The sequence below is a fragment of the Solanum dulcamara genome, chromosome 1, assembly GCF_947179165.1.
Source record: "Solanum dulcamara chromosome 1, daSolDulc1.2, whole genome shotgun sequence".
Taxonomy (NCBI): domain Eukaryota; kingdom Viridiplantae; phylum Streptophyta; class Magnoliopsida; order Solanales; family Solanaceae; genus Solanum; species Solanum dulcamara.
In genome coordinates, this window is record NC_077237.1 from 51,162,423 (window position 1) to 51,234,511 (window position 72,089).

At 34.7% G+C, this 72,089-nt stretch overlaps 2 protein-coding genes, 1 long non-coding RNA gene and 1 pseudogene across 4 annotated transcripts; 2 read left to right on the forward strand and 2 right to left on the reverse strand.

The window, feature by feature from the left end:
• Window positions 1-18,364: 18,364 nt before the first annotated feature.
• On the reverse strand, window positions 18,365-20,678 carry LOC129893076 (uncharacterized). Its single transcript, XM_055968571.1, has 2 exons — window positions 19,371-20,678; window positions 18,365-19,262 (listed from the first exon to the last, which is right to left on the reverse strand). Exons 1-2 carry the CDS (start codon window positions 20,676-20,678, stop codon window positions 18,480-18,482), a joined length of 2,091 nt encoding a protein of 696 aa, XP_055824546.1. The 3' UTR covers window positions 18,365-18,479.
• Window positions 20,679-20,884: 206 nt separating this feature from the next.
• Window positions 20,885-26,241, reverse strand: LOC129887979 (uncharacterized). Its single transcript, XR_008766527.1, has 4 exons — window positions 26,043-26,241; window positions 25,091-25,141; window positions 23,527-24,015; window positions 20,885-21,392 (listed from the first exon to the last, which is right to left on the reverse strand). It is a non-coding gene; the product is annotated as an uncharacterized LOC129887979 (long non-coding RNA).
• Window positions 26,242-28,410: 2,169 nt separating this feature from the next.
• LOC129884278 (trihelix transcription factor ASR3-like) lies at window positions 28,411-38,595 on the forward strand. Of its 2 annotated transcripts, none has more exons than XM_055958661.1 (3): window positions 28,411-29,215; window positions 32,861-32,902; window positions 37,890-38,595. In XM_055958661.1, exons 1-3 carry the CDS (start codon window positions 28,588-28,590, stop codon window positions 38,171-38,173), a joined length of 954 nt encoding a protein of 317 aa, XP_055814636.1. In that variant the 5' UTR covers window positions 28,411-28,587; the 3' UTR covers window positions 38,174-38,595. The 2 variants fall into 2 exon arrangements, with proteins under 2 accessions (XP_055814636.1, XP_055814593.1); XM_055958618.1 differs by having other exon boundaries at window positions 28,416-29,215; window positions 37,887-38,595.
• A 20,660-nt stretch (window positions 38,596-59,255) lies between these two features.
• Window positions 59,256-59,375, forward strand: LOC129904636 (5S ribosomal RNA; annotated as a pseudogene).
• Window positions 59,376-72,089: the final 12,714 nt, after the last annotated feature.

The following is a 72,089-nucleotide window of genomic DNA, read 5'->3' on the forward strand; positions in this document are numbered from 1 at the left end:
TTCTTTTTGAACACATTTTTTTCCTAATAATAATTTTTTTATTGGAAAATGTTTATTCTACTTCAATTAGAAAAAAAAATTAAAAAAATAAAAATATTTCTTATTTTATTGTAATTATTTTTTATCGTTATTTGAATAAAAATTAATGTTGAATTTATTATGATCTTATATGTGTGACATATATTATCCGTTAAAACTTAGAGTACATGAAATTATTCTATTTTAATTGATAAAATGAGATTATGAAGAATAAAATAATTTTCTACATTTTTATTACTAAAATGGTTTTAAAATAAAGAAAACAAGAATAGAGTTCCTTAAAAGTAATATTTTTATAAGGAACGAGATTTGTTTTTTTTTTTAAAAAAAAAATATATATATATATATTCGAAAAAGGATATTTTTGACCTATTTTGTAACAATAGGGACATTTTTGACCCATTAAATAACAATAAGGGCATTTCTGGATCAAAGTATTGACGGTAAAAACATTTTTGGACCAAACTTTAAACAGAGGGCATTTTTGTTCATTTCAAATAGTTTAAGGACATTTTTTACCCTTTTCCCTTAAGTTAATTCATGTCAACTAATCCTATGTGATTTTCGTGTTATGTTGTCTTGGTCTTGCTCTGATCATTCATAGTCCTCTCAGATGTTTATATTTTATATCTAAAAAGAGAGTAAGTTTCGTATACTTTTGTGAGTAGTGTTGGGTTTGCTCTCTTGTGTGATATTTGTTGAATCTATTGGAAACAACCAGTTTAAAGGGTACTTGCTATTCTAAAAAATGATTTCTTCTCACTGCCTATTTTAATAACATGTTTCTGGACTTAGACTTCTCCTTACATGCTCTCTCCATGCTTTAAATTATTTCTTATCAGTTAAGCATATGATTACTTGATTTTCTTTGGGTGCTTAAGATAACTGAATAAGTTGAGTGCTGTTTATTTCCTTTTCTAAATCTTGTTTTTCAATGGTCTTGTTTTAAACATCAGCATATGGTGTCCTCCATTAACAATTAGAGTGCAAAAGAGTTAATATGAAGCTATTAACTTTTTTTGAGAAGAGCCCATGGTTTGTTAAGATGAAAATAGATGGACTTATAGCCATCCCAAAACTAAGTTTTAACACTTGTAAGGAAATTGATCTTTACATGATTTTAGTTGGCAAATTAGCATGTCTTTATATTTGTAAATGGTGGTTCCCAAATCTGTTTCGAGGTTGGATTAAAGTGGACATGAAAACTCCCTTTTTTTAAGAAATAGTTGTTGTTTAATTCAAGCATGTCTAAGTCACTGTAAAGTTTGGTTGGGAGAACATAATCTTTTGTTTTGAAGTCATAGTCTTTAACTACTATGATTTTGCTTAAAACTAATTGATATAGAGTTTGTCTAGTTAGGAGGTTTGTTTGGTTGCACACGGAGGTCATGACTTGAGGCTGAAAAAACTCTTTAGATTTTGCAAGTAAAAATCTTTCCAAAGTGGTTCATCAAAATATTTTACCTATTGTCCCATTTTTATTTAAAAAGATAGACCCTTGTTAAGTACTCTTTTCCTTATTTTGTTTAGAACTTAGCCAAGAATGTAAAATATGTATTTGTGAAACTCAGCTATTGAAATGTTGCATACCTCTTGTCCAGCCTATTATATATTTATGTGTCAATTAACTAGTACGTAAATATTTCTATGCTTGTTCTATCTAAATGTTGAGCTTGACAGGATGTTTACCGGTTGCATTGGATTTTTTCTTAAATTCATTTTGATTATTAAGTTATTTTCTTGGATGATGCTACTATGTGGAGACTTTGAATGTTCATTGATATTATTATATTTTTACTTGTCATGACTCATGAATAATCAATAAGCGAGTGAATGCTTAATCTATATTTCATATTAGCTTCAACTCTTCAGGTGGTGTGCTTTGTTAATGTTCCATGTATCTCTCTAAATTTCAAAAACAAATATGAACCTGTTGCTGCCCTGTTTTTATGGTTTGATCATTATGTCCAATTAACTTCATTATAGTCTTTACAGTTTTATGCCTCCCTACTCAAAGTATGAACGTTTTGTTAAGTTTTTGAATATGGTTGGATTAGACAAATAATTTTTTTTACAGTTAACTAGACACCCTGTTTAAATCCAATAGAAGTCTGTTGAAGTAATTTTGCCTTATCACAACTTGTAGTATATGTATTCACTGTTTATTTTTGCTACTTGTTTTCCTACATGACTTTAATCCATATATTTTTCTCTTATTATGTTTCATGTACAATCGGAGGGCTGGAGTTTTCACTTTTAAACTCATTTTGGGCAAACAGCTATTAGGATCATCACAATGCTCGGAGTCTCGTAAATTAGGAGTCCAACCTTTCTTAGCCTCTCTACCATTTTGCTTACTTTGCTTTGACATATTGAATAATTCTTACATGTGTTTGCATAACTCTAAGTTTTTGATATATTAATCCCTTGCTCTTTTATTTGAGTTCATTTGTGTGATACAATGTTATTTGTCACTAAACTTAACAGTGTGTTTAAAATTTTTGACAACCCTTTTTCATCAAAGACGAGAAAGTGTTATTTTCTTAGAATAGGTTAACGTTTAGTTTACTTGACAATATTCAGTTAGGCCTAAGAAAACTTAACGCTTAGATATTTCAAATGTATTTGAAACTAACTAAAAAGCTGAGAGAATTACTTTTAGAGAGTAAAAAAAATTTAATCAAGAATAGATATGGCCTCATACCATTTTTCTATAAAACTAACATACTTATAGAATGAATCTCAGTAAGTTAGGCCATCTTAGATTTTTTTAATTAATTCCCATATAAAAAAAATTGTTATTATTATTTTGGGGCATTTAGATATTTTTTATGTATGATTTATTATTAGTTCTTTTCAAACCAAATATATGGCCTAGTGTAACTACCCATTAGGTCGTTTTGAGTACTAGAGCTTTTTATTTCATAAAAGACTCATCCAGTAAATTTTTAATGGTTATTTTCGACTATTCGATAACTACGATTAATTAGTTGAGGGGTGATTTTAGATAATTAATTTAGTTGGTGGGCTAAATTGATAATTTATTTAATACCCTAAACCACTTTATTTATTAAAATAAGTACAATGGGGTTTGATATTTTGAGCCACTAGAAAATTGTTTGCGTCATCTTACGAATCAAGAAGACTTGAGCACATATCGTTGGGGAAAATTGCTTCAGGTAGAAATCTTAACCACTCTTAAATCTCTTTATTTGTGAATATAGATATGGCCAAATTATCATTATTACTTTGCTTGGATTGTGAAAGAAAAAGAATAATAGAGGTGAATTGGTTGCAGATTGGATGTTTGTGTCTTTAGACCAAGTAGTGATTATGTCATGATGAGAAAATAAGTGAGAAAGATAGATATGATTGAATTGTTGTAATTAGTAATCTTCTGCAAATTGTGGCCGCAGTGCGATAGTAGTTTCATAGCAGTTAGTTCCGATCTTAAATTGTTATTTAGTTATCACATTATAATTCAAGTTTTGATATATTGAGATAAGTAATTAAATAATAGGTGTGTTATATTATACGAATATCATTAAATTTATATTATTGGGGGAATTGAGGCTTAACCATATGCTTGAATTTCAGGGAATTGATTATAGAATTGGGTGAATTGTTGGGTCTAGATTTTATATAGAATTGGGTGAGTTTCTGCGAATTCGTTTACATACGAATATTGTATACTTATTAGATTGGGAACGTTCTGAGGCATCGAAGAAAGGGAAATCACTGGTGAATTAATAGTGATTGATAGTCATTGAGTAATGTGTGAAGTTTACTATGTATTTAACTGTTGTGGTTTGAATGGTTGATATGTTGTTGTGATTGGTCTGTAATTCCAAGACCGTGAAATCTATAATCTTGAACTTGCCCTATCAAAAGTGATGTTTGGAATAAAGAAGGCTTAATGAAATATTGTTAACGAAGTGGAAAGTGATAATAAATAATATAAATTAATTATATTATTGGATCAGGTGTCACGTTTCTACACGATATATTTGGATCGGGAGTCACGAGCTGATACGATATTATTAGATTGGATGTCACATTCCGATATGATATATTTGGATTGGGTGTCACATTTCGACATGATAATATTAATGGAAAATATATTAAATGACTTAATAATACTCAATCTCAAATAACCCATTTTCTAAAAGAGTGTGGTGTGGAGGCCTGAGTCTTCATGAGTACTCTTGATATTATTGATTGATTACGTACTTGTTTCATTGTGTTGTCACTTGATCTTGTTGTTTGTCATCTGTTAAGTGCTATAGTTGATTTCCTACTATTACTTTATGCATATTGGTTTCTATTTTGAGTCGGCCGATAATACCTACTTAGTACATGTTGCCAGTACTGATCCCTACTTGTATTTTTTTTTATTTTATGTTGTGGAGTGTAGCGAATGTACAATCGACTTCGACTAGACCTCATCTATAGAACGTGTCCAGCACATCAGGTTCCAAGGTGAGCTATTCCTTCTAGCTCGTGTTGGATTCTCTCAGTCATGACATGATTTCCTTAGTTTTTGGACACAAACTATGTCATTTATTTTATTCTAGCGTTCAATACTTTCAGACTTAGTATTTTGGGATTAGATGTCCTTGATGTGGTAACTTTCAGATTTTGGGGAACGCTATATAATAGACTTTAGTGGTATTGGTTATTTCTTAATTTCATAAGTTTGAGCTTTTGCATTTTTGTCATATTTATAAGTTGAATAGTTAATATAAGTTGGGGTTTGTATTTTTGGTTCTCCCACATACGAGTTAAGTGTGGATGCTACTCATGGCTCATTTTGGATCGTGACACCTATGTATTTTACTAGTTTTTCCTAATTTATTATTTCAAGATTTCATATTTATTAACAGGTTCAAAATGCAAGGTACATACATATATATGTCATACACACAAGGTATATATTTTATTTTTATACTTAATTCACTCTATATTTGATGTATTATTTTACACACCATATTATTTTTTCAAATCTACTATCCTTTTTATTTTTGAATAGTATTTCTTTTTTATATAAATTGTAAATTTCTACACTATAACATATATATTATTTTAGCACGTATATATCTATTGTCATTTTATCTCTACATGTAAATAAAATAATAAGCTCTCATAGGTTTTAAACAACATACATAAGTATGTTTTGCTTTACAAGATTGCAAACTTTATATAATATTTTAATATTTTAGAATCATTTTTCTTTTCCTTTTATTTAGTTATTTTCATGAAACTCCATTTTTTCATTGAATTTTTTGCTCAAATTATATTTACTATACATCACACATATTGCTATATTTTACACCCCATCTATTGTCTTTTATTTATTTATCTTTACATCTTAATTCTATAAAAGTAAAGTAAAAAATTCTCATATCCTTCAAACTCAACATTCATAGAGAAATTATAATTTTTTTCACATATGTCTAATATATATTTATTTGCTTTTTTTTATGAATATATTATTATTAATTTAATTTATTTATTTATCATAGACGTATTATAACATACCTTGTATTTTATGCCTTTCTCTCAAATTAATAAATTTTTTCTTATCAGTATTTCTTAAAGCAAGTATAATGAATAAAATATCCTTAATCATTTTTTCAAAAACTAAATTTAAGGACTATCTTCGGATAGGCTCTGAGGGATGCTTAACACCTTCCCCTCGAGCAATCAAAACTCTTACCTAGAATCTCACTGGTTTCGCAAATCAAAACAGAGTTTACATTTACACTTTTAAAAATGGTTTTTCAAATCTTTTCCTCAAAATTAGGTGGCGACTCTAAATAATCTTCAAAATCAGAGACACAACCACCTTATGTTGTGAACTATTTTGACCGGTTCGAAAATGGGGTGCGACAATTAACAACCTAAGATATTTAAAATATATATATTAAAAATTTAATCGACTTTCAAATTTTCACATGTGTCACATAATTTGGGACAGAAAAAAGAGTAACCTATATTATTTGAAAATTACGTTAAAAATTTGCTTGGCTCTCAAAATTTCAAATGTGCCATATAAATTGGGACAGAGGAAGTAACATATGTTATTTCAAAATTACGTTAAGTTTTATAAATCACAATAATTAACAATTTAAAATATTTAAAAAATATATTAAAATTTTGGTTGACTCTCAAAATTTTACATATGCAACATAATTTGGGACAGAGTGAGTAATATATATATATTAAAATTACGTTAATAGTCTTATAAATCAGAATAATTAATAACTTAAAATATTTAAAAATCATATAAAAATTTGATTGGCTCTCCCAAATTTACTTGTGTCACATAAATTAAAACAACTTGAATAACATATATTGGGCACGTGCTTTGTTATCTAGTCTAGTATATATAATAAAGGAGAAACTTAGACAAGGTGATGTGGCACATCTCTATGGTCTCCATTCATATTTACTTTTTTTCTCCTTTTTGTTGATCATTTTTTCCTTCATTTAATCAATTATTTTATTTTTAATATCTCAAAAAGTTTTTACATTCAATTACTCCACTTTACCTCCCATTATAATATATCTTAACTACTAATAACTCACACCTCTTCAATTTGTCCTCTTAATATTATTCATAACTCCTTTCTTTTAATCTTCATAACCCCCAAAATTTATTTTGAAAGTTTATGACACCTTATGGTATCCCTCCACTTTGCCAATATAAATTCACACTTTAACCAAGAAAATTCTCATTCAAGGTTATTTTTTCACTTCTCCATCACTATAGCATACATAAGGTGAGGCAGACAAATGGTAATCATCACATCACATAGTTGCTTTCACGGTTAAAAATCATGGTGCCAAAAAAATCTCACGTATGAAGCTCTTGGATTACGTACGAATCAATTAAACAAGCCAAACCAAGGCCTTCCTTCTAGAGAATCTATGGGTAAGAATGTTTTTTTAATTTTTTTTTTAAATTATATTTTTTTCATTTTAATTTATATGGAACTATTTTTTTAAGAGTCAATGTGACTAATCTTTGAAATTAGATTGAATATGTCAAGACCAACAAAATCATGGAGTAACAAACAATTTCGTATAAGTATATTCTTACTTTGTATTTATAGGGATGAAGAAGAACGCTGAGGAACATAGAAAAGTAGAGAAAATTGTGAATTTCAGAAGAAAATGATGTAGAGTCTTACAATAAAATTATTATTATTATAGTAATTCTATCTCTTTAGTTTTTTCTTGATCTTCTCTATTTTTCATTTATGTACTCTATTGAAGAACTTAAAATATATTTTTTAAAACTCTTTTAATTACACCTCATTACTTTCTCTTTTTTTCTTAAAGTTTTATTTTGGTATTTACTTTGATTATATGACTCTTTCCATCAAAGAGTGGCGATGCTATAAATGAAAGCAAGGATTAAGCGGTTATTGCTTTCGTACATGAACTTTGAAGGAGTTTGAGAGAAAGGTGCAGCAGAAGAAGAAGTTGGACATTTTGTTGCAATCTCTCTAGAATGTTCTTTGATTTTTAAAGAGGTTGATGGTGATTATATATCGAAAAACAAATTGGTTTGAGAGGGTAATAAGGTTTTCATGGAGTGTTTCAATTGTCCACAGATTGATTCAAAATGAAATAGCAGACTTGTGAATATTACTATTAGTTTGCAAATTCAATGTCAATCTTCTGTTCTCAACCTTTTATATCAAGCTCTTCATGAAATATATTATTCATTTATGGATTTTTTCTAATTTACAAATATCAACCTCTTTAATTGCATCTTACAATAATTAATTGAGAAACGTAAGTGTCACTAAATCATATTAACAAATAAAAAACTAATTAGAAAATTGTTCACATTTAACTTTTTTTTTGTACAAGTTCACTTTTAACATTTTTCCAATAAAAAAAGGATTACTAAAGATTTTTTTTAATATTAATATTTTAACTTTTTATTAACGCATGAAGCGCGAATGAGTACGCTAGTAAAGAAGTAGGCAAGAAATGGGAGAAGAAAAGTGAGGAGTAGTAGAAAATTGGAAATTATTGTAGTTTTTGGTGGGTTTAATAATTTTTAATTTTTTTTAAAATTTAACGCTAAACTTTCAAATATTCTAATCCACCCTGGAGAGTCGTTTTTTCATTTTTAAGTGAATCTTTACATAATTAAAATATTATAACAAAAGAAGTAAAAAAAGAAATGAACAGCCCTCATCCTTTCTTCCAACTCTTGAAAGTCTTTTTTAACTCATTTTTCCAACTTTTTCTTCCAAGACACATAAATCAAATCCATCTTTGACAAGGTTCCATTTTAGCTTAAGCCTATTATTATTTAACATAATTATGATTAAGACTGAGGGCAATTTCACAAAAAAAAAAAAAAGATAAAAAAAAGCCACCCCTACTATTGAGAAAGATTAGCCCTTTTGTGGAGGGAGGGACAACCCACTCATTCCTAACTCCTAAACCTTCACTTTAATAATTAAATGCTTATTCTAGTACATAATTATGGATTAGGGAATTGAGAGGTGGAGGGAGGAGAACAAAGGGAAAAGTGGAAAAACTTTGACTCATTTTTTGCTAAGATAAGGTGGATGCCCTTATCCATGTAATTTGACTCCCTTGTATTTTAAATTCATCCCTTAACCACTATCACACTTTCCACTTTCTTCCATCCAATATTCCTCATCCCAATATCAAAATACTACTCGAAACTCTGCATATTTTATGTAAGAAAGGAAAAGAGAGATTGAAGGAAGGACAACGATGGGGGCTGAAAACTCGATCGAATATTATACCAAATTATATTAGCTTATTATAATTAATTAATAATACAGTTAAATATTTATGCATTAGTTTGACTTAAGCACTTGAAACATGAATGTTCTTTTACCACCTTGAATGTGCTCCAAGAAGATACCCCAGGATTAGGCAGAAAAGTCAAAAAGGATTTATGGGATGATACTCTCTAAAATTAATGCCATAAAATCCGTTTGATTGCAGACTTTACTAATACTAATTTTCTTATTATATAGGAGGGAGTTAGAGAAGCACACACCACGTCGCCGACGTACCTGTTTTAACAAGTGTATTTTTGGAACAAGCAAAAGTAAAATAAAATTTGATTCTATTTTAATTTAATTAGTATATCATTTTTTTGAGATGGTGGAACCCACTTTAGTACTTGTAAACATTAAAATTATATTGAATTTAAATCCGTAAATTAATTTGGATCATATTAAATTCAAAAAAATAGTCCGAATGATGTGGCAATCTAAGTCAAATAAATGACCCACTAAAAGCACACCATGTGTCAAAGTTATGTGGCAATCCAAGTCAAATAAATGACCCACTAAAATCACACCACGTGTCAAAGTTATATGGCAATCCAAGTCAAATTAAATGAGCCATTAGAATCATGCCACGTGCCAAAATTATGTGGCAATCCAAATCAAATTAAATAAGTCACTAAAATCATGCCACGTGTTGAAGTTATGTGGCAATCCAAGTCAAATTAAATGAGCCACTAAAATCATGCAACGTGTCGAAGTTATGTGACAATCTAAGTCAAATTAAATGAGCCACTAGAATAATGTCACGTGTATATGTGACATGTTCTAACCAATCAAATTAAAACTCTTCGCCAAAGAAATCTGATTGGTCAGTTCAAACCAACCAATCAAATCACACCCTCATACCACTCCCTACAACTATAAATAGGGGTCCTCAATATTCTCAGAAAGGGTTTTTTTCAAGAACAAGAAGCAAGAAGAGAGCTCGTGGATCAAAGACCACAAATTTTCTACAAAGCTACAAAGTTTAAGTAATCAAATTCAAGCTCAAGTTCAAGATCAAGAACGAAGGAAAATATCAAGAAGTTCAAGATCAAGTTACTTGTTCATACTTATTATTCGTCATAACCATACAAGTGTTCGTGATGAATAATTCAAATCCAAATTTGAAGATGAAGATTCAAGATCAAGCTATTCAAGCCCTTGACTCTAAATCAAATTCAAGTTCAACATATTCTATATTATTTGAAGAATCAGAGGATTGTTATAGAGATTGTAACACGCACTACATTTTGAAATCAAATATTACACTTTGTTACTCCAATTTTTCGATCTTGATTATTTATTTTTTCTCGGCTCAAAAATTTGGTATTTACAAATTTTGGAACGCCCAGTGGGACAATCTCTACCTCTCATCTCTTTACATCGATCATCAAACTTTAAGAATACCCATCTAAGAAGTTTGACTCTAGGACTATTATTGCTAAGGCTACCAATTTCAAGTTTTCCTCTGAGGTGGAGAATATACTGGATACAACTATGGGAAGTTTGGGACCTATTACTAGAAACAGAGCAAACTTGCTAGGACAACAAGCACTCTAAGTGTCGTCCGCATCAGTTCCTATTTTTGATCTTCCATTTTCAAAGGGGGAAAGATTCTTTTCAAATGAATTGGAAGAAGGAGAGAATATAGCTGATATTGTTGAAAGACGTTGGCTCGACTTAGTCCTTTTAACATAAAAATTGCACTATTCAAGATGAAGATGATGTCTTGATCACTAGATCTACCCCAGTCACTCCACGTAACTTGTTTCAGACAAATTTTAGTTTAAGAGAAAATCCATGCTTTGATCCATTATCCATAACGGCCATCCAAGCGATGATGACTAACGCCTCAACTATTGAAGAACAACTGGCGAGTTTGACAAAGGCAATTTAAGGTCTCACAAAATATGTGCAAGATCAGGATAATCTAATTGTCAAGTTGATGGACAAAGTTGAAAATATTATGGAGGGGGGCTCAAGTCATGCACCTGAAAAACGTCTGATGATACAAGAAAAGGGTGATTCAATTACAAAGCAAATAAATGTGGGTGATGAGCTGCAAGTATCTGCTGAAGGAGGAATTCCCATTTATCAACTGAAGGACTTCATTATGGGAACTATCAAAGATAAGTATGATGTGTCTTCAAAGTCATCATTTGTGTATGCAAAGCCATAAACTTTAAGAATCGATGTTTTGAAGATGCTTGTAGGTTATCAACCTCCAAAATTTCAATAATTTGATGAAAAGGGAAATCCAAAGCAACATATTGCCCATTTTATTGAAACTTGCAATAATGCTGGAACATATGGAGATTATCTGGTCAAGCAATTTGTGCACTCCTTACAAAAAAATGCCTTTGACTGGTATATGAATCTCGAGGCTAGCTCTATTGATAGTTGGGAACAACTTGAGCATGAATTTTTCAATCATTTTTATAGCACAAGGCATACCGTGAGCATCGTTTAACTCACAAATACACGTCAATGGGAAGATGAACCTGTCATCGAGTTCATCAACCAATGGAGAAATGCAATCCTCAATTGTAAGGATAGGCTTAGTGGAACTTCCGAAATAAAAATATGTATTAAAGGAATGCGTTGGAGACTTTGTTATATCCTATAGGGTATTAAATCCAAATTATTTAAGGAACTAGACACACGTGCTCATGATATGAAGTTGAGCATGTCTACAAGAAGGATTGAAGGACCACTTATTTATGGGCCTCGCAAGGAAAAAAACAAAATGGAGGTAAAGAAAGGAGGAAAATCGACACCTAAGTTTGGAAATAAGGAGTCAATGAATGTTAATATCGTTCCTTAGAAAGTGGCGACAAATCTAAGCAAGAATCAAAGGGTGAAGACCACGACTTTTCAGAATAACGCTGGTAGAAAACTGATTTTGAAGGAAATGTAGACAAAAGAGTATCCTTTCTTGGACTCAGATGTCCCAGTAATTTTTGAAGAGCTTCTGGCATTAAAACTCTTGGAGCTACCTGAAATGAAGTGTACAGATGAAGCTGGGAGGACTAATGATCCAAATTATTGCAAATATCATCGTTTGATGGGCCATCCTATTGAAAATTATTTTATCTTTAAGGAAAAGATCATGGACTTGGCCCGTGAAGGAAAGATATTGCTTGAAGACGAGAAAGAGAGTTCAAATCAAGTCTCTATCACTTTTGGTTCACTCAATCCCATAGTTCTTTGCAACTTTGTCAAAATACATGATGGTGGCAATGTCCTAGCTACATCACCACCAAAAATAATTAAATTTGATAACTTCAAGCCGATAGATGTTAACACATCATCACTCGTTCCCTTGATGAATGAAGTAATATGGGAAGATAAACCTCTGGAGGAAAATTAATCTTGCAGTGCTTATACTGATGATGAGGGATGTATTGTAGTAACACGATAAAGACGTTGTAAAACGAGCTTGCAAAGAAATCCAAGTAAGCAAGTGACAAAATCAAAAATGAAGAAACTACCTAAAACTCAAAGGGTAAAGAAGTATATAAAGAAGTCAAAAGTTGGGGGGAATTACTATCAAATGCAACGTTCTCCGGTGACATTAGAAGAATTCTTGCCAAGTTGGTTCCGTGAAAATATTTCTCATTGTGACACTAAGGCCTCATGTTTTACATTGATAAAGAAGAGACAACAGGAGAAGTCTCATCGCCATCATTACTTCCATCACTTGAAGGCCCTATCAAGTCTCGCTCTGAAGAAGTGGACACTTGTGATGCGAATTTTACATTCACTAATGATGATCTTTTATTGGGTGAAGTGTTGTATAATCATCATTTATATATGGTAGGTTTTGTGAGTGGATATAAAGTAAATAGGATCATGGTGGATGACGGATTTGGGGTTAATATTCTCCTTATTCGCACTGTGAAGGAACTTGGAATCTCGATAAATGAACTATCTGAAAGTCGTCTAATGATTCAGGGATTTAACCAAGGGGGCAGAGAGCCATTGGCGCTGTCAAATTAGATATAACAATGGGAGATATGCGTTCAAGTGCATGGATGCATGTTATTGACTCAAAGACCTCGTATAATATCTTATTAGGAAGGCCATGGATACATGAGAACAAAGTGGTACCATCTACCTACCATCAATATTTCAAATACTTTGAAGATGGGGTTCAAAAAAATGTAGTTGCTGATGATGAACCTTTTACCGAGACAGAAGTGCACTTTGCCGATGCAAAATTCTACTTAAAGAATCATGTCTCAAAAGAAGTCAAAGTTGATAACGCGACACCAATCATAAAGGATGATATCTCAAAAAGGGTTGATGTAGCACGTGATAATGCGAGGGTCATGATTGAAAATAATAAAACACCTTCAAATATGAGTAAAATATCTAAGACAAGTCAGGCATCTTCAAGTAAGAGAGTGATTTCTATTTTTCACTATGTTCCAAAGACAAAAAAGGTCAAGATCCCACCCTTTGAGTTGCAGAGTAGCAAGTTGACATTTCCTATCAGACAAATTGATACAATCAAATCACCTTCAAAAATGATAGAAGTATTTGTCAGACCATCAAATCATGATTCATATGAATCACTTCCTAAAAAGCGTACAAATGAGGGTTTGACCTAAATGCATATAAGTTGTTAGTGAAAGTAGGGTACAATCCCAATGAAGCTTTTAAAGTAGGGAAACTTTCAAATAAAGTTATTGAAAAGGCAAATCATGGCCTAAATCCAACTCAAAGAGTGATGATAGAGAGAGGTTATGTTGTCAAGCAATCGCGTGACGGCTTGGGTTACAAATAACTATCGCCAGTTCGAATCTCTATAAAAAGGATGAGCATTAACTACATTACCCCTGTGGAAGAACCTATGATGTTCAACAAAAAGCCTTCTGTATTTCATCGACTTAATGGCGTGACGCCTAATGTTTCTGCATTTGATCGGCTTATCGAATCAACTCCAAAAACTTCAGTGTTTGATCGGTTGGGACCAATAAAGAAGAAATATAAGCACCGAGGAAATTATAGAATGATGGAAGAATGGGTACATGCTCAAGAGCATAATTCACCTAAGAATTGCCTAGTTTGATTCCTTCTAGAATGAGATGAGAAACAAAACTTGTAGTTTCATGTAGAAATGTCCTGAGAGCAAGAACTCACATCATAGTTCACACTAGGGAGAGAGATGAAGATGAAGAAAGTGTGGGATCGTCAAATCATATTACAATTTGTGATGAGGAAAGTACTTCAGTAAATGCAAAAATTGAGGATGGATTTGTTGATATTCATGCATGCCATCACGTATATTTTAATGATGGTGACCCTCAAGATGATGAGGATGCTAAAGATGCACCACCGGAACTCGAGTAAGGGGTAAAGAATACTGTTGATGCATTGAAGAAAGTAAATCTTAGGGTTGATGATGATATAAGGCCTACATATGTAAGTGCTTCACTAGATGACGATGAAGAGAAGAAATATATTGAGCTGCTTATAGAATTTAGGGACGTATTTGCTTGGAGTTACAAAGAGATGCTAGGATTAGACCCTAAAGTTGCATTTCATCGTCTTGTTGTAAAACGAGGGACTCGTCCTGTTAAACAAGCTCAATGTCGCTTTAGACCTGAACTGGTTCATTTGATTAAAACTGAAGTTAACAAGCTCATTGAAGCAGGTTTCATTCGTGAAGTCAAATATCCTACATAGATTTCGAGCATTGTACCGGTAAGAAAGAAGAATGGTCAAATCCGAGTTTGTGTTGACTTTAGAGATCTTAATAATGCATGCCCTAACGATGAATTTCCTCTTCCAATCCCTGAGCTTATGATTAATGCCACGACTGGATACGAGACAATGTCTTTCATGGATGGTTCATCTAGATACAATCAAATTCGCATGGCACCAAGGGATGAAGAACTTACTACATTTCGCACTTCTAAAGGTATACATTGCTACAAAGTAATGTCTTTTGGTTTAAAAAATGCTGGGGCCACTTATCAATGAGCCATGCAGAATAGTTTTGATGACATGTTTCATAAAAATATAGAGTGTCATATCGATGACTTAGTGGTAAAATAAAGGAAGAGTGATGACTACTTGCAAGATTTGAGAATGGTGTTCGAATGACTTCGAAGATACCAACTCAAAATGAACCCTTTAAAATGTGCCTTTAGAGTTACTTCGGGAAGGTTTCTCGATTTTATTGTTCGACATCGAGGAATCAAGATTGACCAAGATAAGATAAATGCTATTTTGAAGATGTCTGAGCCAAAAAATATTCATGAGTTAAAAAGCTTACAAGGAAAATTAGCATACCTTAGGAGGTTTATCTCAAATCTGGCTGGGATATGTCAACCATTCAGTCACCTTATGAAGAAAGATGTTCCTTTTGAATGGGACCAAGCTTGTACCAATGCTTTCGAGAATATAAAGTCTTATCTGATGAAGCCTCCAGTACTTGTAGCCCCTATACCTGGAAAACCATTGATTTTATACATTACAGCACAAGAAAGTTCAGTAGGAGCACTTCTCGCACAAGAAAATAATGAAGGGAAAGAAAATGCCCTATATTACTTGAGTAGGATGATGACACAAAATGAGATCAAGTATTCACTTATTGAGAAGTTATGTCTGCCACTCGTATTCTCGATTCAGAAGATGAAGCATTACTTTTAAGCTCATATTGTGCAACTTGTCTCTAAAGCAAATCCTATCAAGTTTGTCATGTACAAGCCTGCCTTAAGTGATCGACTAGCAAGGTGGTACCTACAATTTCAACAATTTGTCATGTACAAGCCTGCCTTAAGGACAAGTGCTAGCAGATTTCTTGGTCAATTATCCAATTCCGAATAATTGGGAGTTATATGATGAATTACCTGATGAAGACACAATGCTAGTGGAAATTCAGCCACCTTGGAAGATATATTTTAAAGGTGTTGCACATCGTGAAGGAGCCGGTGCTGGAGTGGTATTTATCACTTTTCATGGAGAAGTTTTGCTGTATTCCTTCACTCTAACACAATACTGCTCCAATAATGTTGCTGAATATCAAACACTCTTACTTGGGCTTGAAATGACCATTGATATGAAACAATTGCAACTACAAGTTTTGGGGGATTCTAAGTTGGTGATCAATCAAGTCTTGAGTAATTATAAAGTAAAGAAGCCTGAGTTAATCTCATACTGCAATTATGCTCAAAAGATGATAGGATGGCTTGAAAAGGTGACTATTCAACATGTCCCAAGAAAGGAAAATAAAAAGGTTGATGCGTTGGCAGCTTTAGCTTCTGCATTAGTATCGCCTGATGAAATACAAGTTGTGGTTTGCCAAAGATGGATAACTCCGCCTCCAGATGAGCATGAAGAAGAATTTCGACAAGTTATCACCACTTCGGAGGCTGAAATTGACGATTGGCGACAACCAATAATAGATTATTTGTGTTATGGAATATTGCTAGAAAACCTTCGAAAAAGGACAAAAATCCGATGACAAGCCCCTCATTTTCTTTATTACAAAATACACTTTACAGGCGGTCGTTCGATGGAGTTCTCTTACGATATTTAGGGGGCAGATGAATCTACTCAAGATATGCAAGAAGCACATTCTAGAGTATGTGGAGCGCATCAATATGGACCAAAACTTTATTTTCACATAAAAAGGATGGGATATTACTGGCAAATCATGGTGAAAGATTGTCTGGATTACATCCGAAGATGTAAAGCTTGCCAATTCTATGCGAATTTTATATATCAACCCCCAGAAGTATTACACCCAACGATTGCCTCATGGCCATTTAAAGCTTGAGGTTTAGATGTTGTTGGACCATTGCCTAAGTCATCGGGTGGACATTTGTACATCCTGGTTAGAACTGACTACTTCTCAAAATGGGCAAAAGCTGTTTCTCTTAGAGAAGTGAAGAAAGAGAATGTCGCTAACTTCATCCGAGTCAATATTATCTATCATTTTGGTATTCCTCGATATATATTAATAGATAATGGCAAGCCATTTGATAACAAATTAATGACGAAGATATGTGATCTTTTTGGCTTTAAGCAACGCAATTCCTCTATGTATTATGGGTCTGCTAATGGTCTCGCTGAAGCATTTAACAAGACACTCTGCAACTTGTTGAAGAAAGTTATTTCCAAATCTAAGAGAGATTGGCATGAAAGAATAGAAGAGTCTCTTTGGGCATATAGGACTATGTATCGCACGCCAACACAAGAGACTTCCTATTCTCTTGTTTATGGAGTTCAAGCAGTTCTTCCACTTGAGCGTCAAATCCCGTCATTGCTCCTTTCCATTCAAAAAGGGCTCACTGATGAAGAAAATGCTCGGTTACTCCTTGAATAATTAGAGGCTCTTGATTAAAAAAGACTAGAGGCCCAACAAAGTCTGGAATGTTATCAAGCTCGTCTAGCTCGATCTTTTAATAAGAAGGTTCGTCTTAGATGTTTTCAAGTGGATGATCAAGTTTTTGTTATAAGAAGGCCCATTATTACTTCTCGTCGGTCTGGAAGCAAGTTCTCCGCTAAATAGGATGGACCATATGTGGTACAAGAAGTATACTCAAGTGGCGCTTACAAACTGGTTGACTCAGAAGGATTGAGTATTGGCCCCATTAATGGAAAGTTCATAAAGAGATACTATCCTTGAAGAAAGGAAACACACTCCTTAAGGTATGAGTATAAACTACATGTTACTCCTAGCCCGCAAGAGTATAAACTGTGCACGACACCAAAAAAAACAACAATTTCTGCTAGGTTGAAAATCTCAAAAGAGGCGGCCTAGGAAAAAGTTAGGACATAAAAAAATCACTCTTTTAGAACTACGTTATGAGTTGATCCTCTTCACTGAGGTACATAGGCGCTTGGCATTACATTCTGAGTTCAGTCGCATGAGTATCCAAAGAACTCATAGTCTCTCTTGACCTTCTTCACCGTAGTCCGTGAGTTGCATCCTATATTTAATCTCATAAGTTCAAAAGAAATGGGGCACGCTATTATTTGAGAATCACAATGTTCTTGTAGATTGTCATATATAACGTGTGAATTAGGGAGGATCAATTAAGACAGAATTTGAATTGACTTCAAAAAAATATTTGTACAAATCCGTAAAGCTATTAGCCGTGATTATTGTACATGTTGTAATTCTATGAATCTTCTTTTCGGCTTCTCTAAATTGAGATATGAGTATTTTTTTTAAGATCATGCGAATATGAATCTATCAGCTTTTCTACATGTGAAATTTATTTTTGAAGTTTTTTTAGAACGATCCTGAGGGACTTGAACTATAAACTTTGGATAGGTTTTAGATTAAGAAGTTTGGTTTCTGATAAATTGAGTCTCTCCTGGCTTTGGTGCTCTGATATAATGATATATCTCTTGTACTATCGAAACAGACAAGATAATAAACAACGATATTTAGGAGAAAGCCCACGCTTAATGCGATTATATCAATGCATCAATACGAGTATATAACTCTTGAAGCTGAAACGTAAAAGAAATACATGAAGAAATGGGCAATATAATGCAATCAAAAGAATTTATAAAAGAGTAACAACTAATCAATCAGAATGCTAAAAAAATATTAAAAAATATATAAATATAGTTCATAATAAGCTAGTCTAAACGTAGCTTATAATTAGTTAAGTCTTGAAGAGAAATCTCTAAAACTCTCTTCTTATCTTCCACATCATTTGAGGCATTTGCAGTAGCTAGAGAAACATCAACACATCTGTTGTACTCTTGTTCAGCTGTTGAGACTTTAGATTCAACATCTTCGACTTCTTTCTTGGCAGCATCTCGAAGGGCATTTAACTCTTTCACCTTCTTCCTCGCCTCCTTAAGAGACTGACAAATGTCAGACAACTCTTTGAATTTCTCATTCTTTTTATTCAAGACAAGATCAAGGTATTTCTTGGCATTTAGATATGACACGGATTCTTCAATTTTCAGGGCTTTATCAGCAAGGGATGATTGTGCTTGGTCATAGGAGGTGGCAAGTACAAAGAGAGACTCTAATAAGTTCTTCAAAGGAGAAATATCCACCCCCATTTCATTTACATCCTTAAAAATTACTTGGACCTCATCCTCAAGAGAAGAAACACGTTCTGCAGTGAGATCAGCGAGCTTAGAATGAATCTTATTCCAAGTTCCTTCGACAAAATTCATTCGAAGTTCTGAGATGACTTGCTTTCCGTCAAAAATGGACACGGACATTGTCAGTTTCTTATGGGGAGGATATTCTACATTCGATGTAGTCCTTTCATGTGGGACAAAAGTAGCCTCCCGCTCTAATTTGGGTGACAAAATTGATTTTCTTGAAGTCGGCCCCTCTACAGATTCATTACTATCTTGTGGCTTACTTTGGTGAGAAGTATCCAACATGCTAACATCGTTTGCCTGCAAAACAAATAATAGTAAAAAATGTATATATATAAAAATAAATAAAAGAAGAAATACCATAGTTAGTAGAATCGTGTGGTATCATGGAATAAAAAAAATCATTACCTCTTTAATAGCTGTCAAAGTCTTTGAAGAACTAACATTGTTATGAAAAATCTCTACTGGATGTGAACTATCATCGTTTGGCGTGTCAGAAGGTAGTTTCAATTGCTTCCAACAATGATCACTACGGGTGCTACTACTTTCATCTTGAGATGGACGTTTGTGAGAGGTCCATTGAATTTGAGCTGAATACTTTTCTTTTTGAACTTCCTCAAGGGAAGATCCCTTGATCTTATCTGGAAAAACAACTTTAGATTTCAAAATAGTAGGTTGACTCACAATTAAGACCTCATCGTCTTGCTTTTGAAGAATATTACTATCCAGACCAACAGCACTCACCAAGGACTGTATATAATTTTCAAGAAAATTTTCATGCACCTTTTCCCACCAAGACTTGTAATTGAGCGAAAAGAATTTCTTCAAGTTGGACCCACTAGGAAGAAATATTGCTCTTGCCCTAGATTTTATCAGCACACAAATTCGTGCAAGCCTTAAGCCCTCGACTAATGAAGCTTCACAAAAATCTTGATCTAATCGATCAGGAGCATCTTGAAAAAAGCCAAATTGACGACTGAATCTATGGGGACTATAAGACTCCATAATAAAGATATTTTCATCCCTTAAAGTGAGATAGTTTGAGCTAAGGCTCATAAAGAAATTCGATTGAAATTCTTTTTCAGTGCCGTCATCGCGGTAGTGGTGAGCATTAGGCGTTTTGATCAATGTTGCATCCCAGGAAATGGTTCCCCCTCCATGTATACGCTTTCTTGCATACTCTTTTTCAAAATACCTGGTAGTACCTTCGCCAGAAAAAGAAGCCATAAAAGGATTAGCCGGTCCACCTGCTAATGGGTAATGAGTTTTGAAGTAATAGGTCAACCAACCATACACGTAATGAATTGGAAAATAAGTTTGAACGAGATCAAGTCGTGAGCATCTTGAAATCGTATTTAGACCTTTGTAAATGCTGGCTAAGACTGGAACTACAAGGCTAACTCTTTGTCCACATGCTAAATGACAGGCGATTCTGAAGACGCCCGGACGAATAAAGCCAACCTCCTTTGTAAGAATCACAAATACACACAACCAGCAAGATAAAAAGGCTGCCAAGTATGTTTCATTTTTATTATGACTCTTAACTTCCAACTTGTGAAATAAAGCTTCTTCAGCAGAAGACCAATTAACAGATTCACCAATTACGCCATTTGGGTTATGCGATGATGTAAGACGGGCAAACTTCTTTTCTCTTCTTGGTGAGGGTTGTCTATATTTTGTATCTTTCTTACACCAAAACTCTACCCATCTTTCCATAGAAATATTCGAGTCATGATTATTCTCTACTCGAATTCGATGATAGGCATTAAATAAATGCTCACAAGAGTGAGGAAGAAACCTTTCTCCCTTATCAAATGTGCCTAAAAGTTCTGCAACATTTGATACGACTTCCTACTATGGGTAGACCACCAATCACGTGTAAATCCCAAAATGATATAGATAATTCTCCGATTGAAGTAAGCAGTATATTTATAACAGGATACCAAGCTTCGTAGAAGACTTGTAAGATGTTAGTGTTACGATCATAAGTAAAAAGTGAACCATATACAGCATCATATATTTTTGCATCCTTCAAAGTCTGGCAATTCCTGCTAAGGATATCTTCAGCCTACTCCCAATAGCCTGAAATATAGTGAAACTCTCCATCAAGTGTGAAAGTGTCATCCCATCGAGTCTCTCCATTAATGATTCGTCTTTCCAAACATGGTAAAGAAGTTGCAATATTTTTGGTACGATGATTAGGAGTGCAAAATACCCACGTCTCGGGAGAACGACTGTTATATTCAAGAGTCTAATCATCTAAACCAGGAAGTTCCCCCAAAGATGGCCATGGAGCAGCATATTGGCCAGCTAAGTTCGTACTTACAAACAGTTTGGTCTCCACAACACTGTCTTTATGATTTGATATCACTAGGTACCACAACCCTAAAGAAGAAGAAGTCAAATCTCTAAAGTAAACCATGATTCAATCTGCAAAAAAATAAAACAAAGTATATGTTTTTTTAGCTCTTAAATTAGTAATTCAATAATCATGGTCATGAATCTCAATAATGAACGATTATATTCTTTGAGCAAGACCTATGCCTAATCTAGATGGTGGAAAGTCTTTACAAATCATGTAAAGTCTTTGCCTTAGATGGTGTAAAGTCTTTGGCTTGGACTATGGGATGTCTTTGACTCAAACAGTGTAAAGTCTTTGCCACAAATCATGTAAAGTATTTGCCTTATACGGTGTAAAGTCTTTAGTTTAGACTATGGAATGCCTTTGACTCAGATGGTGTAAAGTCTTTGCCACAAATTATATAAAGTATTTGCCTTAGACGGTGTAAAGTCTTTAGCTCGGACTATGGAATGCCTTTGACTCAGATGGTGTAAAGTCTTTGCCACGAATCATGTAAAGTCTTTGCCTTAGACGGTGTAAAGTCTTTAGCTCAGACTATGGAATGCCTTTGACTCAGAAGATGTAAAGTCTTTGCCACAAATTATGTAAAGTCTTTGCCTTATATGGTGTAAAGTCTTTAGCTCGGACTATGGAATGACTTTGACTCAGACAGTGTAAAGTCTTTGCCACAAATTATGTAAAGTATTTGCCTTAGATGGTGTAAAGTCTTTAGCTCGGACTATAGAATGCCTTTGACTCAGACAGTGTAAAGCCTTTGCCACAAATTATGTAAAGTCTTTGCCTTAGACGGTGTAAAGTTTTTAGTTTGGACTATGGAATGCCTTTGATTCAGACGGTGTAAAGTCTTTGCCACAAATCATATAAAGTCTTTGCCTTAGACGATGTAAAATCTTTAGCTTAGACTATGGAATGCCTTTGACTCAGACGGTGTAAAGTATTCACCACAAATAATGTAAAGTCTTTGCCTTAGATGGTGTAAAGTCTTTAGCTCGGACTATGGAATGCCTTTGACTCAGACGGTATAAAGTCTTTGCCGTAAATCATGTAAAATCTTTGTCTTAGACGGTGTAAAGTCTTTAGCTTGGACTCTGGAATGCCTTTGACTCAAACGGTGTAAAGCCTTTGCCACAAATCATGTAAAGTCTTTTTCTTAGATGGTGTAAAGTCTTTGGCTTGGACTATGGGATACCTTTGACTCAGATGATGTAAAGTCTTTGCCACAAATCATGTAAAGTCTTTGCCTCAGACGGTGTAAAATCTTTGCCACAAATCATGTAAAGTATTTATCTTAGACAGTGTAAAGAATTTGGCTCAAACAATGCGGTACTTTCGAGTCAAATAATGTAAAGTCTTTACCAAGAATAATGTAAAATTATTGGCTCAAACAACGCAGCACCTTTGACTCTAATAGAATATAAGTTCATTGCATATGGAGTAATATTTTCACTTCCAAAAATAAAAATGGCCTAAACAAAAATTATGTGTACCTCGTATCTTGATGAACTCAAGAGTATATGCAAAAAAAAAGAGCATCAAAATTACCAATGCCAATGATTAAAAAAATAAATAAAAGGAGAGAGTCTATTTATAGACAAATAGTGATGGTGAGGAAGTCATTCTTCCAAAGTAACTATAATTACTTTTTGGATTTGGACTCTAGTGGAATGGTATAAATTTATTCTCTCCAAAAGAAAAAAAACAGCCCAAACAAAAAAAATGTACCTCGTATCTTGATGAACTCAAGAATGTATGCAAAAAAAGCATCAAAATTATCAATGCCAATGATAAAAATAAATAAAAGGAGAGAGTTTATTTATAGACAAATAGTGATGGTGAGGAAGTCCTTCTCCCAAAGTAACTATAATTACTTTTTGGGTTAGGACTCTTAGTGGAATGATACAAATTTATTTTCTTCGCTAAAAAAATAAAAAAATGGCCCAAACAAAAAAAATGTACCTCGTGTCTTGATAAACTCAAGAGTGTATGCAAAAAGGAACATCAAAATTGTCAATGCCAATGATAAAAAAAATAAAAAATATATGAGGAGAGAATCTATTTATAGCCAAATAGTGATGGTGAAGAAGTCCTTCTCCCAAAGTAACTATAATTACTTTTTGGGTTAGGACTCTAGTGAAATGATATAAATTTATTCTCTCCAAAAATAAATAAATAAATAAATAAAGAGGGAGGAGAAGAAATTACCTTATATTGTGCTCCCTCGTTGTGGCTTGCAACACTACAATTGATGCAAAATATGAAGAGCATATCTGTCACGACCCAACCCCATAGGCCGCGACTGGTGCCCTAATTGAGCACCCAAACGTACTTTTATCCCAAATTAGCCATTTTAACCGAATAAATATAGGTAGTGATTATAAGAAATTGCTAAACAAATCATAAAAGTAGATATAGGCACGAGAGCTGATAGGCCGTCACAAATACACAAAACCCAAACCATATATACGAAACCCACAACATAACTCTGTCTATAGACCTCTACAGATGATAACATAGTTATATGACGGGACAGAGCCCCGTCGTACCCCTGACCAACATATCCAAATATACAGAGATAAAGTCAGTACCAAAATACAAGCTCCGAACAAGGGAGCACTGTCAACGACGCAGCAAATGTCCTAAATAGGTGGATCAGCAAATCGAACTTCGGTACCTGCGGGCATGTAACACAGCCTCCGAAAAAAAAGGGGGTCAGTACGAAAAATGTACCGAATTTGTAAAGCATGGACTGTAATAATTAAAACCATAATCTGAATAGTGGGTGCAGAAAACGGACTAAATGTTCATAATATCAAAATGCTTATCATAATCACAAATCATATATGCAAATACATATGCCATATCCGACCCCATTTCGTGGGACTCGGTGAACAAAATGTGGTCGCGCTCCCGTCATTGGCGCCACAGCACATCATAACACCAGAGTAGGAAATGTCTCCGTAAGAAATCATATCATATCAGATGGCCATATCAAATCAAATCATATCATATCATATCATATATGTACATGGCACAGCATAACTCCGTGGCATAACATACACCACAACCCATGTACATGTCATACCTGCCCCCTCACATCGAGGCACGGCAAAAAATGCAGAGAAATACGCACGAAAACATATCCTGGCCCAGGCTCAGTGAAAGAGTGGTTACAGTATACACGAGTGGAGTAGTGAGAGACTAAATGCAATTTAAAATACAAAATATTTATACAGACACGATTGCATAATTTCGATAACAAATCATATATAAAAATACTTGAATAATAATAATAGTGCAAGTCTTTTCAATGTCCCGATAGTCTATGTCAAAATAATTTTCTGAAATTATTTCCATATTTCAGAATATATTATGGGACTTAACAGAATAATTAGTCATATGATATTTGGAAGAGTAGCAAAGAGCTTCCTTTAAATTCTAACTAATATAAGTCAAACGGAATAACAAAGAAAAATTCAAAATAGTGGGGCCCACCTCGGACAAATGAGGTGGCGTATCGAAATTATAAGTGTTAACATTCATAACATTATTTATAAGAGTTTCAAGATAGTCGGGTCCTATTTGTGCAAATTCTAGAAGTTTAGACAATTTTTCAAAAATATTCATAAATACTTAATTCAATTCTACTGAATAGAAAATGGTCAAATTTAGGTGTCGATTCCTAAGAGTAGAGTTATTTTCGAGGCTCGTATCCACTCCTATTACATCTAGGACATGCCAAGTGAAGAAAAGGTAAAGCATTACATACCTTATTGGCTTTTTACGGTTGTCCAACTCCAATTCCCGTTTCCACCAAAATCTACAATTGGTCACATTTACCAATTACTATTCATAAGACTGTAAGAATTCAATTTTTCCAATATTTGTCTACAAAAATTTCGGCAGCATCTCTCCTATATATATGACAACCCCGAGATTACAACTCGGCCACAATATCAACAACCAAGCCAACAACAACACCAATATCATCAATAATCAATTTAAACACACTATAACATAAATTGGTTTCTTTTCAACTAGTGCAACAACTTTCAACCAAACTTTGCATTTCCAAGTAAATATGAATATTTCATGTCCATAATTAATTTCAACTCATTTCAACATAGGTGAAAAATATTCCAAGTAAGCTATCCAATTTTCATCAATTCCATATTTCACTCAAAAATTTCATAAATACAACAAAAATATTATAATTCATTTTCTTCTTTCAACTTCATAATCAAATTCATTTCCTTCTTTCAACTTCATAATCAACAACAACAATCCATACTTTTAATAACTTACCTCCATATTCTTATAATATCATACTAAAATTACATAATTCCTACAACCCATTTTAATACCAACTTACACCATTTAAACTTCATTTATATCCCCAAAACCATAACCACAACTAACAAATTATACAAACTTAATTTTTTTTTCCATTTCATCACCTAACCCATATTTCCAACTTCAAATAAATTCATTCAACTTCCAATTCTAACATAAAATTTTTATCATAACTACTACTCCATAACTACTACTAACATACTACACAAAAATTTAATTCATCTTGCCTCCAAAATCTTCATATACATGGATTTATACATATGTAAAACCCACCATGCAAACTTTCATATTTCCATAAATTCTACACATCTCTACATACTACAACATCAACAAACTTCATAACACAAATAAATTGGATTAATTCTTACCTTTTTCTTCTAACTTCTTCACTTAATCAAAGCTCCAAATCAACCAAACAAGCCTTCTATCTTCCAAAATAAATTTACCATGTTATAGAGGACCCTTGATTTAGTGGAAATACCAAGAAATTATAATTTTTGGGGATGAAATTTCAAGAATTTTTTTTTCTCCTCTTTGGCCGAAACTCTCTTTAGTTTTTGCCTTAGTTTCTCCTTTTACTTCTTGTTTTCAAGTCTCTCAAAATGTCTAGAAATCTCTAGGAGTTAGATGACTTAAAGGCTCCCATGTGAAATTGTCATTTTGCCCCTCACCTTTTCTAATATTTCCAAGTTGAAATTCCAATTATGCCCTTAACCTTTTATAGTATTTCCACATGTGAAATTCCAATTTTGTCCTCAACCTTTTATAGTATTTCCACATGTGAAATTCCAATTTTATCCCTAAACTTTTCCAATATTTTCACATCCTAATTTAGTCATAAGAATTATGTATCCAACAAAATCAAACATAATTTTTCCTTTGACTTGTTATCGTTATCCCAAAAATATCCTATTGTGAAAAAAAATAATAAAAAAATATGGGATATAACAATATCCCTATTTATAGAGATCCCTAAGGTTGCTGTGGAAGTATTTGTTTTCATGTGAAACACTTAAAATAATTATACTCCTAAAAGGACTTGAATTATTGGACTACTATTTGTAGTCATTGACCGACATTAACTATCCCTCTAAGTGGATTATGGTTTCAAGCTTAAAGAATATAATAATTATTATTATTATAACTTCGATCATCATGCTTATATAAGGTCCTTCAATTTTTGGTCTTTATCCGATTATGACGTGCGAGATTTACATGTATAATTTAATATTAATCTTAATTAAAATAATACTTCAAGTCCAGTCTTCAAAAAAATAAAATATTTTGACAAGACTAGAAGTAGGGGGCATTTGTAAACATTAAAATTATATTGAATTTAAATTCATAAATTAATTTGGACCATATTAAATTCAAGAAAATAGTCTGAATGATGTGGCAATCCAAGTCAAATAAATGACTCACTAAAAGCACACCATGTGTCAAAGTTATGTGGCAATCCAAGTCAAATTAAATGATCCACTAAAATCACACCACATGTCAAAGTTATATGGCAATTCAAGTCAAATTAAATGAGCCATTAGAATCATGCCAGTGATGCCACGTGCCAAAATTATGTGGCAATCCAAATTAAATTAAATAAGCCACTAAAATCATGCCACGTGTCGAAGTTATGTGGCAATCCAAGTCAAATTAAATGAGCCACTAAAATCATGCAACGTGTCGAAGTTATGTGACAATCTAAGTCAAATTAAATGAGCCACTAGAATAATGTCACGTGTATATGTGACATGTTTTGACCAATCAAATTAAAACTTTTCGCCAAAGAAATCTGATTGGTCAGTTCAAACCAACCAATCAAATCACACCCTTATACCACTCCCTACAACTATAAATAGGGGTCCTCATTATTCTCAGAAAGGGTTTTTTTCAAGAACAAGAAGCAAGAAGAGAGCTCGTGGATCAAAGACCACAAATTTTCTACAAAGCTACAAAGTTTAAGTAATCAAATTCAAGCTCAAGTTCAAGATCAAGAACGAAAGAAAATATCAAGAAGTTCAAGATCAAGTTACTTGTTCATACTTATTATTCGTCATAACCATACAAGTGTTCGTGATGAATAATTCAAATCCAAATTTGAAGATGAAGATTCAAGATCAAGCTATTCAAGCCCTTGACTCTAAATCAAATTCAAATTCAATATATTCCATATTATTTGAAGAATCAGAGGATTGTTATAGAGATTGTAACACGCACTACATTTTGAAATCAAATATTACACTTTGTTACTCCAATTTTTCGATCTTGATTATTTATTTTTTCTCGGCTCGAAAATTTGTTGTTTACCGTACTTTTGTACTTTTTAATTATAGTTTTATTATTTAAATATAGTTGATATTTGTGCAAATTTTATAATTACTTTAAGTAAAATATATTTAGAACAAAAATTTAAAATTAATAAAATAATTTACTATCACATAATATATAGCTAAAATAAAGGATTAAAATCATTTAATTAATACTGCAGGTTTTTGGTACTAATACTAATCCAAAGAAGACGCGGATTTCCACTGAAAGGAAAGTGACCTCTCCCAAAATTTAAATTTACTTGATGGTTTCGTCTTTGTTTATAATATTAGCAGTCCTTAGAAATAGGCCTCTGGCCCTTGTTATCTTTTAATTAGAGTATTAATTAATAAGCATTTCTCATTGAAACATCAAATAAAGTAAGTAATCTTCTTATTTTAGAAATTAGATAATTGTCATTCATATCACAAAAGATTATTACAAAGTGGAGTCATCACCATAAGAATTATTAATACCCAAAAGGCTTAGGGCATGAAATATTATTACCATTAAAACTAAACACTTTCTCTCCCCCTCAACGGGGCCGTCCTACTGAAAACGGCGTTATCATAATTCCGTTAACTCACGGGGGCTTCTTCAAAAAGTAGTATGAAGCTTGAGCGATTGACCCTAATTCCGTCTACCGACTCCGACGGCCGTCTGAACGGCGCCGATGATTCCAACAAAGTTCCGAGGCTTCCTCGTTGGACCAGACAAGAAATTCTGGTTCTGATACAGGGGAAAAAAGTTGCTGAAAACCGGATCCGTCGAGGGCGAACCGGAGGTCTGGAATTGGGTTCAGCACAGGTTGAACCCAAATGGGCTTCTGTTTCTTCCTACTGTAAAAGACATGGTGTGAACCGTGGACCGGTTCAATGCCGGAAGAGATGGAGTAATTTGGCAGGAGATTTTAAGAAGATTAAAGAGTGGGAGTCTTTGATTAAAGAAGAAACAGAGTCCTTTTGGGTCATGAGGAATGATTTGAGGAGAGAGAAAAAATTACCTGGATTTTTTGATAGAGAAGTGTATGATATTCTTGATCGTGGAAATGGAAACGGAAATGGCGATGAAGAAGGAGGGTTGGTTTTGGCTTTGGGGTCAGAAGTTTTGTTTGATAGTGGGAAAAGTGCTGCTGCTGCAGGGGATGATGGCTTGTTTTCAGATTTTGAGCCAGATGAAGCAGGCGCCACTCCCCATAAACCAGTCAATGACCCTCCTATTCCTACTCCAATTTCAGGTACAATCTATTTCTTTTTTCTCAATTACAACTACATATATTGGAGTAGCTATAGAGTGTTATTAAATTAATAATGCAACATTTTGTATCTCAAAATATTGAGTTAGTTGTGAATATATTTTTCCATTTGTGAGAAACCACACGACCCAGAACTCATGTCTCAAACAAACAAACAATTTTGTACTGCATATTTACTTTGTCACCGTTGAATTAAATTTTTGGTGTAAATGAAATTATTTTTGATGAGATATCTTGTCTTTTAAACATTTGTGTACTTGGGTGCTCAAAATAATAGAATTGATATACCTCTAATGGTGTCATCTTCAAGTTTAAAGCATTTCTTTTTCCGAAGATGAGTACGAATAGCAATGGACTGCCCAATAATAATTCAATTATACCAATGGACTGCCCAATACGGCAACCAAGGAATGCTCTCTTCTATCTTAAGTTGTGCGGACTCTTCATATTTGCTGCCGCACCCATGTCGACACGAGACGGGTGTGAGTACGAATAGCAATGGACTTCCCAATAATAATTCAATTAAACCAATGGACTGCCCAATACGACAACCAAGGAATGCTCTCTTCTACCCTAAGTTGCGCGGACTCTTCATATTTGCTGCCACACCCAAGTCGACACGAGACGGGTGCGAGTGCGGGATACGTGTGGGATTCGGTCAACCCACATCGAATACTTTGACCAAGAGTCCACGGACAACCAACATCAGATACATCAAACGGGTGCGGGATTCGGTCAACCCACATCAACTACTTTGACCAAGATACTTTTCCTCTTGGTCAATATTTGTTGCTTCATGTTTCAAGCCAAACAAAGAGATGCTAAATATTCAAGCGGTTGTGTTCTGACTTATGGTAGACAGTAGCAATGATCTATAAGGAGAGTTGGTGGAAGGTCTTGAATGACTTTCTTTTTATTTTCTGAGGGGAAGAATATCTTTAACTTTATAACTATATTTTTATAATATTGAATCTTTTTAGCCGAATCCTCGCACCCATATCCATACTCGGATTCGTATCCGCGAATCTTAAAATTTAGATTTTGCCGAATCTGACTCTCAGATTCGCATCCGTCTCGGACACCCACACCCGAGTCTGAGCAACGTAGCTTCTACCACAATCCAGATATTTTCAGCTCCTATTCTTTAGCATAGAGGTCTTGGTCATTGAGAGAGGCTCTTAGCAGTTATTGAACATCCTCTAGTTGTTGCCTTTAAAGGCTCTGCTTTAAGCTCAGCATTACGGAATTCTTTAGTATTCAACGTACGTTTTCATTGCACCTTTCATAAGTTTGAACTTCTTCCATGTTCTTTCCATAGGACTACCATGTACAGTTGAGGCCCATGTATCAGCCACAATGTGTTGGAACTCAATATGTCCTGCCAAGTGATTAAGTAACTTGAATGGTTTAGGACTTCTAGTCTGTACCTCCTCCATTGTGACACATAGCAAAGAATGGTCAGAAAAATGAGGGTCCTTAACTTCTACTTCTAGATGAGGCCACCTGTTCATCTAGGCATGATTGACCAGTGCCTTATCAATTTTACTATGGATATGTGAAATTGTCCATGTAAAGAATCTCCCTGTAGACCTAAGTTCATTTACTCACCAGGAGGTCACGGGTTCAAGCCTTGAAAACAGCCTCTGGCAGAAATGCAAGGTAAGACTGCGTACAATAGACCCTTGTGGTCAGGCCCTTCCCTGTACCCTGCGCATAGCGGGAGTTTTAGTGCACCGGGCTGCCCTTTACTCACCATGTCTTCAAAATTCCTGATCTCTGCATCCATGACTAGGGTGCTCCTATCCTTTCCTTTGAGAATAGAGTTGAAGTCCCCCATTATGAGGCGTGAGTTTTGGACAATAGAGTTGCAGACCACAACCCGTTCCTATCCTCAATTGTATGAAGTCCATATGTGGCAGTAAAATCAATCAGATCTCTCTGCTTTAATTTTAATAGAGCAGTGCATAAATTGGCTATCAATATCCAAGATAGTAACCTGAACGTAACCTGAACCAGTAGCCAGAATCTACCTCTATCATTGGCATCATTATTTGAATGTCACATCCATCCTGGCATTACCCTCATGATTATTTGGCTAGCTTTCTGTTGAGTCACTCTATGTTCCACTACAGCAAGTCGGCAATAATATCAACATGCTCTTTTTTTATTACCCTAGGAAATTCCTTGTGCTTATGCAACTTATTAAACCCCCTAGCTTATTATTTCTATCAATACTGCATAACTTAGGCAGAATTTAGTACTGTATGTAGAGTAGTACAGGTGTGTGATTAAATTAATAATACAACATTTCGTATCTCAAAATATTGTATTAGTTGTGAATTTATTTTTTCGTATGTGAGAAACCACACGAATCGAAACTTAGGTCCCAATATTTGTGTTTTGTACTAGTACTAGTACTAGTTTCACAACAAACAATTTTGTGCTGCATATTTACTTTGTCACTGTTGAATTAGATTCTTGGTGGAAATGAAATTATTTTTATCTTGTCTTTAAACATTTGTGTACTTGGGTGCTCAAAACAATAGAATTGCACTACAATGGTGATATTGTATACCTCTAATGGTGTTATATTCAAGTTTAAAGCATTTCTTTTTCCGAAGATGAGTATACCTTTTTCTTGTTCTATTTCGAATAGCAATGGACGGCCCAATACTAGGTGAATTCAATTATAGGAATACAACAATATACCCAGTAAAATTTCATAAGTGGGGTCTGGGGAGGGTGATGTGTAGGCAACAACCCTACCTTGTGAAGCTAGAAAGGTTATCTATGATAGACCCTCAGTTAGAGTAAGCCATATCTAAATCAGTAAGGAAAGGAAATACAAAAGTGAAAAAATCATATAGAAAATAATGGGAAAAAAAACAGTATCAACAACAAATAGTACGATAAACGAAGCAGAAGAAATAATAGGAAAAAACTTATCAAATAATAAGGTAGTAAGAGAATGATAATAATACTACTAAAAAGAAAATCTCGACAATACTCGACTTAATTCTCGGCCTTCATATTCCCCTATCTAGGTCATGTCCTTAGTAAGCTGCAAGTGTTTTATGTTGTCTTATCATCTCTCCCTAATGTAAGTTACAAGTCCATCTTTAGCTTCCAAACATCTCCACAAAGCCCCCTAGGAACTTTGTCATAAGCTTTTCCTAGGTCGATGAACATCGTAGGTTAGTCTCTCTTCCTTTCCCTATACTACTACATCAATCTTCTAACAAGGTGAATGACTTTTGTAGTAGAATCAAGAATGTCCAGCATGAATCCAATTCAATTATAGAAATAAATATTTAAATTAGGTAATAAATATTCATTTCCCTTTTCCTCTAGAAAGTACTAAATTCTTCCTCTTCCTTGTGGTGGAATTCCAATTGTTTAGAACTTATTATTTAGCTCTCTCTTGTTTTATCAATTATTTGGTTTTCTTAATTATCTTGAACTTATTATTTGGTTTTCTCCTTCTTGCTTTCTATCAATTATTTGGTTCTCTCTTCTTTGTGTCTCCTTTTCCTTTCCTCCAGTAAGTACCTAGTTTTAGTATTTAGGTCTTGAATTCAATCTTCTTGAAGTTCTTTTTGAACTTATTTTCTTGATTTTGGATTGCAGAGCAACAACATCAACCACTCTCTCAAGTTTCTCCTACACAAGGTACGTCTATATAATGTTAAATCTGCACACATCGAAAGGTTCTTTTCTTTTAGTTAATTCTATTTGTTTTCTTTTTCTGCCCTACGAATATGTGTATAGGTTATATTTGGGTTTCAACTGAGATATGTGGCAGATAACACAAATTGAAAGAAGACATATATTCATCTGATTGCGTCTGTTGTGGTGCTACTGTAATTTTTATGAAGTCAAACTCTTGACAAAAGTAAAATATTTGAGGGTTGGATACATAGAAGACAATAATTGTAGGAGTTTGGGCAATATTTGGTTGAAATTTGAAAGGAAAAAAAAAAGGAGTACTTGAATTCTTTTCCAAATTTTCCCAATATTTCTATGGACAAAAGCATCATACAAGACCATTTGCCCACCAACATACTACTGCTAGTCCATAAAGTAGCAAGGAAGTTTTATTTGCATTTGGTTTTAAGCTATACTCCGACAATCTAATATACATACATATATAGCAAACTCTGTATTTTTTCATTGGTTGCTCTATACAGACAACAAACCTCTGCTTAAACTTAATTTACTCTGCTAGTTTCCTAGTCACCATTATGGTTTTGTAGCCATCCTAAATTAGATATATTGTTTCTTATAGTATCCAAAAATAAATCTGTTCAATACCCCACATAGCTGACATTTTTTTGTTTTCAGTAGTCTACACTGGTCGGCCTCGGCAACGTGTACCGTTATTGATAACACTAGTTATAGAGTATTTCATACTCTGGCAACAGAATGCTCATGATCTCATAAGTTTAGGATCTACAATTCAGTTGGTGCGCTTGTAAAAATCAGTTGGTAAACACAATAATTTGAAAATAGGATGTCTTTTAACTGAGAAAAAGCCCAAAATTATCCCTTTCTTTGGCTTTAGACTCGAAGTCATCCCTCCCTCTTCTTTCGTATGGACCATTAATAATTCTTCACTTCTGAAATATTGGTGCCCTTTAGGTCCCTACCTAATCTCTGTCTTTGCACATGGATTCACGTCCCATAGAAACTAATTGAAAAGATAAAAATAGTGGAACTTCACAATATTCTAACACAAACTAGATTTCTTCATGAACTTATTCTTGTAGTGGCAGACCAAAAGCTTAGAAATTACGTACTAGAACAAAATACACACTAAGAGCCCTTTTGGATGGGCTTAAAAAAATGACTTTTATGTATGGAGTGCTTTTAGAACTTTTAAGTGCTGAAAGTTATTTTTATAAATAAGCAGTTGAGTGTTTGGATAAAAGTGCTTATGCTGAAAATAAGTTGTTGATGTGTTTGGCAAATAAGTACTGTTATGCACTTATTTTCTGTGAAAATGACTGAAATACCTTTAAAGACTCCCTGATATATCCATAACTGGAAGATCCCTGGCTTTGACAACATTAATATACAAAAAATGCATTTGCTCCACCAAATCATAAGTATTAGCAGTCTTATCTCTACCCCAATACCCCATTCTTGCAGCCAAATGTGGCCTTGTTTCCACTAACCCAAGTTCAGGCCTTGGACCACCACCCATTTGCATTTGCATTACATTGCTAGCCATAGATCCACCAGTCTTTGCAAAATCAACCCTTTTCTCTATAACCACCGGAGGAGGTGGTGGGCCAGACGCCGGCGCCGGTGCCCGTGCCGGAATAGAATGAAAAGTTCTTACCTCTGGTTCTTTCTTATTCTTTGTCTTCTTGATTTCAGTCTCCTTCATGTACTTTTCTTCAAATTTGTTGGTGTTAATTTCTTGAAAAGGGGTTGCTCTATCTTCACCATTATTCACATTCTGCTGCTCCGTTGTTGCTGAAGAAATGAGGAACAAATGTGAATTTAGGGCTTTAGCTGAGAGGGTACTTTGGGAATTAAAATAAAATATAAGGGATATAAAAGTAATTTTCATGGTCAACGAAAATGGTTGTAAGCCCTCCAAAAAAAGGTTAGGATTTGCAACTTATCATTTTTGGGTGACTTTAAAAATTTTATGGCTTAAATTTAGCATTTTAAGTTGATAGCCAAACACCACAATAAGCTAAAAAGGGCGTATAAGTTGGTTATAAGCCCATCCAAATGGGCTCTAAAAAGCTTAAATAAAGTCTTACTTCTTAGTAAGACTCATCATTCTGGTCTTTGATTTGCACGTTTTTTTATTTATTTTGCTGTGCAATCACTCTTCAGTGACAAATTCCAAATAGCTTAATGTTATCCGGGAGATAAACATTGGAACTTAACCTATATGCCAATTTGAGGTCAAGTTATTAAATTAAATCATTTAATTTAAATGCTAATCCAATACCCACATAACCTTAAAATATAGTTAGAATTGCATACAACTTCTACAGATTCCACAGCCACACGCACGAGTATTCACTACAACTTTTAGAATAAAACTAGTACATATATTTGACGTTAAAATTGAAACCTCTAGTGTTAATCTTCCTAAGCATACATTAGGGGGGCAAATTAGTACAAGGTTGTATGCAAGCACACAACTCTATGATGATAGTTACAAACTTGTGATTGTTTTATTGTCTGTAGTGAAACACACTTTAGAATTCATAAACTGAGATTTTAAAATCTAAAATATACACCTTTCGCCTATGTTTGGGACATGGTGACTAAACCCAACATGATAAAACCACCGGCTAGAAGGCCCAAATATGTTCCTCCCATTTATTTTCTTTTGCTTCTTCATCGTATCTCTCTTTGGTTCTTTGATTGTGCTCCAGATACATATTGAAAGCTCAAAAGAATCTGGTTTGCAGATCAATTGGTTATGGGAAACAAAGAGAGCTAAAGAATCAACAAAATCATGGATATGTATACTGAAAGTGAAACACAACAAAAATATTTATAAGTACAAAATAAAAATCATGACTCTTGATGCAGCTACAAGTAAAAGTTGAAGGAATTTAGTTTGTATCAGATGATATACAAAAGGAGACTAGTATACAGACATGACATTAAATAGCTAACGAAGGATATGGAAGAGACTAAGGGGTCGTTTGATAGAATGTATTAGAAAAAATAATGCATGCATTAGCTTTATGTATTAGTAGTACTTCGTTTGGTACACTTTTGCAACCTATGTATAACTAATGTTTGTACTAGTGATACACTCTATTGTGTATTAAGGAGTGTATTACTAATACATGAAAATTCATGGTATTAGTAATGCAAGGGGATTTAATGCATGCCTTAGCATGGTTAAAAACCCAATTTTCCCTCAATCTCTTTTGCATCTTTTCTACCATATTTGTAGAGGGTATCTTTGTAAATAAATATTTTTTTAAAAAATTATGCAATGCATGCTATTTTTAATACATCATATCAAACAATGCATAAGAAATATTGCAGGCATAAGAAATAATGCAAGTATTACTAATTCACTCTATTTAACATTATTCTTACACACACTATCAAACCACCTCTAAATGTGCACCAATATATCAACCACGGAGGACTATTAGTGCTTCATGTGAAAGAAAGGGGATGGCTTTGCTAAAGTCAAAGATAAGGAATTATTTTGATGTTGGCTTTTCTCTTTTAACACATTGCTGGGTTATTTGTCATCGTCATAGAGTCTTTTCAAGAACTTTTGACTTACATCTCTAAAAAGCAAAAACCTCAGATCACTATCGAGCTCCTTTACTGTTTATACCTTACTCAGATATCCTAGGTTTTCTCATGTCTGCTGGAAGTCCCACTGAAATTGTTGTTTTCAAGATACACATTTGAAACAAATATAGTTTAAGCAAATTAGTTTTGGTAAAATTTAAAATTGTTTATATTGCTTCATCTCTGTGCCAAAGGTCACTCTATTAAGTATTGCATTTTCTACGCCGAAGTGGGTGTGGTTTATGTTTCAGACTGTTTTTAAAGCCCAACAAAATGGAAATGCAGCTTTTGAAGTGAATCAACTTACATTAAATAAATCTGTAGATATGAGGTAGTTTGTCAAATGTCATTCTAACTTTTCTTTTAGTAGGCGTTTGGCCATGCAATTTCATCTCATGATATGAAGTCATGAGATGAAATCAGCGTTTGGACATGCGATTTTTCGTTGATTTCATCTCATGATATGAAATCCTAATTCACCAAAAATCATGATTTGAGAATTTCAAATCATGTTATGGGATTTTTCAAATATAAAAATTGACCCACAAGGTTATATTTTGTAAAAGTAACCCATATTTAATTTATATATATCTACTAGCCATTTGTTTCATATGTAAATAAAATTTATAATTCATATCATTACTTTTAAAATCGTTTATATTTCATATAACGATTATTCTCTCCAATATAAAATTTATTTTTACTTTAAATCAATTCTTAGTTTACCATTTATATTCACCAAATTCATTATGTTTGATCAAATTTATTACTAGTTTATTCAAATCAATGTTTAATAATAAAAAAGATTTCATCATTATATTGAGTGGAGAAGACTAATCACTATGGTCTGTGGCATTGATTGCAAAATTAATTTCCTTAGCTACTAACAGCTTGAACTCTACAACTTATGTTTAATTTTATTTTTTTATTGAATTAATTAAGGTTTGATCAATAGATGTTGTATTTTTTTAGAATAACTTTGTGATAATGTATAATGCGATTTTATAAACTTTTGTTTATTTGGTAAGATTGTATAAACAATTGGAACAATTTTGATAGTTTTACAACTTGTCGAGTTTTTATGTTTATGAGAAAACATACAACATAAAAAGTCCAAATTGTATGTAAAAACAAAACTTCAATTTCATCTCATAATTTCATATCACATGGCCAAATGGGCCCTTAGACTGGTAATTCACATTCTTGTTGAACTTTTGCATTTCCGGTAAAATGTCCCTACCTGTCTCACCATCCTTGAAAAAAGATAAACAAGAAAGAGAGGAGCAATAGTTGCTTGAAAGAAAGAAACAATCAAAAGAACACATTGGGATGCCCATTCTGAATTGGAGTATTTTTTTTTCAGCAGGTACAAGCCAACCTACCACCCGAGAACCCGATATAGGAAGCGGTCAGGAAGGAAGGAAAAGAAAGCAAAACGACTTAGATGCAGATGATGAAGAAGCAAGGAATGTGCAACATCACTTAGTGAGAGCATTGGAGAGGAATGGCAAACTTGTGAGCTCCCAACTTGAAGCTCAGAATATGCATTTTGAACAGGATAGGGAGCAAAGAAAGGGCCATGTCGATAACTTAGTAGCAGTACTTACCAAGCTTGCAGATGCTTTGGGAAGAATTGCAGATAAGTTATAGTGCCCTGTTCAGTTAATTACAATGCATAGCATGTTGTCTTCAACCACAAGGCTGAAGTTCAGTTTTGGTTGGTTAATTAGTAGTTGGAGATAACATTCTTCTTAGCTTTCAAAGGCTTAGTCTGGGCACAGCAGGTGTACAAAAGAAATAGTAATAAATACAGAATTTGGAGGGGCTGGCATCTTTTTGTTTTTTCTTAATTCTTGTTTATACACAAGTATCTCTTATGTCACAATTGTCCGACAGGTAGGATTTTGTTTATGAGCGTCCTTATATCTTATCTGACTACTTGGGATTGCTTGCTCGGTTTGCAGACAAATTGTATACAAATTATGATATCTCCATTTTAGTTGGCATTGTATTAATGAGGATTTCCTTTAATCTATGGCATCTAATTTAAAGGGGTTTGGTTTTAAATTGAATAGTCTTGTTTCAATAAAATATCTTTGGCCTCTTTACTTTATGCTATTTAATTTTCGTATTTAGTGTTATTTTTTTTAAAAAAACACAATATATGAGTAGCAATAATTATTTATCTCAAATAATGAATCTTCTATCTTCTATCTATCTATAGTATGAGCCCATTTGGATGGGCTTTTAGTTGGTCAAACCAACTTATAAGTCCATTTTTAGCTTTTGAACGTGTTTGCCTAATGTTAATTTTAAGTCATAAAGTTCTTAAAGTCAGTCAAAAATGAAAAGTTAAGATTTCTATCTTTTTTTTTTCTAAGTGCTTAAAGTCATTTTGTTTGATCATGGAAATTACTTTTATATTCCTTATATTTTAACTAAATTCTCAAACTACCCTTTTTATTCTTTTAACCCTAAAATTCAAATACTTATTTTCAAAATAAGCACTTATATCCAAACACTCAACTGTTTATTTATATAAATTACTTTCAGCACTTCAAAATTTTAAAAACACTTTATATATAAAAGTTATTTTTTTAAGCCCATTCAAACGACCTCTATATTAAAAGCACGAAGACTCTTAAAATGTTGATTGAACTTTTTGTCCTTTATTAAAGGACTTCTTTTCACCATTTTTTTAATTATTATATTATTATTTTAATGATATTAAATATTGAATATAATAAATATAACAAATGTTAAATGAAGAAGGTTTTCTTATTATGGTTAAATTCCTATCCAAAGATTTTTTTTCCAACTAAAATAGACTTGATCTAGAAAGAAATAGTCAAAAAAAAAACTTCAAAATAACAATTAAAAAAAAGTAAAAAGAAAAGAAAAAAACAAAAACAAAAAAAAACAAGAAAAAGTCTTAAAAACCGTAAAAAAAATTAGACTTGATCCACAGTCAAAAAAACTTTCAAAATAATAATCAAAAAAGGTATTAAAAAAAAAGAAGAAACGAAACGACCAAAAACAAAAAAAAAAGTCCCCAAAAAAGTTTTAAAAATTAGGAAAAGAAAAAAAAACTTCCAACAAATAAGGGAAAAAAGTCAAAAGAAAACGTCCCCCCCCGTCCCCCCCCGTCCCCCCCTCCCAAAAGAAAATGCTAAATTTTTCTAGTAACAATTTTCCTAATATTTAGAATTGAAACAAACTAGCATAATTTTTATAGTTTAACCAAACATAAAGTTCTACAATCCAATACTAATTCCAATTAGACAACACTGAAACACATATTATCTATATAAGGAGTAAATTTGTGTTCACATCAAAGCAATACGTTTATACACAGATGGGTTTAGTGGTAATAATATTTTTCCTCTCTTTCATAATATTATATTATTCCTTAATTTATATGGTTGATTATTTTTCTGCATTTTTATTGGCTTCAATTTTTGTTTGTATGTATGCATACTTGGAAGAAAGATATATGTTTATTTAAAAATTGAAGGAGCTTTCAGAATACGACTCTACAGCTCCTATCTAAGGAAAACTATAATATTAATATTCAATATAAATTACAGCATACAAATATATGACCCAAGTTATTGAAACTACTATGTTCGTTCTCTTCTTTTCTTTATACTATGATCATTATTGTTTCCCATTGCCCAAAATCCAACAGACAAGCATTGCAGCAACTTGCCCTGCAAAAGTTGCAAGGAATATATAGAGTAAGTATTTTATCGTGGACAAATGTTAAACAACATGAGTTGTGGTGCGAGATTGTCCCATTTTTAATTAGAGGTCTCGATTTCGAGTTTTGAGTATGAAAAAAGTTTTGTTGGGAACTCCACCTTTAAATGAGTCCTATAGTGTGTGATTCGAATTTAGTCGGAGTTCCAATTGGACAATAGACATCGGGTGAAAAGAGGGACATAGAATCAGAAGTACATTTAATTATTTTGTCTACTATTATTGTCAAATTCACAAATATTAAAAAATAATTAAAACATATATTTAATGTGAAATTTATTTTATACACAAAAAATGTTGATTTGTGTCCTGCGATAGGAATAAAAAATGACGTATTTATAAACTTGATAATATGGGAGAGTAATATTCACGTAATAATTTATAATTGTGTGCTCAATGATATAAGTTACACACGTAATAATTTTTTCATTTTATATACACTTTTTATTAACTGAAATGGTACTTACGTGTAAAAGACTCCGCTTTAGACAAAATCATCTTTTTACCTTTTTTCTTCAATTATTATATCATTATTTTAATGATATTAAATATTGATTATAAATATAATACAAATTAGATAGAGAATATTTTCTTATTATGTTCAAATTTTTATACAAAGAAACTTTTTTCAACTAAAATAGATTTGATCCAAAAAAAATTTAAAAAATTTCCAAAATAATAGACAAAAGAGGTTTAAAAAATGTCCCAAAAATAGCCCCAAAAAAGTCAAAAAGATGGTTTAAAAATAGGAAAAAACAAGTCAAAAAAGGGTTTAAAAATAAGCAAAAAATTAACAAAAAACGTCAACAAAACAGTAAAAACTAAAGTAAAAAACCCCCCAAAAAACAGGCAAAAAAAGGTCCACAAACGGTTTTTAAAATAGGCAAAAACAAGTCAAAAAAAGGGTTTAAAAAATTGACAAAAAACGTCAACAAAAAACTTTAAAAGAAAGTGAAAAAAAAACCAAAAAAAAGTTCAAAAAAATAGGCAAACAAATAATCCAAAAACGATTTTTAAAATAGGCAAAAAAAGGTCCAAAAACCAGAAAACCCAAAAAGAGTCCAAAAGAAAATAGGTAAACGTTTTCTAATAATACTTGAATTCCTAAGTTTATGGGACATTTAAATCAATTAACTTTACCTTTTATACATCTATATGATATGAAAAAAGATATCCACTAGCAAACTTGTAATTTACTAATTCTTAAAAATAATTATCATTTAATTATTAACCTAATATTTAATATAAATTTGACATATTGTATCCTATTTTTATTTGAAGTCTAAAAATCATAAGATATAGGAAGACTACTTCAATATCTATATAATTATGAGGGTCAGATTGATGAGCATGGAATCTCCCGTTCTTCTTTTCTGTTTCCTCCTTTCCGTAAGTCTTTCACCTTATTTTAACTCTCAATAATTGATGTAATAGTGTTGTAGTTTGTAATTATCATTGTTGTTTTCTACCTTATGTTATATTATGGGGATAAATATAGTTTATACTAGGTTTACAAGTGTACTACTTATTCTCCCTCCTTTTATTTTTTTGTAATAATTGTACACATGTCATCATTGCAATTTACCTTATTTTAGTTTAAAACATGGGAAGCTTCCCTTGCTTGAGAATGAAACCCTACGTGGCGCGAATTCAGATTAGTCGGACTTCAATACGGATATCAGACACTGATGAAAAATAAAAAATAATAAAAAAAATATCATGGCTTGGACTATCAACATACTGCAAAATTAAAGGAAGGGAGGAATTAGTTTTTCCAGTTTAATTTTCATAATCTTCAGCCGTATAGTATATTATTCAACTCTTAGCAATCAACTAGATTATTATAATTTCGTCCAACTTTTGCAGGAATAGAAAGCCATAGCGACAATCTCAAATAAAGCTTCTCTCAACCTCAACCACTTTACTTTTGTATATTATTATTTGGACATTTTGAAATATGAACTTTGTTAAGTAACTATTTTTGTTATTTTTTGAGCTTCAGACTAATGATATAGTGGATAACAATCAAGGTTAATGGAAGATTATAAGTGAGATCGGAGATAAGGAAGCCTCAAACATGTTAGTGTTGCAACGTGAGAAAGTTAGTTAAATAGTCAATGATATGTAAAATTGGTAGACTACTGTATTGAGAAACCTCTATATAACTCTCGTCTCCTAGCTATTATTTCAACTTGGTGTTTTGTCACTAGAAACTATTATGGGCATATATGGAAATACAATGTTAAAGAAAATGTGTTGCAACATGCTTTTTCATAGAAATAATTATGTGTCAGATATATTGAATTTCTAAGAGGAATATCAAAGTCATTAACGGGAGTAATGATTATGATGGAGAAGTCAAATTAAAAAATTATCAAAAAAGAAAAAACGATACTAAAAGGAAAGTGAGATAAATCAATAGAAAGGGAGTATATTTTTTTGGCCTTTTGGCCATCTCAAAAAAGAAAGAAAAAAGTCTTAGCGATAATTTTGTATAGTTTCCTTTTGTCTTATATTAATAACAAAAGGGACTTTAATACTCTTATCCTTTTGTAGGAGGGAAATTTATTTTATATATATATATATATATATATATATATTATTATTAATAATAATAATAATAATAATAATAATAATAATAATAATAATAATAATAATAATAATTAGCGCGCCATACATGTGCAAAACACGTACTCTAAACTAGTACTATATTAAAAGCATGAATGTATTAATAATATTGTTTGAATTTTTTACCTTCATTAAAAGACTTCTCTTTAAACAAAATCGTCTTTTCACCATATATTATTATTTTAATAATATTAAATATTGAGTATAATATAAATCCTAAAATAATTTATCCTAAAATAATTGACCAACTTCTAAATATTTGGTAGAAGGCTTTGTTTATTAAGGTATCCTAAAATAATGAAAAATTCCATGAATCCTATTATATACAGAGAGGTTTAGAACTAAATATGTCTGTGGATAATGAAATTGATTTAATCAATGTATTTTTATTAATTTTTATTTTATAACATAAACATATTGTTTACGTATTATGTTTTCTAGGTTCATTAGGAGTTTTAATGTTAAATTTTCTACATTAGGAATTTGAAATAAAATAATTTTTATATATTAAATGCATCTGTTTGGCTTTACCATTTTTCGCTTCTTACCCTTTTTATTTTTACAAGAGTCTAACTTTTTCTCTTTCGGCCGATGTCCTTTTTTAAGAAAACTTTTAAATGTAAATTAATAATTTTTTTTCACTCCTGATTCTCAATTCGGGACCAACTCCCGACCTCGATTCGATACCCAACTCTCGAATCCCAAATCAGCTCGGGATCGAAACTTGATTTCGGTGTTAGGTCCTACATAAGCTTCGAGGTCGAATCCTGAGTTGGGTGTCGGAGTCGGGACTTGAGCTAGGTGTCAGAATGGTGTTTCGAGTCGAGTGTCAAAGTCGAATTTCAGATCGAGATTTGAGGTCAGGTCATAGGTTGTTTTGGGTCCCGAATCAATCACCAAGATCAAATATCGAGGTCGAATCTCAATGTATAAATTGATTTATGTGTCGACTGTTAGGGTCGGGTCCCAGTTAGGTGTCGGGATTGGATCTTGTTTTGAAAGTCGGGCCCCAAATTGAATTCAAGGTTGAATCTCAGTTTGAAGGTCGAATCTTGAGGCCGGATCCTAAATCAGTCGTTATTGTCAAATGTTGAGGTCGAGTCCCGATTCATAACTCAAGTCCTAGGTTGGGAGTTTGAGTCATGTCATATTTGAAAGTTGGGTCCTATTTTGAGAGTCAAACCTTGACTCTGGAGTCGAGAGTTTGGGTCGGATCACACTTCAAAAGTTGGGTCCCACATCAGGTATCGAGCGAGTCCTAGTTCAGATGTCGGGTCTCGGTTTGGATGTCGGGTCCCGGGTGAGGAAGTCAGAAGTCATGTCTCAGATCGAGTATCAGAGTTAGATCCCAATCGATCCTTGAGGTCGTGTCTAGATTCGGATATCGAGGTCAGAGTTTTTCATAGAAAGCATTTTCCTACAACTAGTTTTACTCCTTAATTATTGATATGGTGGTGAGTTATAATATTTCTCTTTAAGTGTATTTTTTATTTTAAAAAACTTACATTATTTTCTAAAATTTCATACATAATAATAATAATATTAATATTAATAATATATATATCTGGTGCCAAACAAGAAAAAGTTGCAAAAAATTTATCTGGTGCAGGCTTCTAAGACCCGACCTACAACTCGTAGGAGGTCCTACAAGCCGTAGGAAGACAGTTGTAGAAGGCCTGGACACTTGGGAAAAATTTGGAGTTCTGAGACAAGCCAAGTTGATGGACCGTAGAAAGTTGGACGAGCCGTAGGAAAGGCTTGTAGGAAGGTTCTGAGAAGTGAGAATTTCACTATGTGTGAACTCACTCTACGAGGGGTTCCTACGAACCGTAGGAGATCCTATGATTCGCAGGAAGGATTTGTAGGATGAGTTTAGAAACTTGATATTCTGAGTTTTGAAAAAGTTGGCAAGACGAACGGGTCCTACAACCCGTAAGACCATCGATGATCCGTAGACTTGAATTGTAGAATGATTATGCAATTTCCAGTAGCTCAAGTTTTGGTGTACTAGTTCTACGACCTCATTCCTACGCCCCGTCTCAACTATGTCGTTGTGGAGTGATTATGTAATTTCAAGCATGCCTAACCTATGTCGTTTTGGGATGTTTTACTAAGCTAGTAAGTACTTAAATCCTTCAAACCTTCATTATTTCCTCTCATTCTCTCAAATTCACCTAAAGAGTTTAAGGTTTTCTCTCAAGTCTTCTCCCCCAATAAAGAGTTAGGGTTTCAAGATCCAGTCAATTTTCCATTGCTTAAAGCTTGATTTTGGGCTTTGATTATCAAGGTATGTTGGGAATTCATCCATGGATCTTATTCCATCCATGGAGTCCCAAAGATTTCCCCCTTTTTACATCAATTTTAATTCAATGATTCTAGGGTTTTTATCAAATTGCATCGAGTCAATTCAATTATGGTTTCACTTAATTTCAATAGTCTATTCATGCATGATTTAAGTCCAATTACATGTTTTTAATAAGTTTTGCAAGAACCCATGCGTTATGCTATGAATTTCAAGCTTTAAACTATGAATTTATGATCAAGGATGTATGATGATTTATAAAATTTATGAACCATGTTTTCAAATAAGTTTCCTGTAAGAAACTATGAATTGTTAAAGGTTTTCTCACAATATGCAAGAAGTTATGAGTTATATGCTTAGAAAGGTAAGTGTACTTATGTTATGTTATGATCATGGTTTTTAAAGAGATACTCTTATTATGTTATTTTATGAATATGGATTGGTATTTGTTTGCCCTTCCTAATGATTATGTTTTCACATATTCCGTTGTGATTGACTTAGCATCGAGCGAACTTTGTAGTGGGGATCCTTGTATAATCCTTAGTTCCAAAACTATGTGCCATCATAGGTGCCTTAAAAGTCTTAGCTAGTGGATCCACATATAGTTCATGTTCATGTTTATACAGAGTCTACCTTGGCAAGTAGCCTCTCTTTTCTCGGTATGAAAATTACATCAGATTTCATGTTATGGGCCACATAGTCTTAAATGTCGATTTTAAGGTTAATATCCCACATATGTATATGCTTTTTCTACAAGCTTTAAATGATGTTTTATGATGCATTGACCTTATGAAATGTTTTCAAGTTTTACCTCATGTTTTTCACATTATTTGGTCATGCATCATATGTTCAAATTGACTATGTTCGATTTATTATTCATGCATGTTTCTTCCATATTTAGTACATTCCATGTACTAACGCATACTTTTACCTACATTGCATCATAATATAAGGTACGACGATCACACTCATCCCACTCGTGACTAGATATTGAGCTTACTTTCCTCTTGTTGGTGAGTCCTCATGTTTCGAGGACGCAATATTTATGATTCCTTTATACTTCTTATATCTTTTACTTCTTATGTTGGTGAGCTAGGAACTTGTTCTATGCTCCGTTCAGACTAGTAGAGGCATGCTAGATTTTTCTATGTCTATGTTGTCTCGTTGTTTAGAGATTAGTTCGCTTTTTATTTTATCAAGATATTCATGTTGAGACTTGTATTCCGCTTTCATAATTTTAGTTCTTGATTCTCATTTACCTTATGTATGCTCACGTGTGATATGCTAAAGGACTTGGTTGGGGTCTCTCGGGATTCTGGTCATCATGTCACGCATAGGGCCTAGCTTGGATCGTGAAAACTTGGTATCAGAACACAAGGTTTAAGGTATCCTAGGAAGTCTAACATACCGCATCAGGTAGAATTGTCGCGACCCGACCTAGGGCCTAGTTGTAATACGGTGATCGAAACTCTGAAGGGCTCCAACCAAGCCTCTTGACATATCATAAAGCATATATAAAGTAAAGTAAATGAAGAAATATCATAAGAGAGTCTAAACCATGGTTCATAAAGAAGAATGTAACTTGACAACATAGACTCAAGCATTTGTCCAACTAATACCTCTAATTATGAACATGGGCGGGGGATAAGACATGTCCCTAGCTCACCCTTAATATAAAAAAATAAACATCTTTGAAAGTAAGAAATGACATCTCATAATTAGTCCTCGATGGATGAGGACTCACCACAACTTTGCTGATAAGAAAGATCTACTAGCCACGTGGATGGATATGATCCTCAACCTCAACCCATACATTATGAGACAATGTAGGAAACAATATGAGTTAGTATGTTTGAATGTACTAAGTATGTGGGCATGACATGCAATATAAATCATATGATGCAATGATCAAAAGCATACATAGTAAAGAGGATAAGTAAAGTCATGAGGAATACCATAATGATCAAATTATTTGTAATATAGAAAGGAGACTTAAAGCTTCAAGAACCCTAGAATCACCTTGAGAGAAACTTAAAGAAGAAGACTTGAGAGTTTTGAGTGAATGAGAGTGAATGTGGAGGGTTTGAGTCTTAGAAACAGTTGTAGGTCCTTTCAAGTCTTTTTTAGGATGAAGAGTAGTACATATAAGGCCTATCTCCTTTTTTCGTTGAAATTGCTTAAGGTAAGTGAAATGATGTCTGATATGAGTTTAGAGGTAATTCCATTTATAGGTTCTGGATATAATTCGTGACTCATAGTCACTTTTGAATACTAAGGGTCCTAAAGTAGTTAGATTACTACTCTCGAGCCACCTATATGTTGAATAGTAAGTGGAAATATAAGCTCCTATTCGGAAAGGCTCTGAGGGGATAAATGTCTCAGATTGCATAAGTTGTATCTCTGATTGCATAAGCTATGTGTTTGATTGCATAAATTATGTCTTTTATTGCATATACTGTGTGGCATTATCTTGGTACACGCCTGTGGTTCTTGAGGCCCTAATTGATGAAATACCTAATAACATCTAAAGTGTACCTCAGAGAATTACTTCCCTGGTCTTCAAGTGATGGTTCACTTGACTGTTTTATTGAGTCTTAGGAGATGACCTAGTTGCATATTATTTCTCACTACTCTACTCGTGCATACGGTAACCCTTTTTTCACCAAGTCCCACGATGGGCCGGGAACATTATCGGTCACAGCTTTATTACTCCTTCATCGAGTCCCGGGACAGCTATGTATATGTATGTATGAAGTATACTATGATGAAATATCGTATACGTTGAAGTTGAAGCATATGATGACGCCGTATATGATGAAGTTATTCACCGAGTCCCGGGCCGGATATATATATATATATATATGATGATATAATGAAAATATGGATCAAGCCGTATGTTCCTCGGCATTATTCTAAATTATGGTTCGGGCCGAATGTTCCTCGGTATATTTTACTATGTGATAATGGCACCGAGTCCCATAAAGGGGCGAGTGTGGTATGTTATGTACACTACTCTTTCACCGAGTCCCTCACTAAAGGGCCGGATACTTATGTAGGCATGCATATAAAAATATAGGGATACACTTGTGACTCCAAGCCCCATAGTAGACTGGATGTACTATGATGACACATACGATAAGATTATGTCGTATACGATGATATGATGCCGTATACGATGACCTGATGACATAATATACATAATGAGAGGGGATGATGATATGGTGATATGGTAATATGATGAAATAGTTATGATACTGAGTTTCTTAGCGAGTCGGGCACAGCGTATGATGATGTATATGACTATGTGTCCTAAGGTGCAGGTACATTAATTTGTTAATTGTTACACTTGTCCACTACATCCTTGTTTCAATTATGGTCTCAGCTATGATGTGTTATGTTTTACATACTCAGTACATATATCGTACTGACCTCCCTTTCTTCGGGGGGGCTGCGTTTCATGCTCGCAGATAAAGGTACTTACTTTGGAGATCCGCCAGCTTAGGACTCCCACTCAGCTATCTCGGAAGTGCTCCACTATTCCGGAGCCTAGCTTTTGGTACTGATCATATAATGTATATAGTTATTTATTCAGGAGTACGGCGGGGGCCCTGTCCCGTTATATATCACTATTAATATTTTTAGAGGTCTTTAGACATATATAGGTGGGTTGTTTACGAGTTTGATTTAGTTGTGCCTATATGGAATATTATAAATATTATTATGTTAGGACAACCTTGTCGTCCCTTACATGACATGGTGCAAATGAAAGAGGCTATATGCATATGAATTTTCTATCACCCTCTAGATTCTTGTGTATAGTTCTTATAGTTGAGATTTATGTATACGGGGGTCTAGGTCGGACCCCAGTCACGACCTACGGAGTTGGGTCATGATAAATGGCTAGGTTGGGGTCCCTCATAGCCTTATCTCCATGTCGTAGTTTGGCCCTAGTTTGGGTTGTGACACTCAGTCTATCATAAAGGCAACATAGATGACTTATTCCAATTAGACATGGTGGATTTTGATGTCATTCTAGGCATAGATTGTCTTTGTCAAGATCCAAATAAGGGCTAAGCCGTATGTCATGACCCAACCTTGTAGGTCGCGACTGGGGTCCAACCTGGACCCCTGTATACATATTTATTAGTTGTGGTCAAGCTGAATTATAAATATGTAATGCATATAAATCAAGTGTAGTCAAATCGGACTATAAACAATATGATACGTACATGAGAACCCCGATGGGTCATAACATTTCATATATCTGTAGCCTCTTTCATTTGCATCATAACATGAAAAGAAACGCAAGCCGACAAGGCTGCCATAACATAATAACATATACCATACATCATGTAGACCCAGTTGAACCAAACTGACATACACAACCCACATATACATGTCTGTAGACCTCTAAAAATATTAACATAACATATGGCAGGACAGGGCCCCCGCCAAACCCCTGAATAATAAAAAATAATATACATCAGTGGCCAGTGCCAAAATTTAGGCTCCGAGATAATAGAGCCTCTTCCAGCTGTGCTGAACGGAATCCTAAGCTGACGGACTCTCAAAACCTATATCTGTACCTGCGGGCATGAAATGCAGCCCCCCGAAGAAAGGGGGTCAGTACGACATATGTACTGGGTATGTAAACATAACATAATACAACTAGAAATATATCTGAAGTAGAGAAGCAGGGGAAAAATATCAAATCAAAAACCTGTACTTGTACTCAGTGAATCATAAAAGTATGCATGTTCAAATTATACAATATAGTCGGCCCCATCAGGGATCCGGTGAATCATATCTGTAGGACCATCATAGGCTCGGTGCCATCACCACCTCATTGCAACACATCATCATATATATGCATATGTACCTAGCCCTCTAGTAAGGGACTCGGTGAGTTTTTCATATCATTGGATTATCATGTCCTCGTATAGTATACCTGGCCCTTTAGTGAGGGACTCAGTGGATAATGTAGTGAATTATGCACGAGAACATACCCTAGCCCGAGACTCAGTGATAGAAGGGTTATAGTATTCACGAGTAGAGTAGTGAGTAACTATATGCAATTTAAATCATTATCAGAGATTCGACAGAATAAGAGAGTTAAACTTTTGCCTGAGGACCCGAGTAGTAGTGTGGTCATCTCGAGTATCCTCTTTAACATATAGAAGTTTGCAAGGAAATAGTTCAACTACTACAGGAGTTCAATACTCAAAAGTAAATAAGAGATGCTTAAGAAATGAATTACCCCGGAGCTCATATCATATTTAACTTACAACTAAGACATGCCAAAAAAAGAAAGAGAATAAGCTCTATATAGTTTGTACTTTCCTTCCTATGGTCATCATGTATATATTTCATACCCGGCCCATCCTGGGGCTTGGTGAACAACTATGCCATCATAATCTCATTTTCATACCAAGTATATATCAAGAGAAAGGAGAGATAGCTTTCCAAACACTATTTTTTAACATATAGAAGCCTTAACAAGCAATACTCAATTCTTGCAGGAGTTCCAATACCAACAAGCGGATAGGGATTATGAGGTGTAATTGGAGTTCTAGGAATGGAATTATTCCCTCATTTCACATACAATTCACTTAAGGCTAAGACATGCCAAAAGGAAAGGAAGATAGCTTTACATACCTATGCCAAAAACATGCCAAGAGAAAGCTTCACATACCTCTTACGAGTTACTCTTTATAACGTTCGCCTCGTCATCCTTTGAACCTATTCAACATAGAAGAAATATAAATATCAACCATCCCTGACTTTTTATCATCTTAAGTTGCACATGAGTATTCATAGAACTCATTTCCTCGCTCGTCTTCTCGACTAGTTCTTTAGCTAGTTAAGGAGTTAACGAAAATCGGGCAACACCTCCCCTATAACATACCCTATCCAAATTTCCAATTAGATCCCTAATCACTATATCCAACCAAAAAAAACAACCTGAAGCTCATATACAAATAAAACATGGAAACATTACACAACATAAGCTCCAAACAACTTGCTTAACATTACGATACCAAAATAGGGTTTCTAGTCTCTATCTTGTAAAACCTTTAACCGTACGAAGAGGGGGATCATGTGGATGAAACTAGAATCTCCAACACCTATTTTAGAATACCTTTAGTCCCTGAAACACAACACCACACACCTGCAGTAGCACACCACAAGCACAACACCTTGCTTTGACTACAATTTAATTATAGCGACTCCAATTTAGTTTGTTTCGAATCGTCAAGCATATTTATGTAATTTTAATATTTACATACACTTATACAATGTGTAACACACTTCATAACAACACCATAAACTCCAAATTGAAGGGAAAGGTCTTACCTTACCTGAAATTGGCCAAAACTCGCCACACTAACCTCGAAAGTTCTTTGTTGTGCTGAAACTTTAGCGGACTGTTTGTATCGCTTCTCCGCTTTCTCGAATTGGAATTTTATGTTATAAAAACTATTATATAACCGTGGGACACCTTAAATAATTAATTCATGGAACGAAAGTCAGTAGCTCACCTCAAGGTGGCCAAACCCGTAGCCTTCCTTTCTTGCCCTTAGCGTTTTTCTCTTTAACTTTCTCCTATCTTTTCCAAGTGTAGGGATGAAGAAATGGTTCCGTAGGCATCATAAAATACATATATACACCTCCACATTGTTGAGTAACACCATAGATAATTAATTCATGGAGGAAAATTGGAACTTACCTTGAAATCTCCAAACCGTGGTTGCCTTCTTTTTCCTCTCTATGTTTCTTTCTTTTCTTGTTCTTTGGCTGAAGTTTTGGCTGAGAACTGAAGTACTTAGTCACAATAAATACATATATAGGTTGTCTTAGGAGGTGAAACATTTCATCCCCATTGGGTGATATGTGTCCAACCCTTATTGGACCAACATAACCATGCAACCACTTAGGGGCTACCACGTGTCCTTAGTGGGGCCCAACCCCAAGTAGGTGGGTCACCTACTTGACCCCAGGAAGGTGGGTCACTTGATGCCATGTGTCACCTTCCTAGGCTGCCATGTGGTGCCTTCTCTTGCTTCCACGTGTCGCCCTCTCTCGCTGCCATGTGTCACTCCCATATACTGCCATGTGTACCTCTCACGTGCTGCCATATGTCAGGTAGGTGCATCACCTACTTAGTCCAAGTAGGTGCATCACTTTCTTACTTCTTATTCGTAGATTCGTAATCTTATCTTACTTTAAGAACCTATGTAATCCTTGTTATGTAAGCTCGGCGTGTACTCTATCTTAAGTATATAAGACATCCGAAGTGATAGCTTACATACGTAAGTCGAGTCCTATGACTCATTACTTGGCCTCCAACTCCTTCTAACTTCTCATGACCCTATTTCCAACCTTCCCTACTATGGGGTATCACATTCTTTCTTCTTTAGAGTTTTTTGATAGTTTCGTAGCTTATGCGGCTCACATGATAACTTCTAAGAAAATTAGGAGGCATTCCGAGCTTAAGAGTGTGGGGTGTAACACCGTGACATGGAGATTGGGAACCCGAAGGATCCCAACCAAGCAAACTTAGAATACATCGTATACATAAGGTAAAAGAAACATGATAAGTTAAGTGAAAGAAATAACTCAAAGATATAAGTCTAAGGGATATAAATAATCAATCACCATCCAAAATGGACTACATCAAAGTAATGTAGAAATATGTCTCTAAGTCTATGCTTGATGGGGGCTTAGGACAAGCTCCTAGCTCACCCAAATTAAAATAGAAAGTCAAAGTAGCAATATGAAAAGAAAGTCATGTCCTCGATAGAATGAGGACTCACTAACTCTTGAGCACTAAAGCAACTCTATCCATGAATAGGATGATTGTGAGTAACAACCGTCCCTATATTATGAGACAATGTAGGAAAAATATGCGTTAGTACATACAAGGTACTAAGTATGTGAGATATGCATGAACAAGTAAAGGAACGTGATCAATATGACATAAGATGCATGATCGATATTGTCATGACCCAACCCCGTAGGCTGTGACTGGGGTCCGACCTGGACCCCCCATATACATAACTATCAGTTGTGGTCAAATTGAACTATAAATATAATAATATCATGTAACAAAGCCCCATTGGGTGATAACATTTTCATAAACCTATAGCCCCTTTCATTTGTATTATAACATGAAAAGGCATGCAAGACGACAAGGCCGCCATAACATAATAACATATACCATACATCATGTAGACCCAACTAAATAAAACTAATATACACGACCCACATATACATGTCTGCAGACCTCTAACAATATCAATGACAACATATGGCAGGACAGGGCCCCCGCCGTACTCCTGAATAATAAAACAATATTATACATCAACGGCCAATACCAAAAAACTAGGCTTCGATACAATGGAGCCTCTTCCAGCTAAGCTAAGCGGGATCCTAAGATGACAGACTCCCAAAACCTATACCTGTACCTACGAGCATGAAACGCATCCCCCCCGAGAAAAGGAGGGTCAGTACGACATATTTATTGAGTATGTAAAATATAACACAATACGACTAGAGGCATATCTGAAATAGAGAAGTAGGGGATAAAATATCAAATTAGAAACCTATACCTAGAAAAGTAAAATCATGCATGCTCAAATTTTCAATATAGTCGGCCCTATCAGGGATCCGGTGAATCATATTTATAGTACCATCACCTCGTTATTACAACATATCATCACATCATCATATATATACATACGTACACGACCCTCTAGTGAGGGCGCGATGAACAATGCAGTGGAATTATGCACGATTACTATTCTCGGCCCAAGCGTGATGAAAGAAGTGTTACAGTATACATGAGTAGACTAGTGAGAAAAAAACACAGTATAAATCATTATCGGAGACTCAATGAAGTCATCAGGTGAATCATCCCTAGAGATCAGGGCAGAAAGTATCTGACATATACCTCTAAATGTCACTAAGGACTAGGTAAAAGGGAGTTTTGGAAATCTTAGACATATACCAGTATGAAATATCTTATAAAAGTCCGAGCGTTGGTTATCTCAGAGCCTTTATTTTTTTACAAAAAAGATCTTAGTCGAATCAATTGTTATACAGTCATATAGAAGACTCGAGGAGTAGGAGTTGAACTACTTTAAAAGTCTTAATATCCAAAAGTGATCAAGAGTCCTGAAGTCATTTTCAAAACCTAAGACTGAAGTTTCCCCGAAGATTTCATCATCCATAGCCTACATCTAAGACATGCCAAAAAGGAAGAGAAAAGATAAGCTTTACATACCTATGTCAAAAACATGCCAAGAGAGAGCTTCACATACCTCTTATGAGTTACTCTTTATCCCATTCGTCTCGTCATCCTTTAAACCTAAGTAACATAAATTCAATATGAGTATTAACAACCCTTGGCTTTCCAGCACCTGAGGCTACACATAAGTATTCATAGAACTCAATCCTTCGCTTGCTTTCTCGACTAGTTTCTTAACTAGTTAAAGAGTTTACGAAAATCGGGCAGCACCTCCCCTATAATGTGCCCTATACGAATTTCCAATTCCACTCCTAATACATACATCAAACCAAAAAAAACCTACAACATATTTTTAAGCATTTCACATCAACAATATACAACATAAACTCCAAACGACTCATTCAGAGCTTTGATACCAAAATAGAGTGTCTAGCCTTTATTTTGTAGAACATTTACTCATACGAAATGAGGGATCGTGTGGATTCAACCAGCAGAACCCATACCCCTTTTAGAACACATTTAGGCCCTGCAACAATGCACCACACCCCTGCAGCAGCACCTCACACGAACAATACTTTACTTCGATGATAATTCAACTTTAACGACTACAATTTGGATTTTCTCCAACACCAAGATTTAAAATCCCATTTTCACGTTTACAGCCACAAAAAAGGCCTATAATACACTCCATAACAACACATAAAGTCCAAATTTAAAGGAGAAACCTTACCTTACCCGAATTTGGCCAAAACTGCCAAATTGCAACTCGGAACTTCTCCAACCGTACTGAAATTCAGCGGGCGGTTGGTGTTACTTCTCCGCTGCCCCAAAGTGAGATTTTATGTTATAAAACACAATTTTATAGACGTGGGACACCTCAATTAATTAATTCACGGAATGAAACTCGGAGGCTTACCTTGGCAGCCCCCAAACCCGTAGCTCCTCTTTTTGCCCTCCAACGTTTTTCTCCTCTTCTTTCTTACTTTTCTAGGCGTAAAGCTGAAGGAATAAATCTGTAGATATAGTAAGATACATATATACATCTCCATGTGGTTGAGGAACACCGTATATAATTAATTCACGGAGGAAAATTGAAAAACTTACCTTTAATTTCTCAAAACCATGGCTGCCTTTCTTTTTGTTCTTTCACGGTTTTCCTTTTCTTTGGCTGCTGAAGTTTTGGCTAAGAACTGAAGTTCTTAGTCACAATACATACATATGTAGGGTGTTTTAGGAGGTGACACGTGTCATCCTCTAAGGGTGACACATTTCCAACCCTTATTGGACCACCGTAACTATGCAACCACTTAGGGGCTTCCACATGGAAGTAGGGTCCACCCCACCCCCAAGCAGGTAGGTGGGTCACCTCCTTGCTTGAGGTGCTGCCACATGTCACTCTCTTATTGGCTGCCTCGTGCCTCTAAGGGTGACACGTGTCCAACACTTATTGGACCACCGTAACTATGCAACCACTTAGGGGCTTCCACATGGCAGTGGGGTCCACCCCACCCCCAAGTAGGAAGGTGGGTCACCTCCTTGCTTGAGGTGCTGCCACATGTCACTCTCTTATTGGCTACCTCATGTCATCTTGTTCCCTTTCTCGTGGGTTCGTAATCTCATCCTATTTTAAGAGCCTATGTAATCCATGCTACGTAAGCTTAGTATGTCCTTAAGTAGCTAAAGTGTATACGACTTCTAAATTAGTAGCTTATGTAGATAAATCAAGTCCTACGACTCATTTCTTGGCCTCCAACCCATTCCGGATTCTCACGACTCTATTTCCAACTTTCCCTCTCACGGGTTATCGCATTCTTCTTTAGTTAGAGTTGTTTGAGGTGTGTGAACAGTGGGGGTCTTATGTCCACTTTCAAGAAGACTAGGAACACATTTCAAGGTTCAAAAGTGTGGGGTGTAACAGATATAATGAACATGAATAAGGCTTAAAGATATTTGAAAGCACAGTAAAACTTATGGTCAATGCATCTTAAAAGATCATAGTAAATCTCTTGTTTTAACATTCAAATTGTGTGGTATAGGACCTTTAACCAACATCTTAAGATCATGTGATCTATAACATGGAATTCTATTTAACTCCAACATCTAGAAGATAGAGGCTACTTGCCAAGGTAGACCCTGTGAGAACAACTTTAACTTTAAGAGCTATATGTGGATCCACTAGCTAGGCCATGAAGAAAACCTACGTGGGAAACGTAGCTTGAGAATTTAGTTTGCTTACTAGGATTTCCTTGGGTAACTAACTATGTTACCAGACTAAACCCCACCTATGACTTTTCTTGGTGCTTAGTCAATATCCCAATGAAATTCATTAAAATATAATCATAAATATTATATGGAAAGATAGTAACTACCTATCAATCCATCTTTATAAAACATACTAAGAGTAGCTCATTAACATTAGTGATTCATATAAATCCATAACTTCGGTAAGAATTATCCTTATCACCATCTTTAAATATGATTGTGTGAGAATTGTACTTATCACACCATAATAACTATCTTGAATCATAATTGATCATCATCATAACTTTCATCGTTAAATCATAATCTCAACTTCATTCATAAAATTTTTCTTTTGAAAACCATTGAACTCATAATCAACTCATGAATATCATCTTTAACTTCATAATCATAATTGGAAATAGTTGTATGCATGGTCATTCATAATTCAACTTAAAATCATATAATTCATGTATAAACATGCTTAGAATAATCATTGATAATAATTTAAAATGAAATTGAAATAGCCCAACGCAATTCATCAAAACTAGGGTTAATAGACAATTGAAAATTTAAGAAAAACTTGAAAAATCCGTGGGACTCCATGGGTGAAAGGAACCCATGGTTCAATTCCCACATAACTTGATTGAAAGTACTTAAAATTGGAGAGGAAACCTTGATAAAATTTGAAACCCTAGATTGAAAGCATTCTTTGATCGTTCCTTACAGAAATTTGAAAAATGATTTAGAATAGAGGAAATTTTGAAGGGATGGGTACTTATAGGATTGAAGTAAGCCATAATTGTGTCTAGTTTCATTGAACCAAACTTTGGGAAAAGACTAGATTACCATTCATTAAACTGGGATTCTTAAACTACAAATCCATCTCTACAACACATCCTTAAGTCTACGACTTGTAGACTTAAAATGTCGTGCAGGTACTGAGTTTTTCTAAGATTTTTTTTGTAACCTCTAAAGTTGTGTCCACGAGTCGTAGTTACAACTCGTCATCATGATTACGAGTTGTCAACTAGACTCATCCCGTAGGTTTGAGAATACTCTGATTTTAGAGTCTTTGAAGTTTGGCTGTAAATCTTTGTTATGACTCGTCAAAGTCTCTACGGGTCGTAGACCTATTCTTCCTGCAGGTCTTGAAAACCTGCAAGTTTGAAGGACCTCTAAAATTTTTATATGAGCCATCCTTGTGGTTCATGTTCTCCTCAGCTTCCCAGGTCATCCTCTTTCTGGTTTTTGTTTTGCCATAGTAGTTTGACGAAAGTCACGTCCTTATTCGCAACCTTCTAATTTGCCATTCTAAGATGGTTATAGGTTATTCCTCGTAGGATTCCATTTTGTGTACATCATCTATGGGACACACTCTAGGTGGATCACCAGTACATTGTGAAGTATCCATATCAGACATATTTGGCGTATAGTTTCATAATCAGGTGGTAAGTTCAACTTACAGGCAATTTTTCCCATATTACAAGTAACTTAATATGGTTCGATGTATTTTGGGATAAGTTTCCTTTTCTTGCCGAATCTTATTACTCCCTTCCTAGGTGACCCTGTCAAGAACACTTAACCATTAATTTGAACTCTGACTATTGATGTTGATTATCTGTATATCACTTCTATCGACTATAGGTTGTTAGTCAATAACTTTCTTAATCATGTCTGGCTTACCAACTTAGTCTTTCTAACATCGACTCAACCCATAGAGGACTTATACGTTACTCCCCACCAGTCTTGTATGGTGTCACCTAGACACTGGAATGGTAGCCATTCTTGTAGACGATCTCAATAAGTGGTAGACGATCGTCCCAGTTACTCCTAAAACCAACCATATAGGTTTGCAATATATCTTTTAGCATTTTATAATATGCTTAGTTTGTTTAGCAGCTCGAGGGAAAATGTGGTACTAACACCTATCTGTGTTCCCAATCTCTTCTTGGACTGATCTCCACACGTTAATCATAATTGAAGTTCCTCTATCTGAGATATTAGCTGGGGAACCCTCACAGAGTCTTACTACCTCCTTGTCCTATAACTTCACTTAGTTTCTGCTGCATAGGTAGTCTTGATTGAAAACAAATGGGCTGATTCATTAGCCTACTCGCAATAACCCGTATAACACCCTACTCTTGAAGAGTATAGAATAGGTGCGTAATGACATTGATAATTTGGGAATCCTTAGCCTCGTATAGTCCTTCTCGACTGAGTAGGTAGCCTTTGATCGAAGGAGCAGGGGCTAATATCGTTAATCCACAGGTAACATTCCCTTTAGAGTCATTTGGCACTGGAGTGTGAAGTGAGTCTTGTAGCCCAGGTCATATTATGGAATCCTCGACCTCGCGTATTACTTCATGCCTTCCGTAAATGACATTAACTGGTACTATATTGAGGGACTGTGGCATTCAAGTGCGTCATTAGTTCATAATTAGCTAATCTTGTTGGTTTTCCTTGGCCCCTTTTTACAATTCCCTTAATGTAACTTATAGTACCCGGGGTACATAATCCCATGTCGTTTCTCCGCCGTTAGTTCAGATTCTTCTACCTTGCGTGATCATACCAGCCCTAACACACTAAATTCCACTAGAATTTCAAAGTTAAGCATGTTGGGGCGAGAGTAATACTGGGATGGGTGACCCCCCCGGGAAGTCTTCGTGTCGCGTTTCATTGTAGTCCTTGCAATAATATGTGGGGCACTCAACTTAGCTCCAAATTTACCTCAGTGTTGTCTCATAAGTCTTTATGTTTTGCCTTGTCCTTTCCTTTATTATCTTGCAACCTGTATTGGGGTAGACTTTTAGTTCCATTATAACCATGTCCCTTTTTGGTCATTTTGATTTAACTTCTCCTATTGTATTCACCCCTCTCTGTATGCACCCATTCATTAGGGTTGGCTACTGAGTAGCGCTAAAGTTCGTTCATATAGTAACCTTTATAGCCGCTTTGAGTTCTGTCTGTCATTAGCTAGCATAATCCCGAAGAAGTTTGGCATATGAGCTCGCCATCCTATAGTAACCAGCTAGTTCGCCCGTCTTACTTAAACCATTTTACACTTTCCTTACCCCAGCTGGTAACACTTTATTATTGTTATCTCATGTCTTCCTTTACCTTTATGAAACTGTGAGAAGGTGCTCAACTTAACCTGAGAAATATCCTAGCATCGTCTCACTAGGTCTCACCTTGTCGCACTTCTTTCCTTTCCCCTATTCACTCTGTGTTCTTCTCATTTTCTACCACAAGAGGCTTTCTATTCTTTTGTCCTTGTTTATACATCTATTGTAACATCATTTGCGACCAACTTTATAGCTAATATTTTGGCTTTTGGTCTAGCATGCTATCATTATCTTTTGTAGTATCCCTTGTGTTATTTGATATCCTTTCATTGCTATATTCTTTTACTTTTATACGCACACATCTTCTAGTGCTACACCGTTCAGGGTCTCATCAAAACTTCTTAACACTGTCTTGCATACCATTCAGACTTCTATCCAATTACTTATGGCTTTCATATCTTTCTAGCTTTGTTCAGCAAGGGATCTTATTGAAGTTTAACCATCCATCTCAAGCATGTTGTCATATCAATTTCCTCCATCTTACCCTTGTAGTTCTCTCACTTATTTCCCCCTTTAGAGGATACTTATACCTTTATCCGCTTATACCTTGCTCTATAACTCTATGCCCAGTTTCAAATTCATCCAGTCTCCTTCCTCAGTTTACTTGGTACTGTATCATGTCCCCGTCCATCTGCATTTTTTTTGCCAACCTAATTATCCATGTACGGAACTTTGGCTAAATTATGAAGCATCGAGAAACCTTTTCATACATAGTGCGACACCTCATCTATTAATCTGTACTTGAGTAATGGGACCCATGGAACAACTCATCCGAGGCCACATTCTAGTTATCTTTATAAAAGGTTAATATACACTTGTAGCCATTCTAAATTTTCTTTTAACTAGGCAACATTTGTATTCTGGCATTCATTGTCCCATGTTCTCTTGGAGTAGTGTCTTTCTCAACCTATATCCTTTGTTTCTTGAGATGAATGGAAGCTGCGCCTTTTATTCCTTGGGGTGAATGTAGGTTACACCAATTATTCCTTAAGTTTGCCTTCCTCGTCCGTTAAGGGTTACACTATTTTTAGGGCAACGTTGTGTACACACGTCATTTCTTTGTATCTTAAGCTCCATGCTCTTACTGCGTACTCAATACAGGCTTTTAACTTAGTCAACCTATACGAAGTGCGCCTTCCTAGTGGTCCTACTTTATCCCTGTATAAATGTATCACACCATTCAATTCATACTTACATATCCCTTTTTTAGTTCGCACTCATATTCAATTCCTGACATCTCTTTGAGGTGATTCTGTCTGAAACTCTTTCCCCAATTAGTCGGTGGAGAACTATAAACTGTTATCGTAACCCATTTTCCAACCATTGTTGGAAGAAACCAAAATCTCTGAAACATCATAGTACTTCTTTTAATACTTGACCTACCTGATCTCATTCTGAGTTTATCCTTGAGTTGAATAACTCATCTAATTTAAAATTAGGAGTTGGGGGCTTAGTACTTTCAAAATGAGTGAAGCTCAATTACTGGACATCTTACCTTTCTACCTGAGCTTTTTTTTTTCTACAGCACAATTATGGCTGGAGATACTGTGGTCTGAACTGTACTGCTCAGACAGCCTTTTGTTTTTCCATAATAAACTTCCCATAGTAAAAAGAGTGTCCCTTATTTATGACATGAAGAATACCCCTTACAGCTTTAATTTAGCATCATATGGGTACTATGTTATAAAGCTATGTTTTATCCCTTTTTCTTACCCTTGCAGTTCTCTCACTTGCTTCCCCCCTTTAGAGGGTACTTATACCTTTATCCACTTATACCTTGCTCTATGTCTCTATGCCCTGTTTCAAATTCGTCCAGTCTCCTTCCTTATTCTACTTGGTATTATATCATGTCCCCATCCGTCTGCATTTTTTTTGCCAACCTAATTATCCATGTACGGAACCTTGGCTAAATTACGAAGCATCGAGAACCCTTTTCATACATAGTGCGACACCTCATCTATTAATCTATACTTGAGTAATAGGACCCATGGAACAACTCATCCGAGGCCACATTCTACTTGTCTTTATAAAAAGTTAATATACACTTGTAGTCATTCTAATTTTTCTTTTAACTAGGCAACATTTGTATTCCGGCATTCATTATCCCATGTTCTCTTGGAGTAGTGTCTTTCCCAACCTATATCCTTTGTTTCTTGAGATGAATGGAAGCTGCGCCTTTTATTCCTTGGGGTGAATGTAGGTTACACCAATTATTCCTTAAGTTTGCCATCTTCGTCCCTTAAGGGTTCCACTATTTTTAGGGCGACGTTGTGTACACGCGTCATTTCTTTGTATCTTAAGCTCCATGCTCTTACTGCGTACTCAATGCAGACTTTTAACTTAGTCAACGTATACTAAGTGCACCTTCTTAGTGGTCCTACTTTATCCCTGTATAATTTTATCACACCGTTCAATTCATACTTACATATCCCTTTTTTAGTTCGCACTCACATTCAATTCCTAACATCTCTTTGAGGTGCTTTTGTCTGAAGCTCTTTCCCCAATTAGTCGGTGGAGAACTATAAACTGTTATCGTAACCCATTTTCCAACCATTATTGGAAGAAACCAGAATCTCTGAAACATCACAGTACTTCTTTTAATACTTGACCTACCTGATCTCATTCCGAGTTTATCCTCGAGTTGAACAACTCATCTAATTTACAATTACGAGTTTGGGGCTTGGTACTTTCAAAATGAGTAAAGCTCAATTACTGGACATCTTACCTTTCAACTTGAGCTTCTTTTTTTTTCTACAGCACAATTATGGCTGGAGATACTGTGGTCTGAACTGTACTGCTCAAACAGCCTTTTGTTTTTCCGTAATAAACTTCCCAGAGTAAAAAGAGTGTCCCTTATTTATGCCATGAAGAATATCCCTTACAGCTTTAATTTAGCATCATCGGGTACTATGTTATAAAGCTATGTTTTATCCCCTTTTCTTGTTCATGGAAAATTTTGGCAGAGTTTCCTCTATATTTCTTACTTATTCCCAAACTTGCACGCAGAAAATACCAACAATGCCTCACAGGGCCAACACATATATAGTCGTATCATATTACAGCCGAATAGGGCTTTCAATATCATCTCATATTACAGCCACACAGGGCTTTCAAAGTCAATAATAATATAAAAATACTGGACTTACCTCGTATGTCCAACTTCAGACTACATCTGTTGTATTTTCTCGTCTACTTTCCCCTTCAGTTTCCGACTTTATATTTCAATCACATGTCAATACTTTTCTCAACAAATATCTTTCGTGCCTTCACTTTACTTACCTGCATGCTTCGTAACTTCTCACGTCGTCAATTACCTCCTTCTGTTGGTGTCGTCCTTCTGTTAAGATCCAAGGTTAGTATAAGGAATTATCCTATGACTCAGATCTATAGCACAATCTCAGATGTAAAAGAAAGGTAATATCCTAAATGTCTTATAGCCTCCTGTTTATAGATGTGGTGCACAACACATCGATAATCAAGACTCTACTAGACACAGTCTGCAGACACTCCAAGGACAAACTGCTCTAACACCACTTATTTCATGACCCAACCCCGTAGGCCGCGATTGGGATCCGATCTGGACCCCCCGTATACATAACTATCAGCTGTGGTCAGATTGAACTATAAAATAAAATAATATCATGTAACAGAGCCCCATTAGGCGATAACATTTTCATAAACATGTAGCCTATTTCATTTGTATCATAACATGAAAGGGCATGCAAGCCGACAAGGCTTCCATAACATAATAACAAATACCATACATCATGTAGACCCAGCTGAATCAAACTAATATACACAACCCACATATACATGTCTGCAGACCTCTAACAATATCAATGACAACATATGGTGGGACAGGGGCCCCACCGTACTCCTGAATAACAAAACAATACTATCCATCAATGGCCAATTCCAAAAACTAGGCTCCGATACAATGGAGCCTCTTCCAGCTAAGCTGAGCGGGATCCTAAGATGATGGATTCCCAAAACCTATACTTGTACCTACGAGCATAAAACGCATCCCCTCTAAGAAAAGGGGGGTCAGTACGACATATTTATTGAGTATGTAAAATATAACACAATACGACTAGAGGCATATCTGAAATAGAAAAGTAGGGGATAAAATATCAAATCAGAAACCTGTACCTAGAAAAGTAAAATCATGCATGCTCAAATTTTCAATATAGCCGGCCCTATCAAGGATCCGATGAATCATATTTGTAGTACCATCACCTCCTTATTACAACACATCATCACATCATCATATATATACATACGTACACAGCCTTTTAGTGAGGGCGCGATGAACAATACAGTGGAATTGTGCATGATTACTATTCTCGGCTCGAGCGCAATGAAAGAAGTGTTACAGTATACACAAGTAGAGTAGTGAGAAATAAAACACAATTTAAATCATTATCAAAGACTGAATGAATTCATCGGGTGAATCATCCATGGAGATCAGGGCAGAAAGTATCTGATGTATACCATCTAAATGTCACTAAGGACTAGGTAAAAGGGAGTTTTGGAAATCTTAGACATATACCAGTATGAAATATCTTATAGTAGTTCGAGCATTGGTTATCTTAGAGCCTTTCCTTTTTTACAAAAAAGAGCTTAGTGGAGTCAATCGTTATACAGTCATATAGAAGACTCGAGGAGTAGGAGTTTAACTACTTTAAAAGTCTTAATATCCAGAAGTGATCAAGAGTCCTGAAGTCATATTCAAAACCTAAGAGTGAATTTTCCTCGAAACTTTCATCATCCATAGCCTACATCTAAGACATGCCAAAAAGGAAGAGAAAAGATATGCTTTACATATCTATGTCAAAAACATGCCGAGAGAGAGTTTCACATACCTCTTATGAGTTACTCTTTATCCCGTTCATCTTGTTGTCCTTTAAACCTAAGTAACATAAAAGCAATATGAGTATTAACAACCCTTGGCTTTCCATCACTTGAGGCTACACATAAGTATTCATAGAACTCAATCCTTCGCTTGCTTTCTCGACTAGTTTCTTAACTAGTTAAAGAGTTTACGAAAATCGGTCAGCACCTCCCCTATAATGTGCCCTATCCGAATTTCTAATTCCACTCCTAATACCTACATCCAACCAACAACAACCTGCAACATATGTTTAAGCATTTTACATAAACAATATACAACATAAACTCCAAACGACTCGTTCGGAGCTACGATACCAAAATAGGGTGTCTAGCCTTTATTTTGTAAAACCTTTACTCATAAGAAATGAGGGGTCGTGTGTCTTCAACCATAAGCACCCCTAGCCCTTTTAGAACACATTTAGTCCCTGCAAAAATGCACCACACCCCTGCAGCAGCACCTCACACGAACAACACTTTACTTCGACGATAATTCAACTTTAACGACTACAATTTGAATTGTCTCCAACTCCAAGCATTGCTATCCCATTTTCACTAGCTAGTCCATGAAGAAAACCTATGTGGGAAACGTAGCTTGGGAATTTAGTTTGCTTACTAGGATTTCCTTGGGTAACTAACTATGTTATCGGACTAAACCCCACCTATGACTTTTCTTGGTGCTTAGTCAATATCCCAATGGAATTCATTAAAATATAATCATAAATATTATATGGAAAGATAGTAACTACCTATCAATCCATCTTTATAAAACATACTAAGAGTAGCTCATTAACATTAGTGATTCATATAAATCCATAACTTCGGTAAGAATTATCCTTATCACCATCTTTAAATATGATTGTGTGAGAATTGTACTTATCACACCATAATAACTATCTTGAATCATAATTGATCATCATCATAACTTTCATCGTTAAATCATAATCTCAACTTCATTCATAAAATTTTTCTTTTGAAAACCATTGAACTCATAATCAACTCATGAATATCATCTTTAACTTCATAATCATAATTGGAAATAGTTTTATACATGGCCATTCATAATTAAACTTAAAATCATGTATAAAAATGCTTAGAATAATCATTGATAATAATTTTAAATGAAATTGAAATAGCCCACTGCAATTCATCAAAATTAGGGTTAATAGATAATTGAAAATTTAAAAAACACTTGAGAAAACCTTGAGACTCCATGGGTGAAAGGAACCCACGGTTCGATTCCCACATACCTTGATTGAAATCACTTAAAATTAGAGAGGAAACCTTGATGAAATTTGAAACCCTAGCTTGAAAGCATTCTTTGATCATTCCTTACAGAAATTTGAAAAATGATTTAGAATAGAGGGAATTTTGTAGGGATGGATACTTATAGGATTGAAGTAAGCCATAATTGTGTCTAGTTTCATTGAACCAAACTTTGGGAAAAGACTAGATTACCATTCATTAAACTGGGATTCTTAAACTACAAATCCATCTCTACAATACATCCTTAAGTCTATGACTTGTAGACTTAAAACGTCGTGCAGGTACTGAGTTTTTCTAAGATTTTTTTGGAACCTCTAAAGTTGTGTCCACGAGTCATAGTTGCAACTCGTCATCATGATTACGAGTTATCAACTAGACTCATCCCGTAAGTCTGAGAATACTCTGATTTTAGAGTCTTTGAAGTTTGGCTATGAGTCTTTATTATGACTCGTCAAAGTCTCTACGGGTCGTAGACCTATTCTTCTTACAAGTCTTGAAAACCTGCAAGTTTGAAGGACCTCTGAAATTTTTATATGAGCCATCCTTATGACTCAACAATAGGACGACGACTCATCCTGTTGAATCATAGAAACTCCTTCAGAGACTTGTCCAGAACAAGTTCAAGGACTCCTTCTAAAACTCATTTCTACGAGTCGTAGGATCCACTACGATCCGCAAAAATAGTCGTAGACCTAAAATTTGTTCTTTTTCTTGAGATTTCTCCTTCGTTCTAACTTTCTAACTTCTGGGTCTTATAGGCTTCATGACTGTTATGCATCCATTGATTGTAAAACCCGAGTAGTCAAGTTTCAAATTCCTAATGAGTTAGTCTTAAAATGGAAGGGTAGTCCAATAGTGCCTAAGGATCATTTTATCTCATACCTTAAGGATAGAAAGTTAGTTTCCAAGGGATGTATCTACCACATTGTCCTAGTTAGAGACTCTAATATGGAGACACCATCTCTTCGGTCAGTTCCAATTGTGAATTATCCACAAGAAGTCTTTCTCGGTGATCTACCTGGAGTCCTTCATGATAGGGACATAGACTTTGGGATAGATGTCCTTCCTAATACACAACCTATCTTATTCCGCCATTTAAAATGGCTCCAACTGAGTTGAAATATTTAAAAGAGCAGTTGAAAGATCTCTTAGATAAGGATTTTATTCAGTCGAGTGTCTCACCTTGGGTCTCTCCAGTCTTATTTGTGTGAAAAGATGGTTCCCTTAGAATGTGTATTGACTACCTTCAGTTGAACAAGGTTACCATAAAAATAAATATCTTCTTCTCAAAATCGATGACTTATTTGACCAACTTCAGGGTATCACTTGTTATTCCAAGATAGGTCTCAAATCCGGCTATCACTAGTTAAATGTGTAGAAAGTGACATTCTAAACACAACTTTCAGAACCTATTATGACTATTATGAGTTACTTGTTATGTCCTTTTGTTTGACTAATGCTCATGAAGCATTCATGGATCTCATGAATAGAGTATTTAGGTATTATTTAGACATGTTCGTTATTATATTCATCGACAATATTGATCTATTCCAGAAATGAGGAGAAGCATGCCAACCAAATCAGAATTGTCCTTCAGACTCTTAAGGACAGTGAGTTATATGCTAAGTTTTCAAAGTATGAGTTTTTTCTCTAGCATCTCTAGCATTCTTAGGACATATTATATCTGGAGAAGGTATCCAAGTTGATCCACAGTAGATAGGAGTAGTAAAGAACTCGCCCAGACCCACATTCCCAACTAAGATAAGGAGTTTCTTTGGTTTGGCCTTTTACTAAAGAAGGTTTGTGGAAGGATTCTCATCTATTTTGTCTCTATTGACTAAGTTTACTCCGAAGAAGACTAAGTTTCAATAGTCCAAAACTTGTAAGAAAAGTTTTCAGAAATTGAAAACTTAATTGATACTACCCCAATGTTGACCCTACTAGAGGGAAGAAATGGTTTTGTTATTTATTGTAATGCGTCCAGAGTTGGACTTCGTTTTTTTCTAATGTAGAAATGTAAGGTTATAGATTATGCCTCCAAATAACTTAAATCCATGAGAGGAACTACCCGACTCATGATCTCGAGTAGGCAACAGTTATTTTTTCTGTGAGATTTGGCATCATTATCTCTATGGTGTGCATGTGGATGTGTTCACTGACCAAAAAAGTCTCCAGTATGTCTTCGGTCAGAAAGAGTTAAACCTGAGGTAAAGGAGATGGATTAAGCTACTCAAGGACTATGATATGAGCACTGTCTACCATCTAGGAAAGGCTAATATTGGTTTTCATGCTCTTAACAAGTTATCCATGGAGATTAATGCTCATGTTGAGGAAGGAGAGAAAGAGTTAGCTAAAGAAGTGCACAGACTTGCAAGTTGGGAGTTCGCTTTGTGGACTCGGATGAGGGTGGTGTTATTGTGTAAAATGGGGCTGAGTCTTCACTAGTAGTGGAAGTGAAGGAAAACAAAGACAAAGACCCTATAATACTTCAGTTAGAAAGACATTCATAAGCAAGATCAGAAAAATATATGATTATATTAATCACTTAAATTCATGAAAAAATAACTAATATAAGCACCAAAATATTGCAAAGATAATAAACAACATCTACTGTAGGTTAAGAGAAAGCTTAAAATAAATCACACAAAAATTAAAATTAAAATTAAAATTTCTCAATTGATCAACAAGAATATATAGTCATGAAATTAAATTTGATACTGAACTTATAATTTTTAATGATAAATCAAGCATTAAAACTTTGATATTCTAGCAATAATATGCAGTAACCATGAGCTCTTGAGTTTTATCTGTTCAAATATCTTCACGTTTTCGTTGACTTGATTGCAATTGACCTGCAGCCAGATTAAGAACAAAGTCAATTTAAAAGTTTATTGATTTATTAATATGAAAGACTTTTTACTTTCAGACATTTGAGAGAATTAACATTAGTAGTTAAAAAGTCATGCTATAAAGAATCGAATGCAATCCTACACTAATAAAGAATCCAATAATCAATAATTTATTCCTATTCAGATTTAGAATACTTCCACAAAAACTATCTGAATTTTTTGTTGACTTTAAAATTTGAATAATACCAAACTTATCCAATAGCAAGTTAGTCATTTGAATGAGTAATTAAATTCTGAAGGGCACAAATCGTTTAATATTTGAAGAATATTTTGATCAATCAATATGTATACACACACACTATCAGTCATCACATACAATAAAAGTTAGGTGATATTACTTGTAATTACATTACTTATATTTTATGAGGTACGAAAATGTTATTAGGCATTGATTTTAATAGTGAGGTAAAAAAGGTTATTAAAAAATTTAACATCTCCAATTTTATAATGATACTAACTTTTCAAGTATAATAGCCCGATTTCTCAAGTCATGATGGCACATGTAAGGGGGTCAATCCAAAATGATCTAACCCACTTAGACAGTCTTAACACACTTAGACTCAGCTTTTCTTACTTCTTCCTCAAACTCATTTCACAATTAAAAAATGCCTACAAAATTAGAACAACACAAGCACGTACAAGAAAAAGTTCCAACTTTGTATTAAACTCGTGCCATAACCAGGCCAACTCTGTCTGAGACTGGTCTACATGTACCAATAAATAGGCCACAACACCCAGTCACATGCCTAACTAATTCAGTTGACATCCCCAACTGATAGGCAATTTGAATTTAAAAAAAAAAACAAGCCTATCCAAAATGCTGACAAAGCCACAATGGCTAGAAATAGTTTAAACCACCCAACTGCCCACGCATATGCGAGGCACACGCAAGTGGCCTTGAAATCTAGCGCCAATTTCTATCTCTAGCCGTGTTGTTTCACCCCTGCACACGTGTATGCATTGTGCCCAGGTCCTGCCCCGCACTACTTGCCATTGTGGTCCAGTTTCCTCACCCATTGACCTTTCCCAACACTTAGCCGACGAACTTGTTTGGCAAATCCATGCCACGATCACTGCCTTGCCTTGCCTTAGCTTTTCCCTACCCTTTTCATGTCTTAGCCATACCTTGCCTTGTATGCCTTAGCTATGACAATGTCAAGGTCTTCCTCAATTGAACCTTATCTTGACTGACTTTATTGGGCCTTGACTAGGTTCATCATGTAACTCCCTAGCCAAGCTCGAGCCACTCAAACCATCAAGTTGAGGGTCTAACAAACTTCCCCCACCAGATGAGCTCATCATTCTCAATGAGGCAGAATCAAAGTACGCCTAGATCTCATACTCAAATTTCCACAATGATGTTCCCTTTTCCTAAGTTGCATCACACGCTTGCTTTCATTTCCATTGAACAAAAAACTCTATTCGCCAATTCTTTTTTCTTTGACCCAAAGTCCTATGATCGAGAATTTTCTCAAGTAGTTCCTTAAACTGAGTCTGCCCAATAGGAGCATTATATCTACTTTCTGAACTTGTTGGATCCTCATCATCTTCATGAAAAGGCTTCAGATATCTCACAAGGAATATATGGTGAATCTTCAGTCTTTCCTACAAGTTCAACCGGTATGCAACTTAACCCACCTTTTCTATAACTTCAAAGGGTCCAGCCTATTTTGAAATAAGTAAATGATGAATCGTATTACTATGATTTTCTTCCAGATTTGTGGAGTAAGTTATAGCAACACGTTATCTCCAACTTGGAATTCCAAATCACACTGATGTTTGGTAGCATACCTTTTCATCCATTTTACTGCCTTCCTCAAGCTATCTTGTTCTTCATCCAGCAACTCTTGCTTGTCTCGTGCATACCTGTAAGCTGCAGAAAATTTACCTTGAGACTTAGACTTAGAGACTTTCAGTGGCATGTTAGGTTATACTCCCAACACTAACTCAAATGAACTCTTCTTAGTTGTTGAATACCTATGCAAGTTATAACAAAATTATGCGCTATTTAATAACTCAACCCAGTTTCTCTAACTTACTATCACATAGTGTCTAAGATATTCCTCAAGCAGATGATTGATTCTTTTAGTCTGTCCATCATTTTGTAGGTTGTGTGCCATTGAGAACTTCAAATCGATGCCCATCATGTTGAAGCATCACGATCACTCACAATATCTAATGGAACATCAAAATTCATCAGAACATGCTTATAAAATAACTCAACATCTATCTCAGAAGAACATAAGGTAGGAGCAAAAATAAAGATACCGTATTTTGAGAACCTATCAACTATAACCATGATTGACTCTTTACCCTCCACTTTTAGAAATCCGCTAATGAAGTCTATTGAAATAGAAGCCCACGAACTCTCTACTATAGGAAGAGGATGTAACAATCCAGCTTCCTTCTTTCCTTCAGTCTTGTCATGTTGACACACCAGATAAGATTTTACCTAGGACTCAATGTCATCTTTCATCTTAGGCTAGAAATACTTTCAAGATAGCAATGCCATCATCCTTTCAACACCTAGATGTCAAGCATAAATAGTATCATATCAAGATTCAATCTTTCCCCTTCCGGTCCCAGGGAATCACTCATTTCTTTTTGGAGTATTCTTTGTAGTCCATCACCTTGAGGAACAACAATTCTCCCCCATTTGAAACAAATCAGACCGTCTTCGATCTAATACCGCCTAATAGTGCATATTTTACTTGATTTATTAATTTAACATATAATGAATTGAATGCAACATTAAGCTTGATCTTATCAAAAAAGTCAGATTCAAGTCTAGTAATACATAAATAACAACAAATACCTCTTTGTGACTCAATGCATTATCCACTTGGTTTTTCCTGCCTAGTTTATGTACCTACATGAAGTCATATTCAGCAAATATCTCCTGCCATCTAGCCTGCTTCAAACTCAGTTTTTGTTAAGTTTTGAATTATGTATTAGCCACATTTTATGTATTGAAAACAAACTCCATCCCAAGTAAATACACTCGCCAAATTTGAAGACAATGGAGTACTTTCACATCTCCATTTCATGAGCAGAATACCTTTGCAGCACAGGATTTAATTTCCTGCTTTCAAATGCAATCGGATGTTCACCATGCACCACTATACCCTTAACAACATAGTCAAAGGCATCAGTGTGTACCTCGAATGGAAGATAAAAGTAGGCAACCACAGTATTGGTTCAGAAG

Bases quoted from the DNA above. Each gene is read 5' to 3' on its own strand.
- LOC129893076 (XM_055968571.1), bottom strand. From the start codon at position 20,678: ATGGAAAGATGGGTAGAGTTTTGGTGTAAGAAAGATACAAAATATAGA. The intron at 19,263-19,370 runs GTAATGATTTTT...TTTGTTTTGCAG, and splicing joins CTTTGACAGCTATTAAAGAG to GCAAACGATGTTAGCATGTT.
- LOC129884278 (XM_055958618.1), top strand. From the start codon at position 28,588: ATGAAGCTTGAGCGATTGACCCTAATTCCGTCTACCGACTCCGACGGC. The intron at 29,216-32,860 runs GTACAATCTATT...TTTGGATTGCAG, and splicing joins TATTCCTACTCCAATTTCAG to AGCAACAACATCAACCACTC. The intron at 32,903-37,886 runs GTACGTCTATAT...TTTTTTTTTCAG, and splicing joins TCAAGTTTCTCCTACACAAG to CAGGTACAAGCCAACCTACC.